This window comes from Myotis lucifugus, unplaced genomic scaffold (assembly GCF_000147115.1).
Source record: "Myotis lucifugus unplaced genomic scaffold, Myoluc2.0 scaffold_58, whole genome shotgun sequence".
NCBI lineage: Eukaryota > Metazoa > Chordata > Mammalia > Chiroptera > Vespertilionidae > Myotis > Myotis lucifugus.
Genome location: NW_005871106.1, coordinates 2,040,820 through 2,112,908, shown reverse-complemented (window position 1 = coordinate 2,112,908; position 72,089 = coordinate 2,040,820).

The following is a 72,089-nucleotide window of genomic DNA, read 5'->3' as shown; positions in this document are numbered from 1 at the left end:
GATTGCAAGGAGATGATTAACCAAAAGCTTAAGTCAGGGCTGTTGGCTGTGAATAGTTCACTAAAAAGATCCAGGGAGCCTGGTGAGTCACAGTTCATTCTGGGGCACTTCCTCGTCTGTAAGGAGAATAATAACTTTCACCTGCTACACTGTGAGGATTCATTTGTGATTCAGTTATGAGGCACTGGGAAGGGAAGTGTGAGACCTAGCACATGGAACATAGAATTTGCTGATTTAGAACCAGTTAATAGCAAGATACACAATTAATTAGAAAATAGGACTTTCAGTGGAGAGCTGCTAAAAAGGCTAGACATTTTAAAAGCTGTTGAACCATGCTCTTCACAGTAAAGATGGAGAAATATAAATAGCTGGTAGAAAGTGTATGATTTGTCGTACTGCCAGGGAATCAATGAAACTGCAGTACAGGAATCAAAGTAGCCACCTAGCCACCGAATTGCTGAGAAGAAAATGCTTTATTTTGTTTTCATGCTCGTTGAGCACATGTGGCTTTTGTCTGGGAGCATTTGGTGTCATGATGAAATGACCTGTAAAAACAGCAGGTCTGATAGATAGATGTCCAGCATGTGTTCTGAAGTGCTGCGGGTCACACAGCCCAAAGCTAATACAAGGGATCAGATCCTGGTGGGACCCTGGACAGAATGCAATGCATGGGAGCTAACGATACACTGCCCTGGAATCCTCTATAATGAAAGAGTGAGCAGCTAGCTAGGTTAAGAGCAATGATGAGACATGGGATGACACTGAATGTAATTGGGGCCGATTAGAAATCAAGTAGAATGAAGGGAGATTAGAACTGGAGAAAAGAGATGAGTGGGTAAAGGAATGCATGGTAATACTTAACATCGACACTCTGAACTAAGAGGAAGGAGAGAGCTATCCTTTCTTAGAGAGGTGGAAAAACAAGGACATAAATCAGAACTCAGCCATCTCACCGCTGACTCCAGCATGTTATGTAATGGCTCTGAGCCACAGGGTCCCCATCAGTAAAACGGAGATAAGAAGGCTCCCTGAGGAGGAGTCAACAACATGTGAAACACCTAGCTGCCCTGGCAACAAGCCTCTGGTTTTCTAGAATCAGGAGTGTAGGTTGCCTGGATGAATTATTATACCATCTTTATCATCAGCCTCCATTAGAAATCTAGTCTCACATTTCCAACTGCCAAGTAGGTATTTTTACCCAGCTGTTCCAATCACCTCAGATTGAGTATGTCTACTAATGTCTTTCATCAATTTCCTGCTCTCTTCCCTTACCCAGTACAGCATGTCCCAAGTTCCCCCGCGGGAACCCTGGTCTCCACTTTGTATGCCATCTTCTCACATTGCTCTCCTGCAGTCACACACTGCAGAAATGTCATCGATCAAGTTGTGGTGACTCCCATTGTCACTTCCTTTCTATCTCATTGCTACCAGTCCTACCCCAGGCTCTGTCCCACCCTGCTCAGACCATGTAGTAATCATTCTAGCCCTCTCTCATCCCCACCACCCCTTCTGCACCCAGTTCAATGATTTTACAGAACAGCTTCAATTATTTCACTCCCTGGCTCTAAACCTCAAGTCTCTCCTATTTCTTAAAGGATAAAGTCTAAATCCTTTAGATTTGTATTCTAAACCCTACCCTCTATCTTCTCCTTCAGTGTTGTCTCCCACTGGCTCCAACAGGAAACCCCTGCACCTGCCAGCATTTCTGAGGCATACCTTAGGTTTTATTTCTATGTTCTTTGCTCATCCATTTCTTCACCGGAATTGCCCCTCCTCATCCTATCTTCAGCTTGAAATCCTACCAGTTTCTCAAAGCCCTTATGAAGCTTTTCTGGATAATCCTTAGAAGGTCTCTGTCCCTCCTCTTTCCTTCCACAGCTTTGCGTTTTGCTCTCACAGGCCACATACCTTGTCTTTATTCTTTATTCTATTGATTGAGAAGTTATTCATTTTTGTAGTCTCCACTAAGTGGTGCCCAGAGTGGGAGCTCAATAACTCTTCACTGAGTGAATGATTGCGTAGGGCTGCCTGAGAAGGGCGATGACAGAAGGAGAAAGATCTTACAACCCAAGTCGGGTCAATATGAGAGAGTTGCCAGCCCTTGATTGCATCTTTACAGGCAAAGTGGAAAAGAAGCAATTATCTGGAAACTTTTACAAACCACCTCTACCTCATTTTGGTCTAATTACATGAATAATTTAAGCTTTGGTAGCTGAAAGAATCTGTATAATTATTAACATTCTTCATTGTAGAAATGAGCTTATAATCATGTGAGCTGGACAGAGCTTTCAAAAGCAGACTAGCATGTGGAGAGCCAAGCAGATAGTGATTGAGCTGAGAGAAAAAAGAGATATGCTGGGCAAGATGCCCGTTACATGCTATATGCATTCAGAAATATGTACGAGAATTAGTGGTTTGGAGCTGATACATTTGTTTGATCTAGGATCTCTTTTAGGAAGCTTTTCATCTGATTCCTCTCAGAGCTCCAGGATTTACAAAATGCAATCACAATCACGCATGTGTTAATTAGCATGGATAGTTGTTCAAATGTTTCTGCTCTAGAAGAATGAAAAGACTAGGCCATTCCTCGTGTATACGTGATATGTTTGAGGACAGGTGGAGAAACAAATTGTCATAAAGAGCTTGCCAGCTTCATATTCCAGGAACAGAAATGCTTCCAAACAGTCATAACACATGAGAGGACAAACCCATCCTCATCAAATAGTTACAAACAGCCCTTTGCACACAAGGAATGAACAAGTCGGAAACAAAACAGGGCATGACCATGTACTAAAGTTTTGAAAAGTTAAGAACTAGATACTTTATTATAATGTTAGAATCATATACTCAAACCTTTTCTGGAATATGAGAAATTGCATGGATCTAAGTGATCAAGATCTGTCATGTCCATGTTTTATAGATTTTGACACATGGTGTTTATAAAGTTTATGTAAATATGTCTCAAACTGGAAAGATGTTGGTCATCCACTATGTGAAAACATCTGGCCACACATGTGTGATTCCTATCAGGACCCTGTTCTAAACCCAGTTCATCTGACAGCTTACTTAGCCACTGTCAGCCACAACTTCTTCATGGACAAATAGAAACAATAGTATTTTCTACATCACCTAGAGGATGAAAAAAACACTAAATGGCATCATAAAGTGACACACTCATGATATTTTCACTACTTGCCTGATAGTTTTAAAAAATCGGCATTATGCCATACAAATCTCTCCTTTGTAACCCCTTCAATGTTAATGTGCAGCATGAAAGATTCACCAGAATTAATTCAAATACAATCAAATGTTTCATCAGAGACTCAGCTTCACCTTTAAATAGAAAATTTATTTTTTCCCCAACAGCCTCAAAATTCTGCAGAGCTAAATCATCAAAGCAGGAGTCTGTGGAGGGCCAAGATTATATGGACAAGCTAGAGAGGTCTGAGGATTTAAAACAGATTAAGATACATTTGCATTCCCTGAAATATTTGTTTTTTGTTGTTTTGTTTTTAATGTTGGATGCCCTTTTTAGTTTGCATTGTGAATAAGAAAGTATCTGTTCAAACTGAGAATATTTAAAAATATATACCCTGCAAGCCCTAAAAAGCAGAATAAACATGATGATAAAATATGAAATGAGCCAGGTAGCCTTGCTATTCTGTGCAGTACACACATGTTGGGAAGGGGACATTTAAAAGGTGCCACCATTGCCTGTTTTTCCTCTGCTTTCTAGTGTTGTGCTTTCATGCCAATTCCTCAAACATACTTTCATCATGGTCTTAAGAATGACTTTCAATATGGCTCTTTCAATATTGTTTAAATGATGTCACTTTTGGAAAATGTTCTCTCTACCTTCACTACCTTCCCCACTCTTATGAACTAAGCTGCTGTCCCCCATCCAGACACACATACCACCCATATACATAATCGGTATTAGTCTGCATTCCCTTGGAAACACACCTTGAGAGAAGGATTGGACAAATAGGACATAAGCAACACACTCACCTAAGCTGCACCCCAGTACCAGTAGGTTCTAGTTGAATGGGGACAAATCACCTTGTTTCCTGAGTCTTAGTTTCTTTTTTTGAAAAACTGGTTTAGTAATACCTACCTAACAGAGTTGCGAGAACTAGAAATAATACTTATAAAACAACTGGCACATAGTGCTCAAACAAGTGTACCCATTTGTTTGACATGTGATGCATATTTTATTAACATTTAATTCAGTGTGAAATTCATATTTAGCAAGTCAACTTCTACTTTTTCGATCTTTATGTTTCAAGCTTTCTGTCCTGACTACATTTATTTTTAATCATCCTATATAATAAAAGACTAATATGCAAATTGTCCCCTCGACCAGGAGTTCAACTGGGAGTTCAACCGGGCGTTCAACCGGGCGTTCAATCAGGTGGGGCTGGCCGGCCAACTGCCCCTGCCTAGCCTGATCAGTCCCAATCAGGGCGGGCTGGCTGGACCCCACCCATGCACAAATTCGTGCACCAGGCCTCTATTTAAAAAATAAACTTTAATCCTGAGTATATTTAAATGTAAATTTCTCTTTGCCACTTTTCACAGTTTTTAAATAATATCCAAATCAAAATGCAATTAGAAAGATAGACCTGATAATCCTACTGCAAAATGTTTCTGCCTTTCAAAATGGAATAGAAATTATTATTTTGTTGGTCTGCCCCCTCTATATCTGCATCTTTCATGTTGGAAAAATAATGAGTATCATAGACATCTATTTCTGTCTGCACTAAAATAATCTGTGACAAATTCATTTAGATTGCTTGATCTTGCCGGCTCTACATTGATCACTTAATTACCAAGATAATTAGGTAAAACTGCTACACTACTTTTTTTTTTTCCAAATGGACAGATCTGTTCTGAGTTGTTGTTTTTTAAAGAGCACTTCAATTTATAGTGGTTACAAGGGTAACCCATGTTTCCCAGGCCAAAGAGCTTAGTACCTGTAATACAACTGTATTTCTTTGACTTTCAACACCACCTGCAGCAATGGTGATCCTAACCATACTCAGATTTCTCTTAACTGCCCTGAGGAATCCATGGGGCTCTTTCTCCTGCTTGCACAACCAAATCCTCTCTGTGCTGCTGCAACCAACCATTTTTACGTGCTCTTATTCTGGCTACCATAGTAGACATTTAACATCAAGGATCCCAAAAGCACCAGTGGATGCCACTAAACCCACTGTGGTCCAAGCAAGTGTCATGGCTTCCATGTTTTCATATAAAATGCCCGGTGCATAATAAATGCTTGAGCATTTTACCCAACTTATAAACTTATAAAATTTTGGAATTTATAAATATACAAAAGGGAACCATGAAAGCATTGCATGCAGCAGAGTAACACAGGAGGTTATTTGTGGAAAGATTTCTCTGGCTATGGGTGGAGAAAGTTTGATGGCGTAAAAGGATGGGCAGTTAGATGGGTAGGCAGGAAGCTTTGGCACCTCGCACAGCATCCCACACTGACATTGGGCCAAAGGTCCCTTGGTTCTCTTCTCCCTTGACCTCGGTTCTTTCCCAGGAGACTCCTTACTTCTTCTCTTTATGGTTGATATTGGAAAAACAAAAGCTAAAAATGTAGAGATCTTATTTTTAAGAGGTTAGATCACTTAGATACTTTCACAAATTTATGAATCCTGGGGAAGATTATCATGTTACAACATCATCTACATTTTACCTCTAAAGGATGAGCAATTTATGCTATTCTTAGCTATTTGATTCCTTTGAAAAATATATTGAAGTTCAAAATGAATTAGGTAATGCAACAATGAGTAAAGCCGCTGAAGTGTACATGTAACCCAGTTGTAAACCTTTTCACTGAGTGTTTTGTTTTATGTCTCATACTTTTAATATAGGCTTACTTGTCAGCTTACTTCACGTAGCACTTCGTCTTCAATGTAGCTTTTTTCTCCCTATGATGCGGTTAGAAGATATCTAGGAGTGTTTCAGGAAAAAGAAGCAGAGAAGTGATTTTCCAGATTGTGTGTTCATCACCACTTAATTTCCCTGGATGACAGTTTATTTGTATTTATGATAGAGTTACAGCTGCTTCAGCTTTCAAAGCTACAATCCTTAAGCATCATCATAAATGAAAAAAATTTTAAACCTATAACAGCATAAACTTCATGATAGTTTCTATAGGTCAGTGTTATTGAAACAATTTTGACATGAGAAAATAAAAATATAACTTTGCACAGGGTCTGTTATAAAAATACTAAATAATAACAACAGCAATATAATGATGATGATAAGTAGCACAGCTCACATAGTTTTGTTCTCTGGATAATTGATCACATTAACCTGATGACAGTTCATTGTTTTTTCTGAATTGGTTTAACACTTTTGCTGTTTAACCATGTTAACTGGAATTTCATTTTATTTTTGTCTCCTTTCACCTTTCTACATAGATTTGGGTGATTTCAAAGATATTCTGGGTAGTCTTTACAAAACCTAGTAAAATGATTTATCTATGTGGTTCCTATTAAAATCTATTGAAATGATAGATGCTGGCTAAAGCATAGCACTTTCTCCTGACCTCCACTTGGCACAAGGAAAGGGAGTTGCTGGTTATATCTGACTAGCTGTTAGTGCGAGATGCAAGATCAGTAGGCAGGGCTGGAATGTAGCTTTAACTGTGAGCCACTTACATGATGCTTCAAAGAACTGCTGGACTGAACCACCAGCGCTTTCTCAGGCAATGTAGTTAATGTACTGCCTGGTAATGAGCTGATTTGGGTAAAAGTGTCTGACCCATAAAATTATTGCTCAAGCCAAAAATATAACTTTAGCAAGTCTGAGGATAAGAGTTGAGAATAGAAAAAAAATGTCAAAGAAAAATAAGGGGGAAGAATCATTTCTTCGCCTTACACTTTGCTGTGCTGGGTGTGGATGGAAGTGATACTATACACCATGGACTCCATAGAGCAAATTGCATTGTGCTCCCAGAAAATTAATCAGAGTCAATTTCACGTGGCCTTCCTCTTTTTCTGCCCATTACCCCTGAACATCAGCTTAGCCTCCTACCCCTACCAAAAACAACCTCTCTTCATAGCCGAGAGCCATATTTTTATATGTAGCACATAGTAGGTGTTCAATAAATACAAATAATTATAGATAAGTAGTAAATACAAATAATTATGCCTTGATTTAGCATTCTAAACTAGGATAGAAATCAGAGTACATCTGTTTATGTATTTTCAAAAAAGTTTAAGTGGCTGAGTTGACAGTAATATTTTAAAGATCTCTATTGAAGCTCTCCCTCTAACTTCAGCAAGCATCGTTTATCCCTTTAACACCAAACCGTCAGAGTGCCCTGAGCACGTGCATTCTACCAGAGCTGAAAACACTGAGTTCTGTTCCAAAGGCTTCCTCTTCTTGATGGTTGGATGGTTTTGTTGTTGTAGAGACAAGCTGAATGCATTTGTATGAGGTTGCTTGCTAGCGCGTAGTTCTTACCCACTTTTTGTTGACTCTTCTCTGCTCACAAAGAGACATACTGAATTAAGGAATTTGCTTTCCAGCACTGACCTACTAAAGTAGCAATTTGCACATGATGTGAGAGTCAGCATCTAAGATGTGGGCAAGACAAGGTCAATGACCTCTGAGTGTTTTGAAGCCTTTTCTTTTCCAGCTGCATTCCCAAGGAGGAGTAATGTGGGTGCAGTAGTGTCCCCTGCTCTTCAGAGCCACATTGAGCTTTGCTGACATGGTCTTCCTCTTTTTCTGGGCCCTTGGTTTTTTAAAAAACTTTTTATATCTCTCCCATAAGGAATGCCTACATATCTCATACTTTGGGAGGTTTTGGCATTTCTTTTCTGAGTTATTTTTTCAAAGCAGAAGATAAGCAGCGATCAAAGAGTAGTTTAATAGATGCTGTGCATTTTGTTTTTAAGAGCATGGAAATACTTCTTTTCTTCAGCCACTGGTTCTTTTGCCCCAAGGATGAAAAGATTACAATGATAAAAGGCAGAGACCTACTTTCTGAATATAGGCATTCCCCATGTTACCGATGAGTCATTTTTAACAAAAGTGCATTTGTCAGTAGTTGTTTGGAATTTTGGGTTCTTTGCCATGGAAGAATTAGTTAAAAATTATGGTTAGGTTTCCAGGTTAGTCCAGCAACTATATTCAATCTATATTATAAAAACAAATTCATAACTATTATGAACTATAGTTGTGAGGCTCAAGGACAGGAAGCCACATGGATAGTCTAAGGTACAAATCTTTGGATGAGAATATAGTGCTTTGTACTCCCTTCCTGAGTCCCTCATCTATCTTCTCTGGGTGCTAGTGTCCACAGGCTATGCTGACTCATACTTTTATGCTTATAATTAGACTTTCTTACTTCCCAAAATGTATTCCTTGCTTTAAATTTATTATCTTCTCTCAAATAAAGTCACCATTTTCTTAATTTTGCTCAAATAACTTGGTAATAGTAGGAAAGCAATCTAATTGAATTAATTGTATTTTTGGTGCAAAGGATTAATAACACCAAATCCTTTCATGCTATTTGCATTGAAAGTAGATTATCTTGTAACTCAGATCAAATACAGGTCATTGTATGTACTTCTGTTTTATTTTCATTTAATATTTTATACAAGTAAGGTACTGATATAGGCCATAGGAATAAAAGTGTAAGTAAATAATGATGTATATCATCATATAGGAAAACAGTATTTAACACCAATAAACATGATATAAAGTGTCGTAATAATGAATTTCAAAAGAGGATTTTATGAAAGCATCAAATCTTATACATTACTGGAGAGAGGCAGGTAAATTGAAACAATATTGAAAAACAATTATGCATTATCATCTAAAAATTGCACATTGTCCATAATAGTAATTCTGCATATAATTATATATTGTTGAGAAACTGTCACACATATGCATCAAGAAATGTTTCAAAAATATCCAAAATAGCAAGAAATTGGAAGCAACACAAATATCTATGGACAGGAGAATGAATAAATTATGACATATTTACAAAGTAAGATTATACACCCACAAAAAATGAATCAACCATAGCTTTAAACCAACCACATGGATGAATCTTAATACTGTTGATCAAAAAGAAAGTTGCAGAAGATTGAATGATGTAATACCATGCAAAACTTAATAGTATTTTTAAGGAACACCTATGTGGTGGATTGAATGGCAGGTGCAACAATATCGGCAATATTTTCATTGTCAGGTGATAGGTTTACAAGTGTTCAATCTATGACTATGCTTCCCAGCTTACACATGTACCTTTATATGTATGAAATTAGTGCATACTAAAAATATCTTATGCACATTTTTAAGTGGTCATCTCTGTTTTGAGGAAACACGAAAGAGGGAACAGTTAGTTCTGACTGGGATGGCTTACCCTGTGTTCTCCTGGACTTGAAGGAAAAGTAGGGCTTTGGGGGTCAGACCGATGTTGAATGATGGAAAGTGGAGAGGGAAGGAAGGGGGAAAAGAGAGGGAGAGGACAGTGGGCTTGAGAAAGAGCCACTTGGGTGGGCTGGGTGGGAGCTGAAGGTGTAAAGCTGAAGTGGGAGAGGTGAGGGAAGGCATGTGTCATAGTATTTCTATGCCAGGCAACCAGGAGACTGTGATGCCAATAACTCCCCTTAAGAACCCACTAGATTACCAAGAGACAACATCTGGGATAGAAAGAGAAGAAGCCACAGATGGAAGTGTGTAGGGGGTAGAGTGGGGGCGGGGGGAGGGGGCAGGGAGGAAACCCAGGTAAACAAAACCACTTGAAGGAGGAAGTGAGGGCAGAGGGGGAGGAGAACCAGTGGGCACAGAACTAGGACCTCCCAGGCAGAAGGGTTTTCAGCAAAGTTGTACTCAGAGGCTGGTTCTGTCTCTGCCAGCAATTTATTTGGCACAGGTTCGCTGTGGGAATTACAATTTCACAAGCCAGTAGCATGTAGGATATTATATCTTAATAAGCCAATAAAGAAATAACAAATGGCAGATTAATCACACTATTGTTCCAGGCAAGGGGAGATAGAAAGAATAAAGTCCAAATTTAACAGAGGTGTACCTTTTTATACGAATGTGGCTTCTGGGAAGGGATGACTTGTCCAACCATGAGCTGACTCCCAGCTGCCAGTGCAAAAAGACAGCCCCCTGTTGCGAGAGCATGATGCCAGGGAGAGGAAGGGGCCAGTGATTCTAGACCAGGGGTTGGCAAACTTTTTGACTCGAGGGCCACAATGGGTTCTTAAACTGGACCGGAGGGCCGGAACAAAAGCATGGATGGAGTGTTTGTGTGAACTAATATAAATTCAAAGTAAACATCATTACATAAAAGGGTACGGTCTTTTTTTTTTTTTTAGTTTTATTCATTTCAAACGGGCCGGATCCGGCCCTCGGGCCGTAGTTTGCCCACGGCTGTTCTAGACAAACCTTAAAGATGAAGGGGTTGCCCTAACTGCTTTGACTCAATGGATAGAGTGTCAGCCTGCGGACTCAAGGGTCCCAGGTTCGATTCCAGTCAAGGGCATGTACCTTGGTCGCGGGCACATATCCAGTAGGGAGTGTGCAGAAGGCAGCTGATCAATGTTTCTCTCTCATCGATGTTTCTAACTCTCTATCCCTCTCCCTTCCTCTCTGTAGGAGCAATAAAATATATTTTTTTAAAAATAAATAAAGATGAAGGGGTTTACAGATGCCACATCTATCAAGTTACCAGGTCCAATGTAGGGAGGAGGGTTTCAACCCAGTCATCAATGGATAGAGGATTCTGTTTTTAATATATTCATGAATTACCAACATCCATCTTCACTGTAAATACATTTCCTCTCTTGTTATTTCTCTCTCTCTCTCTTTCTCTCTCTCTGTCTCTCTCTCTCTCTCTCTCCCTCTCGCTCTCTCTCTCTCTCTCAATCTCTTATCTGTAAGTATATACATCTGAGTTACCTGAAAGTTCAGCAGCTTTTGAATGGCCTGTTGTAATAGGAAGAAAAGGGGAAGAAAGGAGAAAAAGAACTGCCACCTACTGAGGGGCTCTATTCATGAAGCATTCTCTTCCGAGGGCTGGATAAAGCTTTATTTTCCGCCTTTCCCACATCTCGGTAATAGGTAATGTTAAGAAATAACAAGATCAAGGCACACAGGGCAGGCGAGTGACTCATCCAAGCCAAAGCTGGTTCCCAAAAGACAGACTATCTCTGTGTAATCATGGTTCCTCTCCTTGTTCCACACCCCTCAGAAACAAACACACAAAAACAAGCACCTTCTTACAATGCTTCAGTTAGATACAGTGAGAAGTTTAATTCCATGACTCCCCCCCGCCCCAGATGTCATTAGTATTTTTAAATGATAAGCCAGGGACTTGATGTTTCATCATCTTAGAACCTGATGGAAGGTTCTAAGGCCTTATCAGTCCCTTCAGTCGTGCTGTCCCTGGAGAATGTACTTTGATAAAGTTTTTGCTGTGACTAGCCTTGTCCCCTGGCTAAATTCCGTAGCCCCTCTACACACACATTCCTGCACTTTGACATGTCTTAGACCTGTCTTTTCTCACTGATGTTACTAACATACAATCATTTTCTTGTTATTAAAATCATAATCACGCTTTCAATGCTACTTATTCCTGGAAATTGCAGGTGGGTAGGCAGGGAGAGATTAACCAAAGAATTTATATGCATAACCCATAGATACAGTCAAAAGTGTGGTGAAGCCCTTGCTGGTTTGGCTTAGTGAATAGAGCATTGGACTGCGGACTGGAAGGTCCCAGGTTCGATTCCAATCAGGGGCACATGCTCGGTTGCGGGCTCGATCCCCAATAGGGGGCATGCAGGAGGCAGCCAATCAATGATTCTCATCATTGATGTTTCTATCTCTCCCTCTCCCTTCCTCTCTGAAATCAATAAAAAATATTTTTTTTTAAAAAAAAAAAGTGTGGTGAAGGCCGGCGGGGGCGGGGGGGTGGGAGGGAGACAGGGTAGAGGGGATCAATGGGGAAAAAAGGGAGACATCTGTAATACTTTCACCTGTAAAGATAAATTGAAGTTACATCTCATAAATTTTATCATCACGGTGCATGAATGTTAACTCCATCACTTCCTGCCTTTAGCTTCTGGGTGAAGAGAGAAGTGAGGTTTTTTCTTTAGGAAGGAGGGGAGTGCAGAGGGGACTTGAGAATGAATAGTTTGCAACAGCTTCTGAGGGGAGAGGTACAAAAGAGCCCACGGGAGAGCAGAGAGGGTTTGCCAGCACACAGGAGGGCCTCCCTGAGCTTAGAAAAGGCCGTTTTTACTGGGAGCTTCATTTCCTCCCACCCCACGCAGCAGCATCGCCAGAGTAAGAGCTGCAGGAGCCCAGACCCTAATTCTGGCTTCACTGGAATGTGGGCACCGGTATTGGGAGATAAAAGGAAGCTCATCTATAAACATTTCCCACTTCCAAATTAGCCATCAAGTTGGCTTTTAAAGGTAGGCACAGTACAGACACTGCATCTGTCCATGTAGGAGAAATTACTCTTTTTGAAAACAACCTTGAGATTCATTATAGTGTGATGGAGCTTTAGGATGGAGATTTATGAGTTCATTTTTCGTATAATGAATCATTATAAGGTGCAAAAGGAAGCTGGGCAATGAATGATTCTGCATAACTGTCACATGCAGGGAAAGGGACGGTAACTGCAGCCTCCTACACATGGGAACAGCCTCATGTTGCTCTTAGATAAAGATCAGAAACCGTCACGTGGCCACGGGGTCTGCTCCTGCTTCCTGGTCTCCCACTTCCTCTGCGGCCTCATCTTGTGTCATTTGCCCTCTGGACACAGCAGTCCGCAAACATTCCAGTCTCAGGACCTCTGTACATTCTTGAAAATTATTGAAGACGGCGAAGTACTTTGGTTTATGTGTTGTATCTACTGATATTTAGTGCATTAGAAATTACAACTGAGAATTTTTAATACATATTTTGATTCACTTAAAAATAACAATAAAAGTCCATTCCATGTTAACATATTTTTATGAAAGTTAGCTATGTTTTTCAAAACAAAAATAATTTAAGGTAAAGAGTGGCATCACAAATCTATTTAATGTCTGCTTTAATAGAAGAGAGTGGATTCTTATGTCTGCTTCTGCATTAGAAACTGAGGGTAAGATATCATACATCATGTAGCTTCCAGAAACTTCCACTGTACACTCCTAAGAGTGTTAGTATAACTAGGAGATGTTTTAACCTCACAGGCCTCCTAGAAGAAAGGGGGCAACTATTATTATCATGTTTAGTATGGGGGCAAGTTTCCACCAGTTGTTGAATTGTTTCTAACCGACTTTTTTCTCTCTCTTTTTGCACATCCTCTATGTCTCACTACCTCTCGGAACATGGAACATGGACCTGCCCATCATCTGGAAAAATGTTACCTCTGGGCGTTGGGACATGGATAATGTGGGTGAGTCCTGAACTTAATGTTTAAGCTGCTGATTTCTCTCTTTGTTTGTGAAAGAAGAAAATTGCCAAATGACATTGGTTGATGGCAAAGTCTCGGGCATCCCGGTGCCTGTGTGCACACACCTCATGTGTCTTTGTTTGCAGTTGGTCCTCCTGTGTTAGAGAAAAAGCCCCGAGGTGTACTATTAGCGGCACCCAGCCACCAATGAAACAAAGATGAATCAGAGTGAATGACAAAATTATATTTAAACTGTTGCTGTTGGTTTTCTTTGCCTCTTTTGAATTTATTTGATCTCTAATAGTAGTTCTATATTACAACGTAATTAGAAAATATCCCGCATAGCTTGAAACTGAATTTTCCAAGGCTCTTGTTTGGTTGTTTCTATAAATCACATGCCACAAATATTCATAGCTACATTTGTGGCAGATAAAATGTATTTATTTTTGTGATGTTGGCAATGTTTCTAATATAAATCCATTGGAAATGGTACATTGTTGATGGATTTGTATTAAATTAGTCATGAATCCTGACATGAGAGCTTCCCATTTCAATTGGTCCTTAGTAGATGTTTTCAAAACTCAATGTAGCAAACTATTAAATCTCAAACTCTAACTCTGCTCTCCCAAAGCTGAGCAATAATGCTGTCCGGGGCACTCAGCTGGGCTGCATGCACAGGACCAGGGCTGGGACACAGGTGATGTCTGCTGGGGGTTTCCTGCTATGGAATGGGGACTAGAAAACAGGGAGGTTTTGAATACATAAATTAGATTTTTAAATACTTTTTTTCTAGTTCTCAAGCATGTGGGAAGCAGGATTCTAAGAAAAGCCTTTGATAAGCATGGTATTATAGAAGAGGCTGGTTCTGTATCATCTCTGCATTTCTTAAAGCATTTTGCAGGGCTGATTACTGGAAAAAGAGAAATCTGTTGAGGTATCCCTCTGAAGGAAAGTCATTGTCTCGATTATCAGTTCCACTTTCATCCTGAGTCACTCTTGTCTAAATAAATTTCAAACTGCCATGTCACTGTCTTAGCCAGCTGAGTGGCAGGATTTCACTTGCTGGGAGCAAATACATTTGTTGCTGCAATCTGTTATTTCTGAAATTTCTAAAATTATATTGAATGTTAGCATGAAATTTGGCATCGATGTTTGTAAGATTTTCTATTCTGGTGTAATAGAATAGAAAATCTTTGGAATCTTCATCTCATGATTTACTTATTCTTAAATATCCTTAGGAATATGTGTCATTTGAGTTTAATCTGTTGAGCTGTGAGTTGTTGATCTGATGCAATCACCACCTAATCAGCTGTTTTGCTTATTGGGTTATGGTATGATTCTTCAGTTCCACAAATAAAATCTCCTGTCAGGATTCCCATTGAGTGCTTTCCTCTGTGTATCTCTTCAGGTCTTTTCATCTCCCTCCTGCCATAAACGATAACCAGCTGAACAATCATCCTTAGCACCTCATTTCCCCTCCAGTAATAATCAGTAGTCAGAATCTACTTCTTTTAAATTGGCCATGAGCCAAATCTTGTGAATTCTCCTTTTGTCTGGGACTTTGAAAGCCTTCCAAAGATAACACTTTATTTGTGAGATGCTCAGAAAACTTCAGAAATCTCTGGTCCTAACAGTAACCAAGAGCAAGCAAGGTGTTTTACTGTTACTTTTCAACCAAGCTTGTGTGTGTCCTCTTCGGCCTCTCTCTCTCTCCTGCTCTTCCTAAGGCCTTCTTCTACTGAGGAATCTTTTGACTTGGGGGTTATTTGGTTCTCTTGTTTTTGTTTCATTTATAAGGAGGAGGATAGGCTGGCTCTGCAGCCTAAAGAGTCACTGATTTGGTCGTCAATGAGGTGTCATTTTGTTAAAAAAAAAAAAGTGGTGGATTTGTCACACTGACATGATTCTCTTTCTGTAATGTGCATGATCACAGATTATCACCCTCACACGCAGCATCACCCTCAAGTGATTCCTCTCTCCCAGGCCCTGGGTTATGGGCTTTACATGAGTCTCACTTAATTTTCATAGCAACCTCATGTTATAGGAACTTCTTATTATCTAATTTTATGAATGAGCAAAGAACAGCTTAATCTGCTGAGGGTCATTTACATAAAATATTTCCACTAGACACATTTCCCTTTAACCAGTTTAATGAACTTTTTGACTCTTCTGTACTTCCAAACACAGAATTTTGGTGCATCTCAGATAGTACTTTGTCTTGTACAACTATATTTGTCTTTATCTGGCAGTTATGTAAAACTCTTTCATGAATCAAAAGTGCCAATCCCGTGGTGACAGGAAGTGAAAGGGGTGAGAGAGATGATAGCAGAAGACATGTTAGTAGGATGGTTTGCCTTGTGAGAATATTTCTGTTTTTAGAGAAGTTGATACTTTTTATCTGGCTGTATGGTCATATTTGAATAGAACTATAGTCATAGTTTTGGAAGAAAAAATCAAGAAGAAGCTGACTTTTTTCCAAATTTAGATGAACCCTTGTACCTATAAATTCCACTTGGATTTTCAACTCTTATTTCTGAGTGTTATTAAGCCCCTAAATCTAATCACGAGTACTCCTCTAATAGCTAATTTTCTGCTTTATTGGTCAGGGTAATAGGCCCTTCCCCAAATCAGAGGGACATAAAAAGCAGAAGGTTATCTTTATCAGCTAGCGAGCCTTCCTTGACTCTTTCAAGGTACTCCATTGACAAGTGTGGGGATTACTGGAGCCAATCTCCGGAAGTGTTTGGCCAGAATGCTGATATTTCCAATCGCCAAAGATATTGAGACCCCATCATATCTTATTTGAGTTTGTTACAGCTAAACCCTTCTTTTCATCTTTATTCCATCCTCCATCTATAAATCTGAACATGCCTCTCTCTTGCTTTAAACACCCAGTGGTTTCATGTTGCTTCTAGTAGTGCTTCTCCATCATAGTATTGCAATAGTCTGGTGAGGTTGTCACAAGCAAAGTGTTACTAATAATAAATCAGGTATTGAAGTTTTAAAATTACTTATGTTTTTAAAGTAAAATGGATTCAAGTTTACCTCTATGGAAATATTGTTTACCTTCACTTTTATACTGTATTATCTCGTGTGTGTGTGTGTGTGTGTGTGTGTGTGTGTGTGTATGTGTGTGTGTGAGAGAGAGAGAGAGAGAGAGATGATGCCATGACTAGCTAGGGACCAGGGATTGTTTAAAATCATCAGCCTTGCTTATCTGTCCCATTGCCTGCTGGTTCTTGGTGAACAGCTAATAATTCTGCTAAACAGTTCCTGTAGTGTTTGCGAGTGTTGGGTTTTAGTAATTAACTTTACTTATGTAATTTTACTCACAGGTAATTTTTAGCTAAGAAGGAAGGCAAGGATAGAGGAAGAAAGCTCCAACATTTATATTGTATATAATGGTGCTATGGACATTCTTACCCATAATGACAAATATTTATGATTACCAGATGAACAGCAAAACGATGACAAAAACAAAACTTGCAAGAAGATATGTCATATTAATAAAGGTTAAATCTGAACATTTCACTTATTTCAATAACTTATTTACTTTTCAATAGTGCATGTTTATTTACTTTTTAAATATTACCTTGTTGATGGAGGTCTGATAAAAAGAAAAAAACCACAAGACTCTTTTTCAAAATAACATATTTTGAAAAAGATTATGCACTGGGGATTTTTCTTATTAAAATGACATGTCCTATGTATTTACATGTTTATATAAAGGTATTGTCCATACCATGCTCACCCTCCCAAAATATCTGTGCCACTTTTTGCTTTATTTTTCCAAAGAGTTTTGGTAGAGTGAGGAGTTGGAAAAATCTGGAAGTATAGGTTGCATGGAAAAGTCATCTGTCTTGTGTCTCTGTCTAAAAAGAGTTCAAGAACAAAGCTTACTAGGATGACCCCTAAGTTTTCCCTTCAGCCTATCACTGCCTATTTCCCTTTTGGCCCCGCCCCTTTCTCATGTCTCACTTAGGCTCTGCTCATCGCTGTGGCCTGCCTTTAGCATCTCAGGAACTCTCAGGTACCTGTGATTTTTCTCATCTTCTTCCTTCTACCTCCAACTCCTTAACTTGTCTTTATCTATTAACACCTGCTTGCCTTTTACACACAGCTCCTACAAGAAGCCTTTCTTGACAACCTTCCTCTCCCCACCCTTGTGGATATAAGAGTCTGCTGGGCTCCTACAGCACCCTGCATGTGTCTCTCCCACACACCTTTGTGTCCTGTAAGGGAATGGTGGATTTGCCTGTATACCCCCACCCTGCTGTTCTTTTTTCAAATTGGAAAGAACTGGAACTTCATCCTTTAGTAATTTCTTTATGCCTAATGCCAAACATTTGGTAGGCTAACACAGTTTGTTTCTTGACTGTGAAATGGACATTGGCGGCCAAGGTGTTTGTTAGCACATGTTCTTGGGACCACCCCAAGGAAGAAAGCAGGACAAGGCAGAGGGAGAAGTTGGGCTGGGTTGTGGTCCCCACAAAGGCCTCAGCTCACCCTATCAGGAGCCCTGGAGCTGGGATGATTTTAAGGTTGTTTCTAATTAGAGCAAGGGCTCTGACACATTCATGAATCATTTGGGATGCGGGCTGGCCTGGAAGGAGGTCGGACCTGGGCAAGGCAGCTTTCTTCAGTGGAGGTGGTCCTCTAAGAGGGCTAATGGCTGAGGGGAGTCTGCTGGCAGCACCTCTAGCAGCTGGAGGGTTATAAATCCTTCATTTTGTTAGGGTGCCTGGGCAATATATCATCATGCCCACCCTATAGGCACTCACATTTTTTTGTGAAATTAACTGCAAAAGAGCAAATGCCCATGAATTTAGGAAATTGGGGATAAGAGGAGGAAATGAAACACATGGAAAATTTCTATCCACTCTATTAATAGAAATGGTTTTAATAAAATGGATTTCTGTCTGAAAAAGGAGATATGATGCTGAAAGATCCCATAAGCGTTAAGCCTTCCAACCCTAAAAGCAGCAAATGCATTGTTTGTAACTATTCCAAATACTTAACCTTCTGTTACTCATGCTATAAATGTTTATCAAATACTCAAAAGGTATACAGCACTACAGTAGCTGGTGTGGAACAAAGAAAAAAAAAGATGAAGTCATATATCATTTCAAACCATGGAGATTTCAAACCATGGAGATTTCAAACCATTGGTAGATGAGGACAATTAAACAATTGATCCTAATACAAAGCAGAAGGACAATTTGGAATGAGATGTCTTATGAGCTGAGCTTTGAACCTCCAGAGACTTGAGTTGGACTCTTCCAGGAATTGTTAGCTTTTACTTTTCTGCCTGAAATAATCTCATTCAACTTTTATAGCTTCTGTAACCACTGACCTCTGTATTGGCAGGAGGGGCATTCTTATCAAAATGTACAGTTGCCATTGAAATCAGAACCATAACTCTCCCTTCCCTAGTCCACTCCCAGGCTCTAAAAATGAAATGATCCTCGTGCCTCTCAGGTTGGAGCAAAGTCCCCAAACACAGGACTGTCTTGGAATTCCAGGCTGGGCTTACCTTCACCCTCAAGGCCCCTGTGAGCCCTCTACCCCCCTCCGTGAGTCTGAGCCCTGTACCAGTTGGAGGTGGACCTCAACCCATTTCTACTGTGTCTGAAAGAAAGTGCCTCTGCTCACCTTCCTTTCTTTGAAAGAGGGCCCCCTCTCTTTCTTAAATGACTTCTATCTATATGTAGTTCCTTTGTTTTCCCTACCTTATCTTTAATTGCTAAGGTAATGAGAGTGCTGATGACTAAGACATCCTCTCTCTCTCTCTCTCTCTCTCTCTCTCTCTCTCTCTCTCTCTCAGGTTTAGTAAAAAGGGGAAAAAATTAAGCTTACTAAATTACCATAGCAAAGTTCTATAATATGCTTATGAGGCAGCGTTGATGATAAGGAAGTGGTTAAACATTACTTCGCTTTGGAAGAAATTGTTCTCAGGACCAATACTGAGTGTCAGCGAAATGAAAAACAATTGATTCATCAAGTTCTTTCCTCCCTGGCATATAGAGAATGAGACTATTAGCTGGAGAAAGTTATTCTAAAATCTATTTGAGCCTGTAGCTTTCTTTATCAACCATTTCCCTGTCAGTCCTAAAATTCTATATTTAAAATTTTAAAACATCAGTTACCCATTCTCTTCTGACTATTCTGAAGTTGTTATCCTAGAGAGAAAGAGAGGAGGACAGAGGACCGTGTAAATCTGTCAAGTCTGAGTTGATCCTTAACATCTCCTCCTTTGTGTCATGCTGGAAGTAGATGTGAGGTACCTGGCTCACCTTTATCTCTTAGGGGACAATTTGAATCTAAGCTTTACTTTGTAAGAATCTATTACCTTATTATTAATGCTGGCCACAGACTGGCAGGAGGGGTGGAGGAAGTGCAGTGTTTAGGAGGGGACGTGTGTTACTAGTTTCTATACTACAGGACATGTCACTAGCCTCCCCCTGCCCATTTGAAAAACTGTATTAAACTGTAGCAGAAGGACAAACCCACTTTACCATCAACATGAGAACTGGGTATGAAAATATACAAAGTTCAATGACCAATTTTACGTGAAAACTTCTGTCAACTTTAAAGGTATTTAAAAAGGCTATCTTTTTAATATAGTTTTCCCAATTCATCCAGCCTTTATTTTAGCCAATAAATAGGGTGACAACCCAAATTTCAGTTTCTCTTTAACAAATCACCTGTGATTAAAGAAGACTATTCACTCCTAAATGCTATTCTTTACTCCTCAGAGTGTACGTCTATGTAGCTCTAATGGTAGTAGAGTGTGTGATAATTTGAATTTAGCAAATAGCCTGCAAAACAAAGATCAGTTTGCATATGGAAAATATAAAGTAAACATCAAAGAGCATTTGTTTTTCGTAATTGTTTTGATTTAACAAGTATAACCCCCCCTCCCCACACTGCCCCCCCTCCCCCCAGTTAAGATTGGAACTGGATTCTTAGGATAGGCTGCCTTCCTGCCTATCTGACCCTGATTCAGCCAGTTTCTTGGACTTTCTTGGGAAGAATTCATGTGAGGTCAATGATTTGGACTTGTTCAAAGGTTACTCTGCCACATAATTCAGCTGTCAGCAGAAGTAGGTTTTGCCTGGTCCGAGATTTCATATAAATCTGGAGAGAGGGGGAAAAAAAAGAAAGAACGACTCCAGCACATTTTATTGCCCAGTAAACTGACAGATCCGTGTTGGCTATGTCAGCACAAGCGTTTCAGCATGGGCAAGGGTTCGCCTTGCTGCTTGCTCGTCTGAACTTTGCATTTTGAGCACGTAAGGTTGGAAAGCCAGCCCTGAGATAGCACAGGGGAAGCCAACCTAGCAACCGTGGAGGAGATAGTGGTGCTTTTATCCTGCAGCAATGAGCAATCCAAAGTTTGGCGGGTTATCTCCAAGTCTTATCTCCTCCAGCTAGAGTCCACCAGGAGGCTCAAGAGTACAGTCAGGGCCTATTTTTAACCGCAAGTCCTATGGACCCATAATTGAACATGTGGTCCCTCCTCCTCAGATATCCAGAAATGCATAATTAGGGCTTTCTATATTTCTGCGTCATGGAAAACCTCCAGGTTTGCCTGTGTGTTGGGTGTTTTGCCTTTTGTTAGGGCTCTGGTGTTTTAAAGAGTCCTCTGTTTGTTTATAATAGCAGTATATCTCTCACTGAAATGTCATGAAGTATCTGAGTACCCTGCCCACTTTAGCCACATGAGATCATTAATATTGTTAAAATATCTTTGCAAGTACCCAGAAAAGGTTTTATCCCCCTTGGGCTCAATACCTCCACCCCAAACGAAATTTAATGTTCCCATTGAATTCAGAACCTTGCAGCCGTTACTGTAGCAACAGCTTTGCCATTAGTGCTTCTTGTAGTAAATGTTAATGGTCCTATCCACTGTCGTGGTTTCTTATTATTAGAAAGAAAAATTATTTTCTGGTGGTACTGTAGATTTTTAGGATACATTTTTTTTAATGAAAGACTCTAAGTGTCTTTCTGGATTTGCTTTCAAATGTCAATGTTTTTCCTTTCTTTTTCTTAATCACTCCAAATCTTGGACAAGGGGCTCCACCTAGTGTAAGTTTTGGGTTAGAAAAAATAGGATGGCTATCAGGGGAGGCAATAATTAGCTAAATGTGCTCCTTTATGATAAGAATGCAAAACAAAAGACAGTGAAATTTCATAAAATGCTTTTATGATTCAGGTGACTCATGTAATGTAGGGACATAGAAATATTCTCATTTCCTCATTTTCCACAAAGTCTTACTTTTATGCCTTTTTTAAAAAGGGAAAATTGCATTACTTATGTGTATAAATGCAGTTTTAGTTGTAAACATTTTCTTTGCCTGTGATAAATGGATTTAGATCCAATTTTCTGGTGGTGTAACAAGACAGGAATGTTAAATGAAACATTTGGGGATGTCTTAACAGTGAGTAAACTTAGAGTTAGTGCCTGAAATTGCTTTTTTTTTTTTTTTTTTTTTTTTTTGGTAAACAGGGGCTTGACATTTGTATTTAATAATTTTCAAAATGTCATATAATTGCATTTTGGAAATGTTTGCATCCAGCTTTTAAGATTCAGATTTTTTTACTTAGCAGCCACTAAATGAGGTTGTACTACTGTTGATAATGTAATTTTTTACAACTTTGATATCACTGTGTGGTATTCAACGTCTTTATATTTTTTCCTAATAGAGGGGAATTTCCAGTGCTTGTATTGCCACTGAGTTCTAAGAACAGAAGGTACATATGCCTCCGAAGGACTAAATACTAAACTGAAGTGACACACACAGGAAGATGACCTAACTTAACGATGGCCTCAACAGCCAAGAGGGCAGAGTTGAGAAATTCTCTTGAAAACAGGGTCCCCTCATGCATTTGGATTATCCGACATCAGCATTTGCCCTACAACTAGCACACTGTTGTTCCAATGGGAATAATACAGATTTGATACATTTACTTCTCCTCACACTCTGTGAGTTAGGGACTCGTGAGATCTATTTCAAAGGAGAAGTAACTGAGGCTCAGGGACATTAAATGACTTATCTAGGTTGTGTGAGGATTGGAACTTAGGTCTGTGCCTCTCCATGATAATGTGCTTTTCCTCTGCATCAAATTATTGACTTACATCAAACTTATAAAGTCTTCTGTGACATCAGCTCCTCTTTACATTTTCCGTTAATCACTATTTTCATTCAAGACTCAACGTGTGCTAGATTCCAAAGGAGTTGATGTTAACATGTCCTCAAGGAACTTTCCGTGTAACTGAAGAGATGGAGCACTTCAGTCATATTTGCTAGGATCATACATTTTCTTGTACATTCAGTTAAGTGTTGAGTGTATGCTAGAGATAATAGGCACCATAGGAGTTTGGATTTCTAAACACATAGGGTCTTCTTTTCCACACTCCTCTCCAGCAGTGAGAACTTTCCTTCTGGAATGGAGATGATACAACGAATCACAGGATTATTACCTAAAAGCAGGAGTTCTTAAACTTTTGGGGGTTGATACCCCTTTGCACTAAAAGAAATTATTGAGGATCCACAAAGGACTTTTGTTTGGGTAAGCTATATCTAGTGACATTCACCAGTTTAGAAATCAAAGCTAATAATATTTTTAAATATGTATTAATTCATTTAAAAAATAAATTACATATTTTTAAAATAACAATATTTTCCAAAATAAAACAATTTAGTGAAAAGAGTAGCATTGTTTTATATTTTTTCCAGTCTCCTTAAGAGCTGACTTACCAGAAGACAACTGGTTCTCATCTGCTTCTGCATTCAATCTGTTACTATACATTGTTTTGGCAGAAGTATACTAAGAAAATCTAGCTTCAGACAGAAATATCAATGGAAAAGGGAGTCACATTTTAATAGCCCTTTCAGATAATTATTTGACCTTGCTGGCCTGTAAGAGTCTTAAGGAACCCCCAGGTGTTCCTGGGCCTCACTTTGAGAACTGCTGGTTAAGTAAGATGAGTCTTAGTTTCAAATCTTAGTTCTTTCATTTTTCAGATGTAAAGTGCTGGGAAGTTATTTAACTTTTGGCACAACTGTTACAAATATTAGAAATCATGTAATTGCAGAATCTGGTACATAGAAGGCACTCAAATAAATGGTTGTAATGCTGATGTGATGTCCATGATAAAATGCCCTGGTCTTGGGTGGTGTGAAGCCCATGTTCAGACAATGGAGTCGGGCCCAGCTCAGAGGTATCTAGGGATAAAACCATGTGGAAGACGATGATACTAATGAGAAGGCATGACTAACCTCACTCCTAGGTTATATGGCTTAGTCCATTCAGTCTTCTGTCCTTCCCAGCCCCATAGAATGAGGCTGGTTTGCAGGATTTTCTCAGCCTTCCTAGATTTTGTTTTTGTTTTTTTTATCCTCACCCAAGGATATTTTTTCATTGATTTTGTGAGAGAGTAGAAGAGAGAGGGAAAGACAGAGAGAAACATCGATGTGAGAGAAACACATCGATAGGTTGCCTCCTGCACACACCCTGACCAGGGCTCGGGCCGGGGAGGAGCCTGCAACCGAGGTATGTGCCCTTAACCAGAATGGAGCCTGGGACCTTTTGGTACACAGGCTGATGCTCTATCCACTGAGCCAAACCGGCTAGGGCAAGATTTTGAATACAGTACACTAAAGAACCAGTTATGGTGGTTATTATTGGAAGAAATGTAATAGAGATGAGGTTTTATATTTATAGTTAATGTGAAATTCATTGTTTAAAGTGTAATGAATAGTTGAAGTTTTACATAAAATAAACAATAGAAAGTAGGTACCATGGGCTTGGAAAAAGTAAGAAAACAAAAATTCTGGGAAGGCTTTACAGATGCTTTTCAGCGGTTAATATGTTGTTATGTTGAGTAAAGCACGTTTCATCTATAACATGCTATGCTCACTTTTTCTACAACACATTGGAACCAGTACTGTCAGTCTGACATATGACAGACACTAAAGGCTATAGTGAGGATGAAACAGGACAATAGACGCCATTCCTAAGAGAGTGCTCTGAAGCCAAGTCACATTATAGAGACATGATGTTTCATTTTCTGAGTCAGAAAGGAGGTTATGAGACAGGAGAGATCCAAGAAGCAGAAGGACCAAGGTGTGAAAACCAAAGGGGGCTTAGGGAGGGCCTGGTGGTATCTGGGGTGGAGTGAGGTTAGGAACAAACAGTAGAATGAAGCTAGAACCCCTAGCAGTATGGGATGGGATAAGGCAAGAATGTGGAAGACTTTGGTGAAGCCAGATCTTTCGGATGTTTATCTGTGGTCTTGCTTAGTTGTAGGAAGAGCTGGGAGAAATGATTTCAACATGCTGGGAAATATATGCCTTAAAAATATATTTTTAAAACTCATTCAAAATGTTTTTGAAAAATTATGTAATTATTAGGACACTATGAAAGTGACCCCATAAAAAGAATCTTCTTATTGCATTGTCAGAAAGATGACATAATGTTTTTGTTTCAAAAGAACATTTTAGCCATGGCAATAAAACTGCCACAAGAGATTTATCACTTAAAGGAAGTAGAAAAAACAAAATTCTCAACTCTCTGTGTGAGTAAAGGATTCCTTTCTCTCAGATCCTCAGTGGTATCCGGTAAAACTAGTTTGAATGTCTCTGGCGGAGGCACATTTTTGTGTCTGTGGTGGTCACCTACAAGTCTCAGAGAACCACATGTGACCTGCTTAAGAGGACCCTGCTAGTGAGAGTATGGTTAGATCCTAGGTCGTCAACTTAGCTGTATTACTTTAGGTAGATCACACCCAGCTTCTGAATGTCTCAATCTACTGATTTATACCATGAAAAGATAAGATTACTTCAGTGGTTCTCAAAGTGTGGTCCGTGGACCAGTAGCATCAACAACACCTGGAACTGGTTAGAAATATATTTCTGGACTCTATCTCAGACCTACTGAACCATAAACGGGACCCACCTCTCAGTGTTCTGACAAGCCCTTTACATGATTCTGTGCATCTACAATCTGAGAGCCACTGGACTAGATGAGCTCTCAGGCCCTTCTAGTTTCAATGCTATAAGATTCTACAAGTCACGTGGGGGCAGTCAGAACAGAAAATTATTCTTTTGTAAACATCCAGAGGATAGACTGCCTTAGCTAGCTCATTTCATTGCTTGGCCATTTCAGGAAGCTCTTATACAAAAATGTAAGTAGAGCAATGATTTTTTTAAATTGATTTTTGGATTACAGTCTTCTTAAAGACTCAATAAAGATGCTCCAGGGTATGTGTGAGGGCAGGAAGGGAGCCACATGTTGAATATATATTAAATTTATATACAATTTTAAAAGGTTCACAGATTTCCTAACACCCATCCATGGTCCTCATGCATTTGGTTGAGAAGAACTGACTTAGAAAATTTTCAGTAAATTATTAAGGAAAATAAGCACATTTCTAGGGGTTCTGAAGGAGAGACTCATCAGATACATTTCCTCCAGTTTTCAGTTGTTAAATAGGTATCAAACACTTATTGATGGGAAAGATACTGATTTAGGTTGTGGGGTGGGATATACCTTATTCTGGGAGCTTTCACACAATTATCTGCAAAAGTGGACAATAAAAGTACCAGATGAGCCACAAATTCCTTCTGCCAGAAAATGTTTGGGGGAATTCTCAAAAGAAATAGCACATGAGTTGGTCATTGGGATGAGCTGGAGGGGCGTGCATAAGCTGACAGGATGGTATGAGGAAAGGCTGGAAGTGAAAGGCCCTACTGACGAAGGGGTTTTCTGTGAGGAACCCATACTTTCTTCTCAGCTTTCCTCAAGGGCTGCATAGAAATCTCTAGAAGGAGATGAAGTGGAATCCTTTCCTTCCCACACTTAGGTTAATGTGCACAGTTGTCAATTCTCTGCTTTAGCTCCAAGGATTCTCTTGAAGACAAAGACTTTCTTCCAACTGAGCATACTGCTCTTAAATAATTAGACTGCTCTCCTTACAGAACAAGTGGTAACCATTTGCCCACAAGACATTTTTTTTTAGAATTTTCATTTATATTTTTACGTCAACTTTAAAGAAGCCAAAGATGGCTTATTTGAGAGAACTAGTAACTAAGTAGCTTACTCTCAAGTGTGCCTAGTGTGAATTGTTTAATTCTGTGTACTTCAGAGTTGCTCATAAGACATGGCCTGTTAGTCTTTTAACAAGATTTTAATTAATTTTTGTAAGAAAGATAATTTTCTACTCATTTTCTAGACCTTGCCAATTATAATTACAATAGTTGTGTCTTGGTGACCTCATGTAGCCCAACATCATTTCTCGGTTATATAATTTCAGAGAAAAATAGGACAGTGTGAAAGTGTTGTCTGATTCGATTGAATCTTCATCCTTGGTATTCACTGCTAGACGATATCAGCGCTTCATTACTCACAGAGGTTGTTTACATGCACTGTAAAGGGAAAAAGGGAAAGAACTGGCTTTGCGGCTACCTTCTGAAAAGTTGATTGGGGGAAAATGACGTGATTGTCTTGTCTGAAGGTGGAAGATGCATAATCCACGATCAGAATTCGGGTGACATAATTAAAGTTAAGTAGCCCCTGTTAAAATCACCAATTAAATAATCTTTTATGTGAAATACAAATATTATCTTTTTCTACACTTTATTACAACTCAAGGCCTAAAGAGAAAATGTATTTCTTTCCTCTCCGCTTCTCAATAGGAGGTCAAACAGAGTGGGAAGTCCTATAACCTTACTTTGTGTACATTAAAAGTAATCAAAGGGTCATAATGAAGAATTAGCACCAGCATAGGAAAAGTGGGTAACAGATATTTATAATTTAGTGGGGTAAACCATGCATTGGAACCATGCCTACACAATGCTAAAGAACCAAACAGTCCAAGGTCTATGGTATGGAGTTGACAGTGGTTCTCATCGTTACAGTCAAGAGGGGAGTTAGAAATATTGCTGCTGGGCCCCATCAATTAAGTCCACATATCTGGAGATTGGTTTTTAAGGCTCTCAGGTGCTTCTCAAATGCAGTACAGTTGAGATGCACTGGCCTTCATGATACCGTCATGGCTGTCACATTTGGGCCGTGATGTGATTGATGGAAAGATGCCAACAGATACAGCTAGAATATATGCGTGTTTTTCATGGTAATTGATTTGAAAACATCCAGAGACTATTATATAAAGCAGGAGCTAACATAGAAGGTTCCCAGAGGCATGACTTTTCAGGCCTCCAAAGTTCCCTATAGTGATTACAGCTGTGGTGATAACACCTGTGTGGCATGATGGTCTCTCAGAGGCAGGTAGCATCACCGGCCACTCTAACCCGCATGCTGTCTACTCCTGCGTCCCCATCCTGTGCCCCTCCCCCTTTGCCTCTGTTCTGGATACAGTGTTTGCTGTTCCCAAGTAAAGTAGTTGGTACAACCTCCCCTCCTCCCACACATGCATGAGCTTGCACTGCAAGATTTCAGGGAGGAACCCCCGAGGGCATCCGTCAGCCAGCCCAGCCAGGATCCCCAAGATTCTAAGGGCCATCCCTGCAATGCCAGTTAACAGTTTATCTAATTTATGTGTTAAGATTGGAATTATTTTGTAATTAGTTTTTTTTTCTGTAGCATAACTTTTTAGATAAACTATTTATCACCATAGTTGATTAGCTTGTTGTATTTCCTTTTTTCGAATGTGAGAGTCACTGAGGAAATTCACCATTGTCTAAGCCCACTTTGGTTTAAGTCAGACCACGCTCAGCTTAGTATTCTTTCATGGGAAAGAAATCTGGAGTGCCGCTCAGACAACGGTTGGCCTGGTGCTTATTTGGCAATTATTTCATTTTTCTGGGAAGGGGAGTGGCTGTCAAAGATTACATCATACATCTATTTTGTTCTGCCTTTCCTAAAAATGACATATTGAAATCTTTTGAAAGTTTTTGTTTGTCCTCACGCTTCTTTCACTCCTGACAATTCTTTTTATACTCTATACTTCGGGGTCAGAATAAAGGTGAAATTCTCACATAAGTTTTATAAAAGAAAATGACATAGCCAAAATTTTAGCAATCACATAAATTACAATGCCACTTGAAATTTCTTTCCCTAATGTTTGTTCTACATTTTTCCCCTCAAGCAAATCATATCACATCTCCTAAGCCTGAAAAGTGAGGCATTGGAGTGTATAGATTCCATTAATGTTTATGAAATGGAAAGGAGAGAGAAAATGATGGATAGATGGTGTTTTCATTTTGGGATTTTTATTCATTATAGGTTTGGTGTGTGTTTTTTTCTTTCACTCATTAAAACTTTTTTAAATTTTTAATTATATTTTTTAAATTATCATACAATAAATTTTACCTTTTTGCATGTACTTTTTTTATATGTATTGATTGATGTAACCACCATCACAATCAGGATACAGACTAGTTCATCACCACAAAGAACTCCCTCATGCAGTCCCTCTGTAGTCACACCCATCCCTCACCCTGAGCCCCCACAACCGCAGATCTCCTCTCCATCACTGTAGTTTTGTGTTTTCTAGAATGTTATATAAATGGTGTCATATACCCTGCTGAGACTGGCTTCTTTCACTCAGCATAATGCCTTTGTTGCATGTACCAATTATTTGTTCCTTTTCGTTGCTGAGTAGTATTTCATTGTCTGCATAGACCGAACCATGTTTATTCTTTCTCCCACGGAAGATATTTAGATTGTATTTCAGCTTCTGGAGATTATGAATAGAACTGCTATCAACATTCATGTACAGTCTTTTTCTATGAACAGAAGTTTTACCTTCTCTAGGGTAAACGCTCAGGAGTATAGGGTTTCTGGGTCACACGGAAGGAACTTGATAAGCAGATATGAAAGTTCCCGGGCGGCTGTACCATTGTGCATTCCCACCAGCGATGAAGGAGACTTCCAGTTGCTCCACATTCTCTTCAGCACTTGGTATGGTCCGTGCTTTTTATTTAGCCACTCTAATAGATGTATAGTGGCCCAAGTGGGGATTTATAGGGGCAAACGAGTGGGCCTGCCTTCTCTCTGAGCTCATTGCTCACGCTGCAGAGTCAGAGGTGGTGGGGACCTCAATGTCCTTGGGAACAGCTCCCCCTAACACCCCATCTAGGCAGCTTGGGGAGCCTGCCCTGGTCTCCTTCTGGCCCAGCTTTATTATCTGAAGAAGAATGGGAAGGGAGAGAGAAGGACAGAAAGAGAGGCAGCTTCAAAGCAAGGGAGCAGTTTGCGTCATCACTTCTTTCTCTCTCCTCTTGCCTTCTTTCTCCCACACTCCCCTCCTCCTTTCGCCTCAGTGGAAAATAAATAGGGGTTGCGATTTGCTCCTCTTAATTCAAATTGATGTCTACCCTGAGGAAGACAAAACACATTTTACTTCATTAAGCAGCGGTGGAAGAGGAAAGTGCTAGCAAAAAGAAGCTGAAATAATCACAGGATCTCTGTGATTTTATCCAGATCTCTCTCCCACCAGCTGTGAATCTGATTAATGTCCTTGAAGCATCAGAGTCACTCTCCTGGCAGGAGTCCTCATGTACTACAGCAGCAGCCAAAACCTCCCCCAAACCAGAGAAAGTGTGTGTATGAAATTAGGTGGAGGGGTTACCTTTTCCTTTTTCAAAACATTGGAAGAAAATACTGGCAAAATGTAAGGGCTGGGAAATGGGTCATTTAAAGACATTTATGAGAAAGCTGGGGAGTATACGAACTATAGCAAGATTTTTGTTGTTTTCATACCTTTTTGTAACAAGTTTGGATGAAACAACACAGAGCTAAAGAATAATTTAAATGTAATTAAATGTGCCTAATGGAGCTACATATCTTCATATGTTTTACAGCTATATGATCAAAAAAGATAAATTACTTGTTTGTTTTGTATTGTCATTATCATCTTGAGTAAGAGATAAATAACAATATATACTATTGTAAATGAAACACCTTCCTTATTGACCTTTTACAACAGACTCAAGTAAGTCTATCGTAAATTGTTTTGGGGGAGGGGCAGGGAGGTGGGCTGGAAGGTTATGCAAGGAAAAGAAATCTGATATGGACTGCCAAGTATTTTAATGGTTTCCTATCATCATTAGCATTTATAAGAGCACACTGTGCAATGAATGAGTTGGCACCATAAAATTAGCTTTAAATTTTCCTTAATGGAAAGAAAAAATTATGATCAACTTTTAAAAATGTGTTTAGCCATAATAAACCCCTAGCATCCTCTGCCTACTCATTTAATTATTCATGGGAACATAGTGTGCCTACATCTCTCTAAGTGCAATACAGCGCAAGTATCCATCTCTCAAATTAAATGCACTTTCTTGTCTACAGAGTAATAAATGTTTTACTGAATTAAGAAGTCATAAATATTTGGGTGCCTGGAAGTATATCTTGTCATAATTTGCACTACCCTTTATTTTCTTGAAAAATAAAGTTATTATATTTATTAATGAATTACACTTTGTCTCAAGATTTTATTTAGATCTTGTTTTTCCCAACTCATCACAAAGCCTAAAGAAATAGGAACCTATTGCTTTAATTCTAGTGGAGAGAGAATCTTCAGCTTTTAGAATCTTGGTGTCAGTAACAGACTCCTGATGTTTGTTCATTACTAAAACCTTTGCGACCTTGACACATGTACTTAACACAGAAATGTTCATTACAAAAAAACAAGGGTCCGGTCCTGCAAACTTAGGGATGTGAGAGAGTAGTAAGCACTTAACAAATATATATTGAATAAATGAATGGATCTATTTTATTTCAAATTTTTCATTCAAGATTGCTTCATAGATGTATATAGCTTATGTATTTCAAATTTATTTCAAATTATTTTCTTTCATCATAAAATATTGCATAATAATAATTTTTAGCTTACTCACTTATGGTTGGAAAAAGGCCCTTTCCACATTATTGAAGGCATATTAAGCAACCTCTTTGTACACATAATGTTTTTTCCTTTTGAGTTGCATCTTGAGGGTACTGATTCTAAACTTGGAATTACTGGGTCCCAGGCTGTAATCAATGTTCTGGCTCTTATTGGCTACTGCATGGTTGTTCTCTAAGTTTATTGCAGCCATTTACAGGAATTTACAGGACTCCTTGCAACCCCTGCCAACAGATTTATTATTTTAACTGGTGTTTTCCCGTTCAGTAAGTGTGAGATGGCACTTTATATGTGTCTCAGTGTTTGTGGCCTTCATTGTCTGTGAGGCTGACTATTGTTGTAAAGTGTGTTATTTTAGTGTTCCTTTGTGTGAACTGCATTTTACCCTTGACAAGTTGAGGTTAGGTATTATCTTAAGGGATGGAAGCAGATATTTCTAATCGGCTTATATTTACCATATGGGGGAAATTATTGTGATAACTGTAGCTGTTTGATTTTCATCTTAGTTCTCATTTTCATTGTCATACAGAATTATTTTATTGCATTAAATTAAAGCCATTAATCCTATATAATAAAGAGGTAATATGCTAATGACCTTCATGCCCTCACAAGATGGCAGCACCCACAGCCACAAAATGGTGGCACCCAGTCCCCTCAGTCCCACCAGGGGGGTGGCAGGCATGCAGTGCGGCCGGGCCCACATCCAGGCGGGTCCAGCCACACTGCATGCCTGCTGCCGGAGTCCCCTAGTCCCCTCAGCCCTGCCAGCAGTGAATTTTCATGCAGCCATTATCTTTTTAAAAATCCTTACCCAAGGATATGATTATTTCTTTTAGATCATCTGTTCTTGGGGAGCAGGCCTAAACCAGCAGGTGGGCATCCCCCTGTGAGAGGGCGCAGGCTGGGCTGAGGGACCCCCCATGTGCATGAATTTTCTTGCACTGGGCCTCTAGTAGATTATAAGACTCAAACAAACTCTAGCTTCTCTCCAGAATTAAAATTCTCTCTCTCTCTCTCTCTCTCTCTCTCTCTCTCTCTCTCTCTCTCCTCCCCTCCCTCCCTCTCTCCCTCCACCCCTCCTCCTCTCCCACTTTCCCTCTCTCCATGGTCCTTTTAAGCTTTAGATGGTTACTTTCACATCCCATGGACATTTCTGTCGATGTCTGTTAGGGAACAGAGCAGAAGGGAAAGAAGGAATATTATGGGTGTTCCTGATCTATGCTGCTAGTGCATTTTCCCAAGATGGTCCTTTTCAGATTAGAAAGCCCAAAGTCATTTGATTAATTTCTCCCTTTCCCTGCTTCTTCCTGTTTATTTCTAGTTCTCGGAGTTGCGTGTTACTCTCCTTGCTAATCAATTTAAGACAGGGATAATGACTTATATAGGTAAAATTTTTATTTCCAAGAGATATAGTAAAACCTATTTTAATGAATTTTTAAAATGTTCTAAGCCAAAATATGTAATTTATTCATCTTTACTCAGGTTATTTTAATGAGTTAAGGCCTTGCTGCTGCTTTCTGTGCAGGTAAAGGACTAAAGAATTGTGAGGGTTCTGAACAGATTAAAAACTGATTCCTGTAATAACCTGGGACACGGAGACTTCGAATACTGACTGCTTTTTTAGTACCTGCCTGTAGATGTGTCATGTTGTCATGCTTCACGGAGCACACTGAATAACCAGGCTGCCAAATGCTTATCTTTGAAAATAACTTAAATACCCTTCAGGAAATCCTACTTATCTTAAACAGTACCACACACAGGAAAACTCAATGCAATACAATCCATTGATACTTTAAAAATATGTAGACTACTTATTTATCATATGTGATGCACGAATCTTTCAACTTCTCTGTCTAGTGTGGCTTGGTCAAATAAATGACTTAACAATGGCACACGCCAAAGTATAGACTTTTGCTCTACCTGAATTACTGAAGTAAGGAACAAGTTTTAGCGTCCGTTAGCTTGATCTGTGGGCGTATCAGTCAGGATCCGCACAGGCAGCAGGAGGCGCACTGGGCTGTGAGTTCTGGAGAATGTAACGCAGGGCGTTTACAGAAGTCAACAGGGGTGTTGAGGACCAGAATGGTGGGAAGCCTTTACCACCCTTAGTCTGAAACGGTGAGGGAAGCAAACAGGGTTAACAGAGCCCCCTGCGAGCTGACATAGAGGGCAGAGACCATATAGCAAGAACTGTCCTGGGGCCATCTGCAGAGGCATGGCCTCTAGGCAGGAAGGAGCTTGGGGAAATACCCTCTCCTCTCTCTCCTGCACGTCTTCAGTCCCGATGACCAAAGCCAACCCAAGTCAGAGGGTCAGGCAGCCTGAGTGATGTGGTTCACAGAGGTAGACCTTCCCCCAAATCCCTAGTCCTGAGCACAGTAAGGTAGAAAATGGATCTGGGTACCTCATGGAGAGTAAATTAGCAAGATAGAATTCTGGTGTTCCCTTTGAGGAGATCGATGTTGGTAAACACATTCAGTAGGGCAGTGTACAATAGAATCATTTACCTTTATTTTATTTTATTTTTTTAGAATCATTTATGTTTTAAATAGATCTGTACTTGCATTACTAGTTTCAAGACACATGTTTAAGATCTTTCTATATTATTTGAGTAGCAGAAACACATAGACAGGATCTCATATTGGCAATAGTTTCAGCACAGCTAACGCCCAGCATCCACTTCTTGTACTTTACAACTGCAGACTGCAATCGGGCAACATGATAAGAACTCAAAAAGAACAAAAACTAAAACATATCCACTTCACCTAGCATATTTATTTATTTCTCCTTTTTAATTTCAGTTTGTGCGTCTTCTTTCTTGAAAAGTATCGCACAATTCCTGAAGGAGTACAAGGGTCATTCTATTAATTTTTTGGAAACCACACTCTCCTCTACACAAGGCAGCCATTGACTGAGCAGTGAGAGCCACACAGTCCTGCAGGCCAGTTTTCTGAGTCATTGTCTCAGGCTGGACTTAGTATTGTATATTCCTTTTTCAATTCAAGCCAGCCTTCTCTTTGAAGCTGGATGCCTTTTGGTTTTAATTTGCTACAGATTTCACTTTGAAGCTAATGAAATACTTTGATACCTGTTTATTGATCAGAGCGGTGAAATTTCTTTGTGATAGGAAGAAGCATAAACTATTACTCAGAGAAGGTAACTAATGTTTATTGGACACCTATTATGTGCCATAACCTTTTTATCTTTCTCTCTGTTCTTCATGCTTCATTTTATTTCACAAAGAAGCCTGCAGTAACTTTTGTTCACAGGTAACAATCCTTACAATGGCTATATGCTGTAGGTGCTATTAATTTCACTTTACAGCTGAGGAAAAGAGGACCCAGAGACCTTCAGTAGCTTTGTAAAAGTATGAAATGAACCAAATACTTAAGTTAAAGTCTCCCCAGTAAATATGATATGATCTGCTAATGTTGAACTCAACACCATGACAACAAAATACACCTCACACCACATAGTGAGTGCTTTCAGATTACACCTGTCTAGTGGGATGATGTTCTATTGCAGCCAAGCCATTCCAGGAATTGTGGATCTGACAGATAGCAGATGGTCCTCAGAGACTGAATCCAGGAAATAAAGGCCCCTGCTCTTTGCCAGTTTTTGCCGTACCCCCATATCCAATGGCACTATGGAGAGAGAGCCCAAAGGCATGGTCCAGGTCAGAAACATGTTGGGGAAGCATTTAAGAATTCTTTTCTAGAATCATATCCCTTAAAGAGTTAATCTGAAATTTCAAAGGCATTTATCATCTGTAAAAAATAGCACAGCACTTCAATTCTCAGATGCTGTATGATTATCCCATCAATTTAATAACAGCTTTTCAGGGAGAAAACCCTATCACATTAAATATATGAATCAGTTTCACATCCTGATTTCAGAACTGTTGAAATGTTCAGAGAAAAGTACATGTTAGAAATGAGGAAATAAGGAGTTGCATGTGACATAATTTTCTTGAAGTAAACTTTTCCCCCTGATAGTCAACTGTATCCAGATAATATTCTGAAAATGCAAAGGAAGGGAAGTGTCTGTTGGTTTTTGATGACCTGTTCAGATGGTGACTGGAGTAAACAGGTCATGCCGGGGCCCAGGGGCTCTCCTTGGATGTTTTGCAGACCTGGAGTAAAATGATGACTCTGACACAGAAGCATCGAACAGTCCGTCAAACCTCAGAGAGAAGGCGGGGAGGGGGGAGGGGTTGGTAAGAGAGCAACCAAAGAACTCCTATACATATAAGCGTAACCAATGGACACAGATAATTGGGGGATAAAGGCCTGGGCTAGGGGACAAGAACAGGCTGGGAGAGGTCAATGGGGGCGGGGGGGGGGATGGGGACATATGTAATACTTTCAACAATAAAATTTAAAAAATTAAAAAAATAATATGATGATTCTGCCACAGCGTCACTGGCTTCATTAATGCCCTCCATTAGGGCAGACAAAGGCCTGTCTTGTGAGGCTGGTGGAGACTGAGAAGAGCTAATGTGTGTGGGGTACCTTGCCTGGCACATGGTCAGAACTGTGACTGTGTGTTTTCTACAATGGACATATGGCCTGTTGGTCTCAGCCACCCTGCCTGGGAGTTAAACAGTATTTACTCAAAGTAAAAAATATTATGTCCCTGCCCAGCCCGTGTTGAGTGGCTGAGTGTTGACCCATGAACCAGGAAGTCATGATTCCCAGTCAGGGCACAGGCCTGGGTTGCGGGCTCAATCCCCAACAGCGGGCGTGCCGGAGGCAGCCGATCAATGATTCTCTCTCATCATTAATGTGTCTATTCTCTCTCTCTGCCTTCCTCTCTGAAATCAATAAAAGCATATTAAAAAAATATTATATCCCTGACTTCTCTCTCTGCCTAATCTCAGGAATTCCAGAATCCTTTCCAGGTTTTCTCTTCTCTGTTCATCAGCTTTTTTCTGGAGTAGGGAGAGCGTGTCACTGGCACGGTATTCTTAGTGACCCAACAATATCTGCCACCTTCCTTCCTACTGCTCTGCTCCTGTTCCGGAGAAGGTGGTGGGGGTGCTGACAATCTCATCCCTTAGGGATCCTCGGAAAGTGCTTTTGTTTTATTTAGTAGAGAGAGAGAGAGAGAGAGAGAGAGAGAGAGAACATGGATGAGAGAGAGAAACATCCCTTGGTTGCCTCCTGTAGGCACCCCAACCAGGGATCGAACCTGAAACCCAGGTATGTGCCCAGACCGGGAATTGAACCACAACCTTTCAGTGAGCCACCCAGCCAGGGCCCTGGAAAGTGCTTTCAGTTTGCACTTAGGCTTTCATGATAGCTCCTCTCATTCCCTGGGACATTTACATTGTTATGAAGTTAAAATGTTTAAAGAGAAAACTACCACTTAGGTCGTACATCCAGCTCAGTCACAAACTCTTTGTGCAGAATCTGTAAGCCCCTCAGCTAGCTATCTGCGACTCCGTGTCTTCCCTCCTACAATGGGGGCTGCAAGAGCTCATTCCTTTGGTCCTTTCCAGCACTAACAGTCTCTGCGTTGAAACCATTTGGGTCCATGCGGAAAAACACCAAGTTGCACTTGTCGTATTTAGAAAACATTAGCTCTAGAATATACTTAAACATACACTGTTTAGCATTTTAAAAGTAAGCATCTGTTTCATGTTGGGAGAAATTAAATTGTAGGCTCCAGATGTGATTCCGTTCTCTGTGGAAATATATATTGAAATCACAGATCTCTAACCAGCCTGAGGCAGCTGCCAGATTTCTGTCCTCCCCGCCCTGTTTCCCTTTACCTGTTTTCAACTCTTTGAGGGATGAAGCGTCTGTGAAGTTGTTCCAGCAACGTTGGTCTCTGTCTCTTCCGCACTGAGCGCTGTGTGTAGCGTGGTTTTATATTACAGACTCATTGCATTTCCTCTGATGTGTGAGCAACTTGTAGTGACTATGGAGCCCCACTACCTTAGGCATTTGATCTGAGAGCCAACCCTTTGGACATGAAATTGCTGGGGGAGACTTTCTAGGAAGACATCATAAAACAAAATTTTCTGGTTTGATGTAAAACTCGTTCCAAGTGTGGATTCTTTTTCTTTTCCTTTTCTGTCTGTCATATAAACGCCATAGGTGAAACCACATCTTAGTCTTTGAGAAAGTTACATTTTTGTGTTTTGAAGACTTGAGTGACATTTGATAAATGTCACAGAGCTAAATCATGAGTGTTGGCAGGGGGTGGGGAGAAATGGGGGTGCCATTTATTTTTCTGCTAGCGGTAAATATATCTGGTTCTCATGTATTTTAGAGATTCAGAGTTTGTACAGGTTTGGGGTTATTTTTTTATGGTTGTTTGTTTTTGTTTGTTTGTTTTTAAAGAAAGCAAGAATTTGCCGTAGCTGATTTGGCTCAGTGGATAGAGCTTCAGCCTGCGGACTGAAGGGTCCCGGGTTCACTTCTAGTCAAGGGCACATGCCTGGGTTGCGGGCTTGACTAGAAGGCAGCCAATCAATGATTCTCTCTCATCATTGATGTTTCTATCTCTCCCTCCCTCTCCCTTCCTCTCTGAAATAAAAAATAATAATAATATATGTTTAAAAAAAGAAAGAAATAATTTATTGACCTCAGTCAATATATTTAGGACAATGAAGCAAGGAAGGGCATAAAAGCAACAGGGGAGCCCTGGCTGGGCTGCCTTGAATCACTGGGAAGTAAGAGAAAAGGGGCCTTGAAGACAGGTTCAGGGGGTCAACCCAGGATGAGCTGCCCCTGCCCATTGCTCCCCTGTTTGCAAGTCTCATGGGGTCTCTTGGAGGTCAGGGGATATGTACCAGTGGAGGAAGAAGAGGGGGAGAGGGAATGGCACGGGCGTGCTCCCTGGAGGGAGAGCGCCAGTAAAGGTTGTTTGTTTGTTTGTTTGTTGTTGTCTTAAGGGGAATTTTTGCATTTCTATATCCCACTGCCAACTCTTATATGACCTCATTTATTTACATCAACAGAAAATACTGAAAATTGTAGTAACTATTTACTCTTTTTTTATGTTTTTATTGGTTTGAGAGAGAGAGGAAAGGAGAAGCAGAGAGAGAAACATTGATGAGAGAGAAACATCAACATCGATTGGCTGCCTCCCGCACGCCCCCCACATGCGCTCCAACTGGGAATCAAACCTGCGAACTCCTGGTGCATAAATCGATGCTCAACTATTGAGTCAACACCAGTCGGGCACTGTTTATTCTTCCATTATTCTCTGGAGTTGGTAGCCTCTTAAAATTCAATTGGAGAGAATGTACTTGTAACTGAATTCACGGGAGAACTTTATATTTAGATACTGTAGGAGTAAACCCCCAAAACTAAAAAGCTCCCAAAATAAGATAGAGGAACCAAATATAGGAAACTAAATTCTACTTAAGAAATGATAATAGTGAGTCTTATTTTTATAATAATAATTGCTGTCATTCATTATGCACTGGTTACATTCCAGACTCCATCTGCTATATATCAATATCAATGAAATTAAATTTTTGTCCAGGTGGTTGTGTCACACCAAAAAGGCTTGATGGATTTTGCCAAATTTAGAGAAACCTGGTTACAAATATTGACTAATTAGCTTCCACTCAGTTTACTCTGAATCTGAAATCACAGATTTGGGCCTCACCTTCCAGAGGAGCAGAGAGTAAGGTACAACCAGAAGCTCAGGTGCCTAATGTGGAGGCAGGCCATGCAGACAAGCATGTGCCGAAAATGCAGTGGTTATGACAAGAGCCCAGGATGAAAATCAGGGGCCCAGGTGATCCAAAGGAATTATTTCATTCATTTAAGTTGAGTTGTTCCTCACATGGCCAATTCTATGTGATATGTGCAGAAGGGAGAGGGAGCAGGAAGTTTTTAACAATCTATATATATAAAAGGCTAAGTGACCATCTGACCGTCCAACTGTCCAGCTGGCCGGTACATATGACATGCACTGACCACCAGGGGTCAGACGCTCAATGCAGGAGCTGCCAAGCTGCAGTGACTTCACAGCGACGGTTCTTGGGTGATGCACCCCTGGAACCAGAGAGGAGGGAACGCGGCCCCACTTCCTTTCAATGTGCACAAATCCATGCACCGGGCCACTAGTTGGTAATAAATTGAGTAATATTGGAAAAAGTAGGCAACATTTTGTGTGTTGCAGTTTGTCTCTACATATTTGTGCATGAGTGTGTAGCTATGCATACGTGAATATGGATGTGTGTCTATACATGTATATGTCTGTACACGTGTATATAGTGTGTCTTCATTTATATGTCTACATATGTGTCCATACATGTGTGTGCACATGTATATTTGCACAAATATGTGTATCTATACATATGACTATATATGTATACCTATGCATATGTATCTATTCATGCATGGGTGTTTGTTTCTATACACATGTCTGTATTTGTACATTTGTGTATCTTATCTGTTAAAAACTTGGGCAATGAAATTGGAGAAAACTGTGAATAGCTGCTGCTTATGCAGAGGACCTGGGAGGGGACCAAGGGGCTCCCAATACAACACTGGAAATGACTGTTCCAGAGGACGGGCAGACCTGGCACAGCCCCCCTCGCCACCCTGAGAAAATCCCCCCATTCTGTTCCTGTCACACGTGGTCCTCTGGCTGACCTGAGCCCCCTGCAGCAGGCCCAGCCAGTGCCGGGCCTGGGCCGGATGGGTGGCCAGGATGCTCAAAATGGAACCTTCTTTATAATAAAAGCCTGATGGGGGGAAAAAAGAAAGGAAAAAAAAGACTCTTTCATCATAATTGTGTGACTTTGAGGAAATTTCTTAACCTCTTTTTCTTTCAATCACTTAATCTTTTTTTTAAAAAATATATTTTATTGATTTTTTACAGAGAGGAAGGGAGAGAGATAGAGAGTTAGAAACATCGATGAGAGAGAAACATCGATCAGCTGCCTCCTGCACATCTCCCACTGGGGATGTGACCGCAACCCAGGTACATGCCCTTGACCGGAATCGAACCCGGGACCTTTCAGTCTGCAGGCCGACGCTCTATCCACTGAGCCAAACCGGTTTTGGCTCAATCACTTAATCTTATTGGAAATAATAATTCATGCCTCAGAGATTGTAGAGAGGTGCATATGAAAAGTGGCGGCGATGCTCTGCCTTCTAAGCAACTAAAGGCATTAGTCATGATGAACATCACCTTTATTGTCATCACTAACCCCACATCCTGAGGAAACTGAAGCTGTGAGAGTGGGGCCTTCCCCTCCAGAGGTGCAGTGGGTCCAGGATTCTAGCCTAGGCCAGTCAGTGTGTTGCCCAGAGGTATCTATGAGGCTGGTAATATCTCGTGCCTTTCTACACTACCTGGAAAAAGCCAGCTGATCAGTTCTGGTTATGACCCATACACAAGCTCAAGTCACCATCGTGAGTGAATGGGAGTCACTTGCCTTTTTTGTTCGTCTCTAGCTGAGAACAGAAGAGTGGCCCACCATGGTGGCAGTATGAGCTTTAGAGTCTGATGGATCTGATTTGGGCACAGATTTTGTTTATTTCTTGTTGTTTTTTGCCTTTTTGTGTGTTTTTAGGACCTCACATACATAAAACTGGGTTACTTAATCTTTGGTTAAGGATAACTCTCATCAATGTTATCTTTTTCTTTTATTTGGTTATTAGTTAGACATTTTAAATAATGCAGTATGCATATATGAGACCAACTCTCAAACAAAAGCTAGCATATTGACAGTAAAGTTAATCTAACCATTGGGCTATTCCATCATTTCATCTAGTCTCCACCAACACTGACCTCCATCCTGAGTCCCGTTTGTTATTCCTTTACATTTCTTTATATGCAAACTTATAGCACTCATAAGTATTCTGAAAAGGAAACTTCATTAAAATTGTTTTTAACTTTCTAAAAAGGACAAAATGTCGCATATAATTATTTGAGACTAATTTTTTATTGGAAAGGTTCATCTATATTGTGATATGCTGTATTACATTTATTTTTTTCCTATTGTTTAATATTCTAATGTGTAAAACATACTGTAGTTTATTTATACACTCCCTTGTTCATGGCCATTTGCATGTTTTCAGGGTTTTCCTGTTATGGGGAGAGTTGTTTTGGCATTGTTAAACATAATTCTTCATGCACATGTGCAAGAATTTCCCCTGGGCAGGAATGGAATTGCTGGATTGTAGGATGTGTAATGTTCAACTTTAGGAGACAGTACCAAATTGTTTTCCACAGTTGATTGCCCCCATTTTCACTCTCATTGGATTGTGTATCCACAGTCTTTCAACAGTTGGAATTGTTAGACTTTTTCATTTTTTGCTCATTGAATGTGCATAAAATGATTATCTCATTGGGGTTTAATTAATTTGCATTTCTCTGACTATGATGCTGAACACCTCTTCTCATTCTGATTGGCATTATGTTTGTTCTGCCATGAAATGTATATTCATGTCTTTTGGTAACTTTTCTGTTATTTGTGATTTCCTTATTGGTTTCCAGGAGATGTTGGGCAATGGATGTTTGGCAACGTACTTGATCACTTGGGGATCATTTCTGCATCTGTAAACATGGGGATGATAATACAATGTTCATAGGGTTGATTTTAGGATTAAATGAATGTTTACATAGGATACTGTAAATATTGGCAAATTGCATAATAGACCATCAGAAAATGTTAGTTCTCGCTCCCTACTAACAGAGTTAACCCCACTCCCTCCGGAGCTTCCTTTCAGTGGACTGGCTTTGGTAGAATTACCCCATTCACTTAGTGAAGACTCTCTGCTTATTGGTGTAGCCAGTGTGGTCTTGCAGCAAGTCAAATGAACTCAGGCTCTCGGAGGAAATATAGAAAAAGATAGGGGAAGGCAAGAGCTTCAGTGGAGTTCTTGGCAAAATGAAGGGAGGGGGATCAATATAATTATTACATTGATCTCAATGGCCCTTTCTGAAGATATTTGAAGTGTGTATTAATATGGCAATTGGGCCCGACCAATGTGGCTCCATGGTTGAGCATCGACTTGGGAGCCAGGAGGTCACGGTTTGATTCCCAATCAGGGCACCTGCCTGGGTTGTAGCTCAATCCCCAATAGGGGGCAGGCAGGAGGCAGCCGATCAATGATTCTCTTTCATCATTGATGTTTCTATCTCTCTCTTCCTCTCCTTTCCTCTATGAAATCAATAAAAACATATTTTTTAAAATATGGCCATTGGAAAAACTAAGGATTTAAAAAAATCCATATACATGATTAAACTGAAAATTCCATACAATTTCCAATACCTGTGACACTTTCAGCTTTCTGTTTGCCTGCTGCTGGAAGCTACTTCCACAGCACTTTTGCGAGTTTTGCACAGTCATGCAGAAGAGCTACCCTGGGAACCAGGAAAAATATTAGGAGGAGAAGCTGAAGGACACTGTGAAATGCTGTGCAGCTATTACTTTCTGTTCCTGGTTTGTCTTTGAGTGTTGAATTCAAGAAGAATATCTGGATGCAATAGCAAAAACGATTGCTTCTGCCACCCTGGATCTTTCTGTTTTGCACTGAGCATATTCCTGGAGGAAGGGAAGCTGGAATGGCCGTGCTCCCTGCTCTGTGAGCCTGCTGCACTGCAGCATGCCATCCTTCATCTGTCTCTATCTGTGCTCAAAGTCCCTCTTAGGATTTGGAGGTAAATTTTTTCTATTCCTAACATGAATGTATTCTTAGGAAAGGGGCCATTTTTAGTGATTATGACTCTGATTTTGATAAATATTCAAGCAAGGCCACATGTAAATTCAGCCAGGGAAATGTGCAAATGATTCTTTCGTGCATGATGTCTCTTAAAATGTTTGTTCATTCATGCTATGCTAATTGTTCTCTAGTTTTTCTCTGGTTTAAAAGCTCTGCGTTTCAGTTTTTATGGGGGGAATCTGGAATTGATAACAGATGGAGTTTAGCTTCAATGTCACCTCACCTTTCCCTGTGTCCTTCTCAGTACACACCAGTCAGATCAGTTTGTCAGAGAGCCTTTGCTCTAAGGACACATGCGTAGACTTTGGAAGCAGCTTTTAGTGGTGATGGCAATTTCAATGTAAGGAGTAGTTAAGAGAAATGTGTGAATGCTCTCCAAAGACAAAACTGTCACGTACTTATGCTTAGGCTTTGTAATTCACAAATTGTAATTTGTTTTCCATTGTGCTAAGAATTACACAGAAGAATAGTGAAATATAATTTCAGTTTACTTTGTAAGTAATTGTAAAAACAACTTCATTAAAACCTGGGTAATACCTAGACCTCGAAGGGATGGAGTTACCCATAAACCAAGCCTAGGAACCTATTTTAGGCAGGAGAATCTTCTGGATGGCTCCCTCAGTGGCTTTTGTAGGCCTTTACTGATCATTGGGAAAATGAATTTCAAATGACTAATTAGCAAGGTCTGTATACAGACGCTGTAACTCAGAGGATTTTCTGTGGGCTCCTGTTGAACCTTTTGATCCTGTTATGTTTTTGACAAAGGGGCTTCTTCATGGTTCAGAAAGGGCAGTTTCCTGTGTCGCCTGCCTCATCCTGAGAGATACGGGGCTCTGGCTGAACAGAAATGCAACCCCTTGCTGCCCACTACTGGGTTGCTCATTTCTCTTAATTATTTTCTCTTATGACAGTGACTTTCAAAAACAATACTATTATAGGGAGATTCTCATGTGATATTTTGAGTATTATTCCTATTCCTATCTTTGTAGTATATTATATTTCCCTTTAAATATCTAATTCTGAAATATTTCTCACAATTTTTTTTCAGTGAATCCAGAAATTTTTGCAGAACTACACAAAAATGACTTTTCATAATGGCAGTTACAGAGAAAATAGGCCTCCCTTAACAGAGTTGTTTTGCTTTACAATGAACTCCGATAGAATATACCTATTAGTTGGAAATTAGTAAGAAATTATATGTACAGAAAACCAAAACCTTGAACCTGGATATTATTTGTACCTGTAGTTTTATTCACATTTTATACATAAGGATATAAAGACCTGGAGAGGCTGTGCATTGCTCAGAAATGAATGGGAAATAGCAGAAGAGAGGGAACAAAGAACAGGAACCAGGTCCCTCCACCCAGGCTGAGAACTTCTCCTTCAAATTGCCATCCCTGCTGCACCCGTGGCGGTCTAACAGTAGTGGGCACACATTTGACTCCAGTAGAACTACCTGGAGAAGTCATAGTAAGGGCTTATGACGGGCTTTACAAGTTGGACAAGCGAGGGTAGAAATGATGTCCTAGGCCATAGAGTCGTGTCAGGGGTCCCAGATGTGGTAGTTTGTTGGACTCACAGGATTCTGCATGCAGTTGTACTCAGGGCTAAGATTTATTACAGCAAAAGGATACAAAGCAAAATCAGCCAAGGGCAAAGGCACATGGGCCAAGTCTTGGGAAACCTGGGTGCAAGCTCTCAAGGGTCTTTTCCCAGTGTCATCACACAGGATGTGCTCATTTCTTCCAGCACTAAACTGTGATGACACATGTAACATGTTGTCTACCTGGGAAGCTTATTAGGGACTCAGAGCGCAGGTATTTTATTGGTGGCTGGTCACACAGACATCATCTGCCTGGTATCAAAATTCCAGACTCCCAGAAGGATAGCAGGTGTTCAGCATGAACCACATTGTTGGTACGACAGTTTGGGCACCGTAGCCACCCTTATCAGTTGGGGAGTGGGGGAACTCGCCTGAAATCTAAGTTCCCCAACGTGAGCCAAGAGCCAACTTTGCCAGCAGGGCTTTCTAAGGGCAGTGTCTCAGGCCGACTATGGTGACTCTTTTCTGCAAAAGAGCTATTGTAGGCTATTGAACAATTACAGTGACATTAAAAACAATGGGTGAAAAGATTTCAGCAGAGTGGAGCACAGAGTGGAGTAGTTGGGGAGAGACTGGAGCCCAGGAGACTTGAGAGACAATCTAGCCCAAATCTCAGATATCAGTGTGAGAATGAAAAAGGAAGTGACAGATGTGACAGACAGTCAGTGGGAAGAATAAACAGGTGAGAGGTAAGGAATGAACAAATCACAAGATGTTTTCAAGGTGAAATACATAGTCGTTTTTGGTTGGGGTTTTGTTTGGGCAGAAGAGGATTACTTACGAGGAGCAGCTGTGTGGGAAGGGCAAGCATTCTGAATTCTGGATATATTGACTCTGAAATGACAGAGGCGTCATATTAGGATATTTTTAACCACAGTGCAATACATTCAACATCTTGGTAGATTACATTTTTTCAAAAACTGATTCTCATATGAAGTTCATGTCCATGGTACATTCTTGTGTCATGGTTAGAGAATTAGAGTAAATCACATAATTAAAGAATAAGTAGTGAGAGGAAATTTCAACTTCGTATTAGTTGTGAAGGATACCCTGTTAACAGACATAATTTTAACATGAAAATATTATTAGTGTTATTAAAAAGTATATGTAATAGGCAATAGTTTCAAAGGACCTGAATTAGCTTTATATTCCACTTGTCACTGATTGAAATTAGGTAATTCTTTACCTGGTTTGTTTAACAGCATCTTAGTTTTTAAAACGCACAAGTAGCTATTTTTTATTTTAAGTATTATATGAATAATAATTATAATACAAATTCTCTTGAGGTTTGTTTCCTTCATGGGAGGAGGGTCCTGGTGGGTACAGAATTAGAAAAGGGACATAGGAAATGGCTAGGGTAATGTGAAATATTGAGGTGGTTACTAGTCTTTGCACCAATGTGTGCATACAAGCTTCTAAGCAACCTAACATAAAATTTCTTTTTCACCAATTTTGTATACAATATGGGCAAATATCAGCTACTTAGGATATCCATGCCATATCCCTAGCCTCAGGGGCTTCTGAAAATCCATAGTTATATTTCCTCCCTATAGTTACTAAAATTAAATATTCAAATCCTATTTATTGGAGATATATAACAACTTTAGAAACATTTATTTAGCAAATGTAACTTTTCTACATTCCTCATGTGTTTTTTGTTTTGTTTTGTTTTTTAATGAAGATTCTCTCTTACTTGTGGGTTAGAAAATATAGTAACAGATTGGGATGTTTAGAATTGCATCTGTGTGGGGGACAAATGGTGATATAGTAATTGTGTAGTAATATGACCAAACTACTTCATCAATATGTATTGTGGAGATGACGTTCTTAAGTTATACAAATTGGATGTGTCAGGATTTTAAATGTCACCTTTGGATTTAATGCAAGAAGTTCCTGACTGGCATTTTCTTGAGTTTCCTTAGAAGTGACCCTGGAGCCAAGAAACTTACTTTTAATTCCTTGCTGCCAAAGAGTGAGATTTCTATCCTTCCTTCTCTTATGCCCTCCCAACTCCCACCAACTCCTGTTACTCTGAACTTCCACCATCTCTGGACATCAGAATACACAGCAGCAATAGTGGAGGACGGCATGGGGTGCCCTTCATGCGCTAAGTGGAGGGCTAGAAACAAGAATAAGAGGATTATCTGTGTATCTTCCATGCAACTACCTTTTTGTTGTTAATTTTTAAAACATATCCTGCATTGCTCTAAAGCACATTGGTCAAGTAGAATAAATGGTTGAAGAAGTCAAGGTTAAAAGAATATACAGGCCAATGTGGCTCAGTTGGTTGGGCATTGTCCTGTGCACAGGGGGTTGCCAGTTCAGTTCCCAGTCAGGGCACATGCCCAGGTTGAGGATTCAATCCCTGGTAGGGGCTGTGAAAGAGGCAGCCAATCAATGTTTTGCTCTCACATCAATGTCTCTCTCTCTCTCTCTCTCTCTCTCTCTCAATGAAAAAAAAATATTTTAAAGAATAAATGGAAAGGAAACGGTAAAACAAAGGCAAGATGAGTGTGATAGATGCATACCTTAATGCCTGTGCAGTTGACAGATGTAGGTTACAGATTTGGCTCTTCAGTTCCTAGGAGTGAAAATGAAAAGGAAGACATGGTCAGTGACAGATTTGAAATATCTGTAAGATAAAGACCCAAGTTTTTCTAATACTGAAATCTAAAACGAGTTTCTTCTGAGGAAGCAAAAAGGATAATGTAAAGGACAATGACTTCACCTGCACCCCATGAAAGAAATAGTGAGACTCATATGGTTATTGGTTATACCCTCATCAATATGCGCTCATTTACATGCTACAGAGTCCTAACTGAAGCAGTTCTAAAAGGCCAATGATTCCAAACACACAGTCTGTCCAAAAGTAAAATTCAGGAGATTTAGGGGAATAGGCAGTCCCCATATTCTTCAGGCAACTATATTCATGAATATATTTCTCCCAACTGGGCTTTGGATAAGAATTATTCAGCACAGAATCTTGGTTTATAATCTCTGACTACACCTGGGAGTTTGGTGTTTGGGAGTTAATCCAGGGAGGATAGAGTTAATTTTCTCTAATGAAATTTTTTAAAAATATTTTTTATTGATTTTTTACAGAGAGGAAGGGAGAGGGATAGAGAGTTAGGAACATCGATGAGAGAGAAACATCAATCAGCTGCCTCTTGCACACCCCCTACTGGGGATATGCCCGCAACCAAGGTACATGCCCTTGACTGGAATCGAACCTGGGACCCTTCAGTCCACAGGCCAACGCTCTATCCACTGAGCCAAACTGGTTAGGGCTCTCTAATGAAATTTAAAGACACAACTCTGAATGGATGACAACAGAGGCTTCGCTCAGAGATGAAATGAGGAAGGACCTACAAGCAGGGATAAAAACATTCCTCCAAAAATAATTCTGGATCTACTTCAAACCAACATGGACTGTGATTCTAACTCTGGTGGCCTTACCTTTAAACCTTCCATTTAGAAAACTTAAAAATTTGGGCTAGAAGTCATGGGACCTTTACACTGCCTAGAAATGAAATGGCATTGAAACATATTGTGCTATGCTCATTGGAAAGGAAGTCCTACAATGCATCACGCTGAAATGCGTTTAGTTATCTGTGAGTTATGAATCCTTAGGGACCTAGCATGTGGTACAGAATAGGCTGAAAAAATAAACTCCAGAGGAGATGCTAACATTTTGATAATATTCCTTCTCATTTCAGAACAGAGACAAGCAAACCTATAGAACATTTTGCATTCCTGTCTCTAAAAGGATAATTTTTGAATAAGGAAGCCAGTGTATTTGAAAATGGAATTGTATTCAACATGAACTAATGGTTCAAAGAGAGGACATTTAGAGCCAATGTGCATTTCTGATAACCCTTGGAATGCTTTCAAATATGCTCACAACCACTTTTCACTCAGTATATGACTTCAGAATGCCAGTTTCTCACTTTAACCTTTAAAGTGTGCTCGCGTAATAGGAAAGTCCATCTCACAGCCATGTACATAATTAAAATTCTCCATGTGTACTGGACTTAGATTCAGAAAGGAAAAAAGTTTCTAAAAATTTGGCATTTGAGAAGAAAAAATACAGACTATTCAATACAATGAAACCCATTTTATTTCAAGGAGTACAAAGTTAGATGGAAAATGCTGATAAGGCTTGCTTTCCATAATGACTTTAGTCTGCTCCTTAACCTCTGACATCTCTTGCCACATCTCAGTTGCTAGGCAACAGCAGAGAAATAAAACCTGTGTGAGTCAAGACAGTTCTCTACATAAAAGTGGCTTGTATTTCTAGAAGCTGGTGAGCCGCTTATTTAGAATTTTAAATGCATGTTTTCATGTTACAAATATGATAAATAAATGGTAGGTCAGTACTCAAGCCAGACACTATAAGCCTATTTAACTCAAAGTCTTATTGAAATATAGAAAAGCAGCACCTTTCCTATCCAGATTAAATACTTTTTGATGATTCTCTTCTCCAAAATGCCAAATTTTAGGAAATGAGAAATAAATGTTACAAAGCCCTTGAATGTAAGGTTTTCTTAGTCATAGAACAGTTAGATGAAGCCACGGCCCCTGTGGTCTTGCTTTAAATACAATGATAACATCTCACTATTTGATTTGAAGGGTGAGAAAGGACCATATAAGAAGGCACACAGACACAATAAAAAAGTGATCGCTGACAATCTGAAGGCAGAGGAGGATATGGAAAATATAAAAGAATTTACCCTCATCTATTGCCTTTTACAATACAGTAGTTAGCCCCATCCACCACTAGACAGCCTGCACTACTAGTATATTATGCCTCCTTATAAAAACGATAATAACTATCTCACAACCAACAAAATAATGCTCCTTTTAAAGACCCATTAGCATGCATTTTAGAAAGCTTGAATCATAAATGATGAACATGTAAAAGAAAATGACACTGACTACAAGTGTTGAAGGGCTATGTCTCAGCTCTAAGCAAAGTTCATCTAGTTAGAGTAACAAAAACCCGAGAGGTCTGTATAGCTGAACTTAACTGAAAAAAACACCACAATTTAATTATACCTATGATTTGTAGGGTGTTGCCATGAGGAAATATGTTATGAATTCCAATAAAAGACACTAGATAAATGTCCACCATTCTTTGAGGCATTGAAAGCTAGCTACAGAAAGCTGTCAGTTCTTGGAAAGCTTACAGAGAAAAGGAGGAAATGTTTGCACCTCTATGTAAAGGACATACACATCTTTAGGTTAGTCATCAGGGCGTTATGAACTGTGTAGGCAAATGCATTTGCCCCTACGGAGGCCAAGAATGGGCTTCTCCTTCTCATCCCTGCCTCTCATCCCTCGAGTGGGCTGCTCACTCACAAGGCAGGCATCCCTAATTTTTATAATATATATAATGCTAAGTGTCTGGCCTATCAGTCAACCGTTGGGTGGACCGCTTAACCAGTCACTATGACACGCACTGACCACCAGGGGGCAGATGCTCCGACGAGTATGTTAGCTTGCTGCTGGGGTTCACCGATCCATACACTCCCTGGAGCCCTCCCACGCTGGAGCCAACCTCCCTCGGTCCCTCCCCAGCCTCTAAAATATTTCTTCTAATCATTTTCCTTTCAATGTGCACATATTCGTGCACTGGGCCTCTAGTTTTATATATTACACTTCAAAAACTTTTTAACCTAATTGTGCATGAGCCCTGCTGACTCTTAATTGCTGTATTGATCATGTACACAGCAGCAATTCTTAATTAAAAGGTGACTGGTTGATATTAAGCATTGGATAACTTCATACAGTAGGACCCAATACTTGCTAAAAATATATAGAGGCAGTGGACTACCACCTAACTAAAAATCTTCTGATTACCAAAGCAGGGCCTGGTATTGTATTGCTTCATTATTTCTTCCTTTACATTGTCTTCTATATCTACAGGCATAATTTTGAGTATTTCTACTTCAGATAACTAAAAATTGTTCTAAAATGCTATGCAGTCCTGTTGAAAGGAAACATTGCCCAATCAAATACAGATTATAATCAAGAAACATTTTGTAAAATTGTCTTTATGGAAATGTTCCTTAGGAGATTCTGTAATAAGCACTAAATTTGATCTTTAAATAGTTCCTCAAGTTTTAATGATTAAAAGTCTTGGTTTTCCTTTCCTAATGTTTCAGCTTGACTTTCTTGTAGAATTCCTTAAATTTAAAGCATGTTAGGGCTATGCCAGGACTCTGTGAAGTATCTGATAAGAAGTGGCTCACACACAACATATTCAATAGCAGCTACTTACTTTGGAAGTTCAGGAATCTGAGGATATGGACTCTTTAAGAGCAAAATATTTGATATGCTTCCTGCATTAGAGAGTCTGTGGATGTTTTGAATATATACCACTAGGAAGATACCTTGGGGAAAGTTACTGCACCTTCCGTAGTCTCTCCTGTTGACAAATAATCAGTAATACCCATAGACATTTTGCATTTTAATTAGGGCTTGAGTATACCCTGGAGGGGCCCCCCTAGCGAATGTGGCTATACCTCTGGGAAATCTAGATCCATATTTCACACTTAATGTTTCAAAAACATTCTTCAGTATGTCAACAAAGCCTTTGCTTTCTCTCATACTTGACTTTTTGAAAAACCATTCAGAGGAGTTGGTAGAAACCCTATAGTGGAGAGAGAAGGGAAGCACTGGGTATGGAGGAGATGGTATTTCACAGAGTATCAGTGGTCTTCACACTTTTTGGCTATGTACCTACCTAAAACACCTTTGAAAAACTATATACCCGTGCACATTTTTAAGATCACATCTAAAATCTTTACCTTAAATTTAAATGGTTATACAACATGTAATTTTAGATATCATGTATATGTTATACTTTTTACAATCAAACAAGTACATCATTCTTTTATATGTATCTTAAATAGTGTAGCAATTTGCTGTCTGTCATCATCTATTTTACAGATACAGGAACAAACTTTCCTTTTACAGATATTTTGCATCATTTCTTTTTCTCAAACTTGTATTTTCATTCCACTTCTCCACAGAATATTACCCTAATGTAATATTTTTATGCTTGAGAGTATTTTATTGATTACTATCATAATTCTCTGTAACAAAATGGGTATAGAAATTGAAATGTGAACTTCGTTTTTATTTTATTTTATGTAACCATTTTTATTTTATGTAACCATAACATTCTAATTTTTAAAATTATTTTCTGCATTAACTGATCATTGTACTTGTTAGCAGTAGCCACTTTGATCTAAACAACACAACTATATTACAAACTATGATGAGTATTAAACATAAAAAGAAAATGTTATTGGAAATCATTCTTTTAATAAGATGGGCAGAGCATCTTTTACATTTCTCATGTATCTTTGGGTATTATGTTGCTAAAATGACACATGGGTCAGCAACATCTTCCCTCCTTCCCTTCCTTTCCTCCCTCCTCTCTTTCTCCATTTCTTATAGAAGCACAAACAAAATGGTTGAAATACAAAAGTAGATGTAAATGGAAGGATTACCATGTTATAGCAAATATCCCCAAATCTTTAAAATAATCTATTAGCTACTTCATTTGTTCTTCAATTTAGCAGAAAGGAAAATATTAGAACTTACCTGAGTTGCAAAGAGTTTGTTAGTCAGTGAAGTGCTTCCAATCACTGAAGAAATTTACTTTGTTGATCTTTTAGATAGTCCCTTTTTGCCCACTAGAGCAGTGGTTCTCAACCTTCCTAATGCCGCAACCCTCTAATACAGTTCCTCATGCTGTGGTGACCCCCAACCGTAAAATTATTTTCGTTGCTACTTCATAACTGTAATTTTGCTACTGTTATGAATCGTAATGTAAATATCTGATATGCAGGATGTATTTTCATTGTTACAAATTGAACATAATTAAAGCATAGTGATTAATCACAAAAACAATATGTAATTATATATGTGTTTTCCGATGGTCTTAGGCGACCCCTGTGAAAGGGTCTTTCGACCCCCAAAGGGGTCGCAACCCACAGGTTGAGAACCGCTGCACTAGAGGTTTATTATCCCAGAACAATGCCCTGAATAGATTAAGCATGGGGGCTGGTTTGCCTTTGTATTGTGTAGTGGGAGGAAGGGGTTTTGAAATAGGAGGTAAGGAAGGAGACCCTCAGATGGCAGTCACTTTCTCAGGTAGATCAGTTTTAGGATCTCCAAGTTGAGAATCTTAAAACTAGACAAACTGAGTCCCTTAAAACTAGTGACAGAGTACGCCTTTGAAACAATTTGTGTTCCCCCAGAGGTATCCATACTCCAGTTTAAAGACTCTTAGGGTAGATGATAAATATTTTACTATGTGATTGTTTGTTTAAGGCAAAATTTCTGATTATGAATTTAGTTGCCCTACAGATGTTAGCATTATTTGAAAAAAAACAAAACATCCTATTAGGTAGAGTTATGATGAACTCTAGGTAGAATTCTCCCACTAAACAAGTAACATGTCTAGTGTTGACCCTTGAACAACACAGGGATTAGGGGTGCTGACCACCCCACCCCCACCAGAGTGTCTAAAATCCGTGTATAACTTTCCACTCTCCCAAAACTTAATTAGTAGTAGACTTGAAGACTTGCCAAGAGCACATATTTTGTAAGTTAGATGTGTTTTATGTATACTGTATTCTTACAATAAAGTTAGCTAGAAGAAAGAAAATGTTATTAAGAAAAATCATACATTTTTTTCTGGAAGTTTTCCAAATTGCCACAAATCTCCAAAAGATTTTCCAATATATGTACTGAAAAAACTCCACTTACAAGTGGACCTGTACAGTTCAAACCCATGTTGTTCGAGGGTCAACCGTATTTTCTCCCTCTAAAGCAAAGATCAATTCTATTTTATCTTTGTTCTTGCTACCCTAATGTAGTTAGTAGTAAGACACACAGCAAGTGCTCAATAAACATCTGAACAAAACTGGTGGGAAGGGGCAGGGAAGGTATCAGGGGGCCTTTCATAGGAGCTGAAGCAATGGTGTGTAGAGTGGAGCTTTGTCATCTTCGGTGGTTGAGGTGTAGGGATGGGATATCCTTCATGGAGGAAGAAGATTGGTGCTAGTGGTCAGTCACAGACAGGCTGGCCATTCATTATCACTGTTGTCACTATTGTGTCCATCATCACCATCGCCATGGTTAACATGGATTGGGTCCCTACAATATACCAGGCATGTTACTCTCTTTATATGACTTATTACATGAAATCATCACTTCTAGCTCTATGAGATAGGTACCCTGGCTCACTCCCTATTTATTGATAAAGAAAATGAGCCTTAGTGAGATTAAGTAACTTGCCCAAGGTCACACAGTTTGGTTGAGTGAGGAATGGAGCCAGGTCATATGACTAATTTTTCTTTTATCTAAACTGGTTGTAGTCCCTATTTTCATGCGTAACTTCTGTTCATCCTTCAAAATACAACTCAGTCTGGATACAGAGCAGCTAGGCATATTTTTACATCATTTATTTAACTTTTTATTTTGTAATAATTTTAGACTTAACAGAGGTGTTGTAAATGTAATAGAGAGCTCTTATATAACCCACACTCGGCTATCCCTAATGTTGACAATTTACATAGGACAGTACAATGATCAAAACTAGGAAATAGGCTTTGGTATAATACTATTCACTGACCTACAGATTTCATCCAGATTTTGCAATTGTTTTCACTAATGTCCTTTTTCTGTTCCAGGATCCAGTCTGGGGTCCCACACTGCACATTAGCTGACTTATTGGGATCACTTTAGTCTCCGCTAATCTAGTCTCCTCTAATTGTGACACTTTTAAATAGTAACTCATGGAGGTATTTGGTAGAATGTCCCTCAGTTTGGGTTTGTCTCATGTTTTCCCATGATTAAACTGAGGTGATGCATTTTTGGGGAAGAGTCTACATAGGTGATATGCCCTCTCAGTGCATCATGTCCAGGAGCCCTTGCCATCTATGTGACTTATTACTGATGATACTTTTTTCACTTCGCTAAGGTGGTTCTGCTGGGTTTCTCTACTGTAGGGTTAACATGTATCATTTTATAATTAAGAAATATTTGGGGAGAGATACTTAGAAACTTAAACTTTCACCCACTAATGGGATCATGTCAGCAGCAGTTACTCCTGTGATTTCCTAACAGTGATTTTTCTATTTCCTTCATTCATCCTACAACTATTAGTTGGGATTTTTCTATAAGGAAGAGTTGTTCTGTCTCCTCTTATTTATTTGTTTATTTATTTATTCAGTCACTTTTTTATAGCAATATGGGCTCATGGGTATTTATTCTTGGGGCTATAATCTAATACTATTCTTACTTATTTTTTGCTCAAATTGTTTCAAACTGGCCATTAGGAGCTCTTTCAGATTGGCTCCTGTGTTTTTTCTTTTTTGTTAACTTTTTAAAAATTTATTGATTTGAGAGGGAGAAGAAAGGAGAGAGAGAGAAGGAGAGAGAGACATTGATTTGTTGTTCCCACTTATCCATGCATTCATTGGATGATTTTTGTATGTGCCCTGACCCAGAATCAAACCTGAAACCTTGGCATATGGGGACGATGCTCTAATCAACTGAGCTACCCAGCCAGGGTTCCTGTTGTCAGCATAAGAAACATTCAAATCTGTGAAGAATTTTTGTGAGTTTATTTGAGCCAAAACTGTCAACAATTGCTGGGAAGCAAAATCTCAATGGATTGAGATAATGCTCCAAATAATGGCAGCTTTGCACCTTATTTTATACATCACAATCAAAAGAAGAGATGTAAGTGGGTTACATGAAATCCGTTGGTGATAGATTAGGGAGGCAGGAGAAGGCAAAACAGGGAGACCTCTGCGATTGGATAAAAAGTAAAATGATAGACATATTCATCTTTTACATAGGTGGGTACAGGATAGTTAACAGTCAACAATTAACTCAGTAACAATGAAGGGATTTGTGGTCTCTGCAGAGCGGTGCCTGAGCTTTGAGGCGTCCAGAAAAATGAGAATTACTTTGACATTCCAAAAATATGTTATTCTAGATGCAAAAAGACAATAGACAGGCTCAGTTAACGTAAAGATTGACCTTCGTCAGTGAAGATACCAACCTAGAACATGACTGCCCACCATACACTGCTTTTAGTTAAAAGGTTTTAATTTCAGATCATCCTTTGAGGTTACTTTAAGCCTCTGAGTTTGCAAGGCGGCCATGCAAGCCTTCCCTGAGCTTCTCAGGTTAGCCTGTGATCCCTTTTTGTCCACACTGTGTTTTTTCTATATGCCCCTTTCTTTTATTTATTTTGGTTTGATTTTTTTAATTGACTTTAGAGAGAGGAAGGAAGAGGGAGAGAGAAATAGAAACATTAATGATGAGAGAGAATCATCCATCATCTGCCTCCTGCACGCCCCTTACTGGGGATCAAGCCCGCAACCTGGGCATGTGCCTTGACCAGGAATCAAAACATGACTTCCTGTTTCATGGGTCAATGCTCAACACTGAGCCACACTGGCAGGGTGCCCTCTTTTTTTAAAAAAAGTACTTCCTTACTTTTGGCTCTACCAGATGCAGGTTCAGCCAAAGAAGCAATTTTTTTAAAATTGAACTAAACTATGAAGTATAACAACTATGTATTATACTTAAAAATTAAAGTTTCTCATTGGACATCTCTAGTCCATCACTAACCTTTTAGAAGCTTGGTACTTCTTAGGAAAAGTTTGCCTTGTATAGCCATAAAAAAAGCACACACACACAGAAGATACTAAGTTCTTTGTTCTTCTTTCCCCCCAATATAAAGTCTGGATTTAATATGTAAAGTATGGAATATAACATTCAAGTCACATAACAACGCCTGCCATTGCCATTTAATTTCCTTCCAATAAATGTGCAAATGTTCCCCTTCCTGATCAATGTACCTGAACAAATGTAGATTTTTCCGAATAATGCAGCGGGCATCCTGCAGTGTTCTCTGGGAGTTTTAGGATCTGCGGGCTTAATTCCCCTATTTAGAGGAACTTGTACTTTACCTGAGGCTTTGTCTCTGTTCAGTAACTGGTTGTCTCTCCCTACGGAGTACGTTAAATTTTAAAATGTTAACATGAAAAAGTTACTCTTATCAGGTAGATTGCATTGCCAAATTGTTCAGTCTTTCTACATGTCTCTTCGAAGGAGCGTTTTCTTAAAAACAAACTAATTTTAAGGTAGGAATGAGAGTCTTCACTCTGAAAGTCACTGAATCTACATCAGTGTGGATTGTGGTTGTTCTCCACCCATCCCTCATCAGACTGTTGCTATGCAATTAATCAACGAAATCATCTAATTTTAGGTTTAGCTTTAATCAGCTCTTGTGCTATTTCCATTTTTATATCACTCTCTTATACACACACTTTGGTTTACTTTCAGCACTTCTGTAACTCAGAGTTGCAGAAAAACCAAATCCAGCACAGACTCATAGGAAAGGGAGCATTTTGGGGAAAGTCACTGCAGGTACACATACTTTTTGCCTTTGGATGAGACCATAGTATTTGAGCCAAAGAACAAAATAAGATGAAAAGAAAAATCGACATGTTGGCGGGGAAATGGCACCAGGTGTTAGACCAGTGGAGTCAGACCGGACCTGGGTTCAGCAACCTCAGTACTTGAGTTCTGGCTAAGGAAGAATTAAGAGCCAAGACTCAAACTGTAAGAGAAAGCTTATTTAGAAAGTCCCAGAGGTAGAAGTGAGACGGGGAGGAAAGGGCTTAGGAAACAAGTTACAGAGGCAAAGAAGGGCCCTTGGAGCTTAGGAGAAAGAGAGAGGCAAGGAAAACGCACCTGGGGAGTGGGGGAAGGTGAGTGGGGAAAGGCAGGGGCTGGTGCTTGAGGGAGATGTGCTGGGTCCTAGGTCTTTAGGTTATTTACCTGGAGGTCTAAGGGGAGGATCCCAATAGAATATTCATAAGCTTTCAGGTGTGTCCTTTCAGGGTCGTGGTCTCCACTGATTGGTCAGCGCCAGGGCAGGGGTCATTAGCCAATGCAGCTGGTCCTGAGGTCAGCCATGGCGTTGCTTGTCTGGTTTTGCTGCTTTTCTGGGCCTGGAGCTGAAACATTGCTGAGGCCTAGATGTATTTGATGCAGGTCAGAACCTCAGTGTCCTGGGGGCTTGATGCTTAAGGGCTGTTCTCTGACCCCTTAGTTTGTTCCCCTTCTAAGGGGGTCTAACTGGCATGACTAGCCAGGGGAGGAAAGGGTCCAAACCTCATGACCAGCGATATGAAAGGTCAGGGGATCTAAACTGCATGGCCAGTGATATGCTAGGGGAGGAAAGGTTACCCTGGGGGTGAGGTCCTTGTTTTTCCAGCTTTGCCCATTGCTAGGCACCTGGGGCTTTCTGCCTTCATGACCTTCTATACCTGGCCCATCGTCCTTGCTCTCCTCATGTCTAACTGCCTACTATAAACAGGCAATATAAAGGTAGGTGAACTAACATATTCCTGCCTTAGAATGTGCAAAGATAAATTTTAAAATATAATAACTAAGGTTGTAGCGGGTACAGTATAATGAATTTCCTTGGGTCTTATTAGAAAAACTATCAATTATGTGGTAGATGAAAAATATTTTATTTCAGTCACATATACAAAGAATCTGAGATAATAATGAAGCTGTCAATAATTTTGTTTAGTCTTCATAGATTTTTCTAGAGAGGTAACAAAGTAAATGTTATGTGATTGCTATGAACTGCAAGAGGGTTTCAAATTAAACCAAATAACCGTGAATTTATAAACATTTACATCCAAAAGTTCATTTGTAGATTGATTATTTGAAACTCTCAAGATATTTTCCCATAAAAAGACTTTTAGTGGATTGGCTTCCCAGATAATTGGAGAAAAGCCTATTTCATCCAGGATACATTTGAAGTATGGATAAACTGTAGTATTTCACTTACACCGAATTAACATGTTTTGCATTGCTATTATGAAACCTTGCCTTCAGGGTCCTATCGCTGGTGTCTGTTGAGTTAGCTAGGAGTTTGCAGATGTCGCTGTAAGATATAGGGAAGCAGCAGGGACCTGAGGGCAGAAGCAGGGATTTCTACAGTTAAGGTAGACACTCCAGGGGACCCATAGCTTTCTCTCTTTTTGCATAAAATGGGTGTTAAAAATTACAAAACCAGGGGAAATTACCTTTCCCATTAATTTGTAAATAGTCCTGTTAATAAGTCTAGACTTTAATGATAGGAGAACATTCCATTGTAGAAAACATTGTCATCCATTCTCTTGATCTGCAACTTTGGAATAACTTGCGTGTCTCAACTTCATAAAAATAAAACTGCAGCCAAATATTTTGAAGATCACAAAGTCCCCTTCCGGGGGAAAAATGTTTATTCATCTTCATAAGGAGTGCAAAAAAAAGTATTCTTTTTTTTTTTGAAAGATTATACAGAAGTGATCCTGGAAACGTTTCAATTTAGCAACTATCATTTAATTAATTGCAGACACTGTGTAATGTTGGCAAAGAAAATACTCCTAAAGTTCAAATGACTCGTACTTGATGTGGTCTAATGGAATTAGAACACTCCTGTCAGAGACTAAGCACACTTGTAGAATGAGAATGCTTGCCCTGCTGTGCTCTCCCCCAGATAAGGAACCTTAGGGGAAAATAAAGTCATGTATTTTTGCATAAATATGAATAATAATAGCTAACATTTACAATATGCTCACTATGTGCCAGGCACAATCGGAAGAGCTTAACATATTGGATTCTCAAGCAGCCCCATGAAGAGGGTGACTTGGTCATCCCTGCTTTGTAACTAAGACACTGAGGCCTTGAAGGATAACTTACCACACGGCCAGCAGATTCCAGAGCCAGGTTTAAACTCAGCTCTTAATCCCGAGGCTGCGCAGCTCCTGTATAATTAAGTATGATGCACAATTATTCTATATTTACCAGCTTAAACTCTCCTAATGATAAGCATAATAGTATCTGGATACAGATGCCATTATTGTTACCCACGGCCAGGTTTTTATTAGGCTCATTTCTGCTTCCCCCGTGGAAGGGTTGCATCACGTTCCCCTGAGCACTGGGGACTTCTCCGCATTTGCAAAGCCCCGTTCCAGTGGTTTAGACCCTGGGTTCCATAAATCCTGCATATTTGTTGCAATGTTCTGTTTCTGCATCGCTTGATCATTATATGATTTTAAAAAAAATTTTTAAATCATCAGAGTACATTCAAACAAAGGAATGCTGTCTTCTTGTAGATGAGCTATTCAAGTAAATTCTTCTATGCAGATAAGTGCAGTTCTACTATTTACTTGGTTTTGGCCTGAGGCAGTTTCCTAGCCCTCATCTGTGCGATAGGTATAGCAAACTTCAGGGGTTTTCTGAAGCTTAAGTGATACAGTGGATGAGAGTACGTGCAGAGGGCCTGGCAGATAGTAAGCACTCAGTAAAGGATAGTTATTTTTGTGAGTGGAGATGGTTTGGTGGCTCAAAATCTTTTTGGAACTAGTTTTTGAACTTTCTTCCAAACTAGCACATTAAACTATTCCAAGAATTCAGTTGAATGTGGTTATAGTCCCAACTCGAGGGGGTTTTGTTGTTGTTTTTTAATGTCCAGTGGCTCTGACCCTAGTCGTTGACCGCCTTCTTTATTAGCCTGGTGCTAAATAATTTTGTCTCCTTAGGGAAAGAAAAACACAACTATCCATCTTCAACACACGAGTATTTGTAGTCTTTGAAGTGATTCCCAAATAAGGAGACATGTGCTCTTGAGAAAACTTCTCAAGTAAGGTCCTTAAAAATGTTTTCAGCATGGCTGCAGTGCTGGGAGAAAAAAACATGAGTAGGACCAGCAGACATGCTAATATAGTGTTAAGTTCTTGTGTGTTTATTTTAAAATATGAGACCTGCTAGCTCCTCGCAGATGTGCATTCCTGCACTTACCCCCTTTCCATCAGACAATGTACCCAAGTGAGCAGTGCCAGCAGGTTAGCTTTTAAGAGCTCCTGCTGCTGCTCCCCAGCTCCCTTTGAAGTGCATTTTGAAGTTCAACACACCTACCAGAGGTTGAGAGCCTTCCTTCTTAGGGGCTGTTCTCTAAGGACACCCCTGCTCAGCTTCTGCATCTTGAAGGTCCCTGAAGTGAGACGGAAGGAGGGAGGCCTCAGGGACTTCTGGGCTGCACTGGCCTAGGGAGAGTGGCCAAGTGGTATGATTGTGAGCCACGGCCATAACTGCAACACACCATTATATGACAGAGCTCACTAAGTGCTTTTTACATCAATTATTTCATGTAATCCTCTCAATGGTCCTTGAAGCAGAGTTTTAGTCACTTAGTTTAGAAATGAAAAAGCAGATAAAAGGCCATGAAGCAACATGGGCCACACCAAGGTTAAGGGTGCTGGTGTGGAGGAGCCAGATGGCTGACTCCAAGCCTCATGCTCTGTCCACCACAAGGGACCAGGAATAGAGACTCCTTGTCTGCCCGGCTTTCCCTCCATCCATCCCTGATCGCCATACAAATGTCTTTTCTTTTTCTGCTCTTTAATTTCTCTAGCAGGACTCATCACTGAGCACAAGTGCATCGGTAGTGAAGTACAGAGACTGATGCTCTGGCCTGAGGAATAGCTGCCTCACTCTCCCTCCTTTAGAGATGGCATTTCAGGTGCCAAATGTCCCTACGGCAGCCATACCCCTGGGGAAATGGCAAGTGTGGTTCCTCCTCAGTCCTGCTTGCAAATGATATGGACAAATATTTGAGTGCCCACTGTGGGCCTTACTTAAGGGTCCAAGATCCAAAATGCCTTGCTGAGTTGCATCCATGTGTTTACTTTTTCCTTTGTATTCAGCAGAAGCAGCAAGCCCCTCACTACCAACTGTGCAGGAAGACACCTAACCACAATGAATTGTATTGTTTCCAATAATGACAGTCCATGGACAGCTGTTTATCATAAATGTTCACTGAGTGTCTCCTATGTGCTGGGTAGTGTGCCAGTTGGGGACACAGTGGTGATCAGAAGCAATCCTTGTCCTTCATTGGGACTTGCATCTAATGAAGGGAGATAGTGGTTCATCCAATAATCACACAAGAGACGGTGGAAAGCATAGGGAGCCCTTTATGAGGATATGTGCCCTAAGTTAAGGAACCTGATAACAGGAATGCTTTTAAGAGGCTGTTGATGAGAGTGGAGGAAGGGGTGTTTCAAGAGCCCAGAGAAAATTCGGGGCATTGAGGCTGGGGTAGAGAGTGTTGTCCACACCCTGAGAATATTGGGCTGGCAGTGTTCTAAGCAGAGGGCCACAACATCACCCTTATGTCTCTGAGAGCTCACTTATGTTTGGGGAAACTGGATTAGAGATCTGAGAAGAGACTATTACAGGATGGAGGGTGGGGAGAGGGAGATGTGGACAGATCCAGGAGTTTAAGGTAAAATGCAAAGGACTGGGTAATAGATCTGCTAAAAGGGTTAAGGGAGAGTAGGATGGCAGGAAGACATTGGGATTTCTAACTTGCATGACTGGGAATTGGTGGTGTTATTCACTAAGCGGTGGTGTTATTCACTAAGCTCTCTAGGACCTAGTGCTGGGAGATTTTTCAGGGTTCCTCTCTCACCCACGTCTCTCACCCACGGTTAATGTCCCATGCTCCTCATACTGGCAATACAAATATGGATAAGAGATATCTGCTGCCCTTACAGAGCTTGCAATCTCATTGTGTGTGTTGGGGATAGGGTATGTGTGTGTGTGTGTGTGTGTGTGTGTGTAAGGAGTGGCTAAGATATTCTTTCTGCTGAAATGTGTTTAAAGCATGACTGTTGCATAAATTTGGCAATGGGAATCCAAATAGACACTCTTTCCCGGGGCATAACTAGAGGGCGGGAAGCCTTAGAACTTGGGTGCCCCGGGGATTAAGAGACATTTTTGGCAGATGAAGGAATGACCTGGTGACCTTTGAAAAGGCACTGTGAATCACCGAATATAACCTTAATGCAGACCAAATGGAAAAACACAATGCAGGCTTCAAGCTTGAAATGATAGAATGTAAAAACTCCATCTTTCCTGGGTATGTCAAGTGCAATCAAAGAGAAGTGAGCCATTTAATGGGAGCAAGTGGGATGAGAGTGATTTGTGCAGGCAGAGGGTGGATTGCGACTTCTTTTCCTCCAACAGCCTCTTAAAAGTATTCAGTGCGTGGTCATTGCCAAATCTTTATAAATGTCACCATGGCAACCATTGGTATGAAAAATAATATTAGCCTGGACACTTCTGCATCAGTTGACCTGACATTTTCCACTGCAGTGGTCATTTCCATTGTTTGTGCAGATGAGTGAAGAGGGTCCTATGTGGATCTTATCATATTTTCTATTGTCCTGAAAAGACAATGCTTGTTCAGCCTACCCTGACATTAAGCAACCATCCAGTGGCATTTGAAATGGGGTGGCTTTACCATTCTTTCCTTTCATATCTGAGGATGTGCTGGGAGATGCACCCTGTTGTCATCTGTGTTGGTTCAGGGTGAGGATGGGGAGCCTTTTAGCCTGGTTGGTTGGAAGATTTTGCCCAACTCAGTTCCACCAGTGGATCTGGAGGAGGTGTATTGCATATAACTATGTACACATTTTTATCACATATCCACTGTTCTTTCTTATAGTTCTTCCTTAGGAATCTCTTCTTTCTGGTGTCTAATCTCAATCTTGGGCAACCTAACTCTTCAATTCTGTACTTTCTATCCCTCTTGTCATTCTTCTTCCAAGAATCTCTTGTTTTATAATCCCTGCTGCTTTCTCCTTCTCTCATTCAACAGACATGTATTGAATGTCTTCCCTATGCCAGGCACTAATTCCAGGTGGCCAGGACACCCAGCCAATAGGAGCCCAGAACCCCTGTCTTTGTGTGACTTACATAGAGACTGGCAGGAGACAGACATTAAACAAGAAAATGATGGGTATGATAGATGATAACAAAAGTAGTGTAGGATGAGGATGTAGGTTTGCTGAGTAGCCCAGTCACTGTTTCTAATAAAGTTATCAGGGTAGGCCTCTGTAGAGGAGACATGTGAACAGACCTGAAGGAGATGAAGGTGTTTGCATATTGCAGAGAGAACACAAAGGTGGAAGATGCCTGGCTTGTCTGAGGATCTGCAAAGAGGCCAGAGTGAGCAAGGCACGGAGTGTGGCTGTAGATGTGGTCAGACAGTGGGGTTGGATTGTGCGAGGGCAATGAAGCAGGTCTGAGGGCCTTGGGAGGCTTTGAACGTGAGTGATGTGATCTGGCTTGTTTTATAAGGATCATAATCTCCTTTGTTTGGAGGACTGTAAAGGTCCCAGAGTGGCAGGAGAGAGGAATGTGATGAAGCTGTTGTGGGAACCCAGGGGGAGGAATGATGATGGCTGGCACCAGAGTGCGAGTGCTGAGAAGTGGTTGGATTCTGTATATATTTTGAAGATAGAGAGAGCCCCTAGGCATTATCAATGGATTAGCAGCGGTTGCCAACTAGTGGTCCACAGACCACCGGTGTCCATGAGTTCTGAAAGGTTGGCGACCGCTGGATTCGAGCATTCTCCTTTGAACTTATCTCAAACTTAAAAATTGCAGTAGAATGTTCTTCTCAGTAAAATAGATATATACTATACACAGATTCCATTTGTAATACAGTTTTTAAAAATTTAATATCCCCCTTTCTGTAGAGGAACTTCAACTGGACATATGGAATTTTGCAGGCAGGAACAACTTAGCATTGTGGTTAAGAGCACAGTTTCCAAAACAGAATTGCCTGGTCCCATTACTTCACAAATGTGAGACCAGGAACAGTTATTTAGCTGCTCAGTGACCTGCTTTATCTACTGTAAATTGCGGGTCATAAGAATTCCTACCTCATAGACGTATGAGGGAAAAAGAGAGAATATACATATAAAACACTTAAAATAATGTGTGGCATGTAGTAGATGTTAAATAAAGTTAGTAATTACTAAAATTTTATTAGCATTTGCCTTAAGTTCTAATAGCTTCTTAGATTATTAAAACCCCAAGTATTCTTTCTATATTAGTGTTCTTAGAGACTTTTCAGAGGACCTTTTCTGTTCTCAAACATGTCCATGGTAGTAGAAATAGTCATTCCTTAATTCAGTGCTTCTCTTCATTCATAGTTAATTCAATGTTTTGTCATTGCACACTTTATTGTACTGTAAAATTGCTGTTTTGATAGTTGAAAACCAGTTGAATGTTGGTGATTTCAAGAGATTTAACTAAATATGTGCATGTGCATGTATGTATCTATATTTGACCATATAGTTCTTATGGGTGTAGCTCAGGAATCAGAACACCCAACTTTGTATTCTGGTTCTATTGTTCATACCTGTGTAACCTTGGACACATTGTTGAATCTATTTCTGCCTCATTTACCTCTTCTGTAAAATAGGAGTAATGACAGAATCTATCTCTGTGATGGGAGAATAAGGCATTCTCATAGAGTAGCTCTTAAAACCATCCCTTGCACAAGATAAATGTTCAATAAATTTGGTTCTTAGTAAAATAGTGATCCCTGGACTGGACACCATGATGTAGAGTCCCAATGCCTGAACACCCCTGGGGAAAATAATCACTAACTCCAATTCATAAAACATTAGGATTATATTTATTTAGACATGATTCCTATTAGACCCCTCTAATTACATGCTAGAACCTTATATCATTCATCACCTAAGATAATCATGAATGCTCCAGTGCATTTTCTTTAACTTGGAATAAAACCATACATTTTTTTCTTTATGGTGAAGAGTTGTTGAAATTCTAGTAATGACATTTAGTGGGGTATGAGTTCTATATGCCAGCTGTTAAATATGCCCCCATTTTATTGACACATTGCAATGAAATAGGCAGCCAGCTACAGTAATAGGTTCCCCCCAAAGAGTGTGAATATCAACAAATCTGATGGCAGGCACTGCCAAGGAAACCAAACGTGTTCAAAAAACAACTAGCTTCGGAGAATATAATGGGTACATTCATTTTTAACCCAGTGGCTTCTACCAAGTACTTTAGGTAATTGTTTAAAGATGTAAATAGGTGGTCGCTATTAACGGTTATTTTTACGATATCCTTCTCTTGAGGAATTCTTAACATTCAATTTAATAATCTGCTTTCGTTTCATTTTACTCTTCCTGTTTCTCAATGTGCCTACACATAAAAATCACTGAGGGAATGTTAAATATACTGATGCCTGGGCTTCACTCCCCAGAGGTTCTAATCTAATTGGTTTGGTGTAGAGCTCAAGCATCTATATTTCAAAGTTATTTTTAAATTTAAATTTTCACTATGAAATATTTCAAATGGACACAAAGTAGAGAGAATCATAATAAGCCCACATGTATCTATCACTCAGCAATGATAATTAACTTCAGTTGCTATTTTTAAAAAATCCCCTCAAGTGATTCTTCTAATATACAGCCATAGAACCACCACTCTATTCTAATAAAACAGAAAATGGAAGGAATATTTCAGTGGGTATCAAGAGAAGCTGAAATTTGCTCAAGGACACAAAACAATTTTAAGATATCATCTAGTACTCTGTTCCTCAAGCCATAACGGCATTCATGAGCAAAATAGATAATTGCATGCCTGCTTGATTTTGTTAAACAGTGAAATAATTGGGGAATGGGCACTGGAACACCTGAGGAAAATTCAGAAAGACTTAGAAATATAATGGTTTCCCATTTAAAATTTTTATACCTCGACTCAACATCATGCCCATCCACCTAAGGCAACTCAGTCAAACCTGGCTCAGAGATAAAGAAAGGTCTGATGAATAAGGGCGGAACAAGTGGATTAGAGTTGATGGATCAGAGAAGACGTGTGAGAGGGGAAAAGGTAGTGGAAATTGTCTTGAGACTTTGGAGAATAGCACCACATCAATGAAAGACTAATCTCAAAACAGAGACATTTTGTAGGCTTTTCAATAACAATGTAAATATATAGGGTGTCCCCCCAAAATGTATACACACACTTTGAATAATTATAAAGGCAGTATTTATTAAAATACACTTCATTTTCAAAATTGAGCTATCAGCTGTTAAAGTGTATATACATTTTTGAGACACCCTGTACATATAGTCAATATATCTTAATGAAGTCAACATTTGAGTTGCTACCTCAACAGTGAAGATTTGTATCCTGGTGCCTGGGTGGAAAACAATTTGATCTGAGTTGGGTGGATGCTACATACGATCTTGCCCAAGTACCTACATGATAGAGGAATCGCTTCAGGGGCATTATTGGTAGATGTCACCTGGTATCTGTCCCCTGTCCATTCTTGCTGGAGATCCCACTGCTCATTAGACAACCTGGTTCCATATGAGAACAGCAGTCTTCTTTGAGCTGAAATCTCATTCTTTAACACCCCTCTAATGAAAGAAAATATTTGAAATGCCCCTCATGTTGTCCTAAATTATTTTTGTTACTTAAGTATATCTATATATGTATGTATGTGTGTATATATATATATATATATATGTAAAATGAGATTTAAGTTTATTATGCTATAGGTTTCATCAACTATATAATCAAAATAACCTTCTAAATTGATATAAAAATAAAAGGCCTATAAAATTAATGATGTATTAATTTAATGAGACTAAGGATATATTTTTTCTGAAACAAAATTCCTCATATTGTGCTTAAGGGTAGAAAGATGTAGCCTCTGGCCAATTTCTTTAATTGGGTTCACAAGTTTTCACTAATAAGTGCAGGGGATTCTTGTTAGCATATGTATGGTATATCAAACAGTGTTAATAATTTAAAGTCTCTATTTTCTTGCTGGGTTGGGGATAGTCAAGTCTCAAACTCAACCAAAACTGCCAGCAATTAGTTCTCCATTTCCCATGTTAATGAGACAGCCCTTGGCAACTTTGTAAAGTTGTTTTGTGCACTTGGAAATTAAGGTCAGAGTTGTAGTGTTATTGCAATCTTCAATGAATGTGCATCTAATCCAATTATTGTTGGAATTGGGTACAGAACAATCTTTCATTGTTATTTATTACTATACTTATTGTTAATGAACTGCTCTTGCAAATTGATGCATATAACGACAGGATCCAAGCAATACATCTTGCAAAATGTGTGCTGCCTGTTGTACTATAGGCTCCCTTTAGTTCAGCTCACTTATATGCCCGAATGAGGCTTGCCCTCCACACTGTTCTCTGCTTCAACTTCTATTAAACATCTATCTGAATAATATACCAACTTTGTCACCTGTGTGATTAGTGTTGTACACTGGTCACCTAGATCAGTGGTTCTCAAAATTGAGTGTGATTTTGAATATCTTGTGGAGCTAGTTAAAAGTGCCTGCTCTTTGAACCCCACCCCGGAGCTTCTGATTTGCTTATTCTGGGGCTAGACCCAAGAATCTACATTATTAACAAACTCTCCAAGTGATTCTAATAGAAACTAGAGGCCCGATGCACAAAATGCATGCAAGAGTAGGCCTTCCTCCAGCTGCCAGCACCGGCTTCCCTCTCGCACCCAGGACCGGGCTTCCCTCGCAGCCCTGGCTTAGTCCAGAAGGTCGTCCTGAAGGATGTCCAGTCTAATTAGCATATTATGCTTTTATTATTATAGATAGTGTGAAAACTTTTATCACTTTCCAAGATTATTGTTGACATGGAAATATAAAAGGTAAACTCTTCGCAAACAGCCTGAATCGATAAATTCTGGCATCCTCAGACTTCTATCATCCGCAAATAATCCCATCTTGTATGTTCTGACAGGTCCCGGATAAACATCTTAAGCAGGAAAGAGTCAATAGCAGAGGCTTCCTTTAAAATGGCTTTGACCTATTAAACACCAGATTTATTTCAGGGATACGGATATTCTAGATGACGTTTTCATTGATTCCCAGAATGTTTTGGAAGCTGTGGGCAAGAGTAGAATCACATTTTCAGATTGTACCCACACTATTAAAGCATGCATGTAGTTACGCTAGCGATTTTCAACTGATATGCCGTGAGAATTTTTAAAACATGCAGTGCCTGACTACTCAGACAGGGCACTGACCTCTTTTCTCTTAGACTGTCAAATTTTAAAAATGACAACAGCTAACACAACAGTAGCTCTCCGGTGTGAATGAATCAAAATTATACCTGTTTTTGTTTTTTGGCAGATCGGCAAAAATGTAATATAATTTTTGGTGTCCTGCTGAATTTTAGAAATTAGTTTCTGTGTGCCATGAGATGAAAAGGTTGAAAATCACTGAGTTAGGTAACTGATAATGGGAAAAAAAATTCTGGAAAACAGGAATCAAATTAAGCAGCAAAAAGAAGGCATTTTTCTTGATGTAGTTATAGCTGTAAATGTCTTAGTTTATAAAGTTATCTATGACATGTTTGCCTAAAGAGAGGAACATAAACTTAGAGTCAACAAGTTAATAAACAAGACATCTGAATGTCTTACTTATTACCCGTTTTTCTCTCTTGGTTAATTCTTGTTGATTGCTGTTACAATGAAATATAATAGCTGGCTAAGATGATTTATAACTTTACAGGAGACTAAAAGGCTTGCTGGCATTTATTTTATGACTTTTTGGGGGAAAGTGATTAAAACGTTAAGTGTCCTTGGCATAACCCCAAACTGACCATCTCTTTGGGATATCAATGTTGTTTCAGATAGTGAATAGCTTGGGAGCTGAATTTAGTAATATTACAGATTACCTACTTTCTTTCTATTTTGCCATTATATATAAAATGCCCAAATATAAAATATCCTTAATGGATTTTTATTTTTACTTAATGGGAGGAGAATAAAATTAACCAGCATTTAAACCTTGTAAAGATCTGAGGATTAGAATAAACCTTAAAACTTTGTTAGAAATGATTCTATTTAAAAGTGCTGGGATTTACTTCTAAAATGTACTAGAAGTGGGGAAAATGAAATAATTTAATAAGGGTAGTATATTTCAATACATTGGAATTTACATAATATGTAATGATCCTGCCTTTATAACTAATATTTTTACAAGAGAACAAAGGAAGAAAATAATGAAATTTTGATGAATAGGAATTATTTTTTAATGATGTAGTATGTCTAAGCTTTCGCCCTCTCATATGTACATATTTTGTACATTTTGTGCTACATTTGTACTTGTTGGTATTTTTTAAATTTCATTTTGCATCTGTGCTCTATATGTATACATATGCCTGAAATGATGTATAGGGACCCAGAATAAAGAGAACATCTGGAAGCCTTAATGAGCCATAAAGTTAACATTATTCTTAGAACCTAGAAACTCTTAACCGAATTTTTCACAAGAATTAGCTTGTTGCTTTTGAATTATGCACTCATCCCTGTATTTCTCTTATTTATGGTCCCTGGTAATATTGTGGCTGCATACTTTGTGTCCTGATTTCAAGGACTTGACATGCAATTCAGGTTCCGACATTATACTGAGCATACAATAAGTCTCAACTAGTTACTGCAAGTGTTGGCATTTTACCAAGGCAGCTTAGGTTGAAAGAAGTAACTTAAAGGACCAAAGAATCTGGAGATACTTTTCAATATCACAATTCTCTAGGTAAGGGTGGTCTGAGGTTGTCAGAGAAGAGAAATGAGTGGTGCATGTCTTATTACTGTTTGTAGGGTTTGGTCAAGCTTCAATATTCTATCAATCCTTGTGTTTGAGGGCAAAGTTCCAATGGACAGATTCTCTATCCTTTTTTTCTGGAGTCTTGTTGATGAGACTGTCACTATGGCTGTAATACAACCTGAAAACTCTGCCCTTGCCTTGGCTATCACCTTGGAGTTATCATTGCTCTTCAGGTAGCAGAGTATCAGTGATTACCAATGAGTATATATGATATTGATGCTTGTGGTTGGGCTGAGGTTCATGGGAAATGCTGCCGCTACCGCTTGGGATGAAGTTACATACGTAACTAACTTGAAGTGAGCTGTGCTCCTTTCTCTGTACCACGGCTAGAATTCTTGTTGGTCTTCAGTGAAGTATCTTATATGTACTAGAGCAACTTCAAGAAATCCATAAGTAAGATTAGGTTGTAAGGTAAGCTTTAGTATGGCAGAAGAGACTACAACAAGCATGTTGACACTAGGCTGGAGTCAAGGAATGTTTTCCCATGTTTCATGGATTATTTCAGGGTTTGCCATGTGGACATATTAAACTAGAAATCTGACTGAGTTTTCATGCCATGTCTGCATTAACTCTCTGGTACTATGTGAAAGGCAGCATTTGGACTTAAGATCTACTTTTCTGTAACTTATTGGAAAAGCACCATGAGGAGTTATATACTGACAAGAATAAAAAATTCTTTTCTTTGTTGTTAATCTTCACCTGAGGATATTTTTTCATTGCTTTTTAGAGAGAGTGGAAGGGAGGAGAGACAGAGAGAGAAACATCGATATGAGAGACACATCAATTGGTTGCCTCCCACACACGGCCCAGAACCAGTGATCAGAATCGAACCCAGGACCCTTCAATCCACAGGCCGATGCTCTATCCACTGAGCCAAACCAGCTAAGGCTAAAGAATTATTTTGAAGTGAGAGGGATTAAGGGAGAAGTTAGATTTTCATGAAAGGAAGCAAATTCAACTGTAATGGCATCATTATATTGCTTTCTACTTTGTTACTTTCCTTTTCTTTCCATGTGGAAGAGCTCATAATTTTCTTTCCTGATGAGAGTAAATAGGTTTTTCATTATTGCTTTTACTCAGCAGGTATTAAGATGTGATAATGTCTTTTTATTTTATAGAACCCTAGTATTTTTTATTAAATTTATTGGGGTTATACTGGTTAATGACATTATATAAGTTTCAAGTGTACAATGCTTTATCATCTGTATATTGCATTGCGTGCTCACCACCCAAAGTCTAGTCTCCTTCCTTCACCATATATTTTTCCCCCTTTATCTTCTTCATCCTCCCTCCCCACCCCCCCCCCGCCCCCTGCCGCCACTGCCTTTCCCTTCTGGTGACCACCATACTGTTATCTGTCTATGAGTTTGTTGTTTTCTGTTTTATATCACACATGAGTGAAATCATATGGTTCTTGTCCTTTTCCATCTGACTTATTTTGCTTAGCATGATACTCTCAAGGTCCATCCATGCTGTCGCAAATGGCAGAATTTCATCCATTCTCATGGCTGAGTAATATTCCATTGAATATATGTACCACATCTTCTTTACCAATCATCCACCAAAGGACACTCAGGTTGTTTCCATGTCTTGGCTACTGTGAATAATGCTGCAATGAACAGGGGGTACATATATCTTTACTAATAAATGTTTTCAAATATTTCAGGTAGATACCCAGAAGAGGGGTTGCTAGGTCATAATGGTAGCTCTTTTCTCAACTTTTTGAGGACCTCCATACTGTTTTTCAAGGTGGCTGTACCAGTTTACATTCCCACTAGCAGTGTCTGAGGGTTCCTTTTTCTCCACAACCTCTCCAACACTTATTTTTGTCTTATTGATAAGAGCCATTTTAACAGGTGTGAGGTGGTATCTTGTTGTGGTTTTGATTTGCATTTCCCTAGTAA